Here is a 72,089-nt window from a genome sequence, read left to right as displayed (position 1 = left end):
TTATATTTTAGAATTAATTTTCAGATCCAGATTAAAATTGAATCGGTACAGAGTTCGAATTTCGTATTAGGTCTGCAGCTTGGCTGGCATTTAAATTGTATAGAGTCCTATTGCCACCACATTTTGTTGGAAATTTAATATACAAAAGTTAAAATTTACTACAACATGGTCATACTATTTTGTTATCAAGTTCACTACATCAACGTCGGCAGTTACTATCGAGTTGATTATTGGAGACAAGGTGCATTTATTATTTGGAGTTCTTTGCGTTGCAACTTTAAAATGTTTTTTTTATAAATTATTTCTGCCGCCCCACGCTATTTATTTGAAAACTATGCACAAAAGCAAAAAAGCAGAAGAAAAAGTCAGTCAATTTACCTTTTCTTATACGCTACTATCATAAAATTTAACTGTCTTATTTTTGAATCATCATTATTTATTTAGTATTAGGTAGACTGGACTGACCTACGTACTAAGATTATTTTTTGCTGTTCTTTTTATTTACTGGAAAAAGAGAAAGCCAATTTTGTTATGTTTTTCTTAATACAACATTTTCGTAATTTTAGAGGGCTGCTGTTTTTTTTTATAACCTTAATCATTAAAGTTTCTTATACATATTCCAGTGAATAACTTTCAGAAGAACAAAAATAAGAAAAAAAAATATTTTGCTTAAATTCAATCCCCTGCCTTAAAAAAAAAAAAGCAGCGTATTAATTTTAAAAAACAAGCCAAAAAAATTGAATAAATGTATAGAATATCTTGAGGACCCCAAATAAAATAAAATTTCCTACATTCCATACAGCTATAGCGGGATAAAAAATGGTATAACGATACCGTAAAACTATATGGAGAGCGAATAACATAAACATAACAGCACGATTTTCTATTGGTGAATGCTAAATTGCAATAAGAAATTTCATATTTTTTGTCTTGCATATAAATTTATGATTTTTTGAAAAGGTATTATAAAGTTGCATTTTAGATTTGAATTTAACCTGATTATAAGCATGATTGTACCGTCATGTACCTATAGCCATACAAGTCTAAAAATGAAATGCAGCCAAAAAAATCGGAAATTATTTTATGTCAAATTTTTTGTCAAATAACAATTGTTAATGGTCAAATATAACAAGAAATTTCAATACCATACATTCCTCAAGAACTTACTTGATTCATGACCTAACACCATATTTTTTGGTTAAAATTCCCGGCACTGTCTCTTGAACGAGGCAAAAATTAATTTTCTTTGCTAAAATAAATTTCACCATCGGATATTCGTTAGATATGCCAGAATGTGGCCTGTCGGTATAACTGCCTAATGTGGAAAAGGAACAATTTTGCTGTGATTCATGAAAGATTTCAGGTAGTTTCATCTGGGTATTACTTTAAATAAATAGACAGAAATATGAATTTGAATATTAAATTTAGTTCTATTTTTTGTTAATTTTCGACAGAAGCAAAAAATTGTAAAAATGGAATATGCGAGAAAATTTTCTTGTGGCAGGCGAGATACTGACCACTATACTACCGAGAAATATTGACTTCCGTTGTAAACAATCATATTTCATAGATAGGAACTGTTTTATAGCGGGAATCTGTTGAGTTAATAAAATAAAAATTTTCAAATCAAAAAGATTCCTGTAGTCATTGGAGCAACTCTTGTACACAAAATATTTTTTCTTAAAAAAATTTTTATTTTCTTATTGTTGTTATTTTTCTGTCCCGTTCTTCTTATCTTTCTTATTGTATGTCAAAATCTAATTGAGGAATAGAAACTTTTATTTTTTTCTTCATTTTTATATGCCATTAAACCTGTACACCAAAATATTATTCCTATTGTTGTCTTGTTGTGCTTGTTAGTACTTTTTTGATGTTAACTACTTAATCAAAATATATGGGTGACTTAAATTACCTTATGGAAAAATGGAAAATATAAGGAAAAAATAATATTTTCTTTTTTTATAGTATTCTAACAATAATGGCAAGAAAAGCAAAATTATATGAGAAGAACCAAAGAAGCAAAAAAAAAAAAAACAACAATAATGTTAAAGAAATTGAGGTAAGAGGAAAACTTTTCTTGTTAAAAAATATAAAAAAAAATTTAAATGAGAAGTTCTCTTTAAAAATTTTTATACTGTTAATTTCTCTATTTTCTCTTGGACTGGCAGTATTTCTGTATTTTCTAGTGCAGGAAAGAAAAAAAAATATGTAGAGTGTTTTTTTGTTACCTTCACTTATTCCGAGCTGAGAATTTATTTCATTTTTTATTTTACAATCTCTTCTCATCTATAGCCCGAAAAATTCCTGGTACATACCATAAATTATTAATCTGGGTCTGGGTGAAAAGATAATTTTTTTTTTTTTTTTTTGTGCAAATTTAAGAAACACAATTTTAGTTTTTAAAGAGATCATTGCGATGGATAGAGGAAAAAAAAAGTAACAAGAAAATTATTTTAAGAAAACAAATTTATTTTAAGATGAAAAGTTTTAAAATAGCACATGAATTTCAAATGTGGAGCATGAATCGTTTTTTTTTCGGTTTTTTTCGGGTTTTGTTTTTATTATTTGAGTATGAACATTTATAATTATATTTGGGAATATTAAATTAGATTTTCCGATTTATAATACTTTAAAGGTTAAGTTGTCTGAGGGATAGAATATTCTTTTTAATGAAAATTAAATCGGTTTCATATTTCGTCTAATTTGTGACGCCAGTTCAATTAATATGGATGCAAATGTTGGCACTATTTGAAATAAAGAGGCAGAGAACAGTTAAATTTTATATTGAATTACAAGAATTCATTTATTTCAAAAATCTGCATTGCAGAGTTCTCTGTATAGCCGTATTTGCACCATACAATTATAAATCAAAGCTTTATGATGCTGATGACAAAATTCAGCTCTTTTAAGATTAAAATGGTGTTCAAGCTCTTTCATGTTGTTTAAGTTCCTCGTCTTTCATCTGTTTGGTAATTTTATTATTATTTCTACAGTATTTCAAATTTTTTTTGTGTTTTTCCAACAATACCGTAATCTACAAATTAAATGAAATACCCTATAGTAATCAACACTTTGGTTTTTCATAAATTAGGACATTTTCCTTATTAACTAATATTTGCTAGTAGTTTTGTTATTTAACGATTTCTTCCACTATTTCGAACTTGCTATAAGCTTGCACACCCAATTCATATATTCTATATACCTTTAAATTCAAATTTTATGATTTTCTAATTTAATTTTTTTTTTTTGTTTCTTCCTTATCAGGTATTAAAATTTTATAGATTCTTCTTTTTTCGAAATTATCTTTTCTTTCTATTATACAACATTCTCTTGTATTGTGTTAAGTGGTTTTTATGATAATAATTAGATTTTTATAAGGTATACCAGCGGAACAAAAAAAAAAAAGAATTATATTTTTCAATTTTAAATAAATTTCTTTAATAATGATTATCAGAATTTATTTAATAATCACACGGAATAAAGCAAATCTTATACATATAAGGAATATTCAAGGATATTATTAAAGCTATTATAATCAAAATTTAAGATTAAAAAAATAAAAATAATGAAAATTATTAATAAAATTATGAGATAATCTTGTATATAGATGGAGGAAATCGCATTATCACCTTTATTTTTTTGAAAGGCTTTAAATTTGAATTTTTAGAGAAAAATTTAAAAGTTGCTTTCGTTAAAATAAAAAAGCATGTATAAATAATAGAAAGTTTTCAGAGAGATTAAATTCAAAGTTTATCGGAGAGCTCGAATATAGTGAGAGTATTAAAATTGTGATCTAAAATAATTGAGAAAATGAGTTTAAAATTTTGCGTCTCTAGGTAAAAAATTGATTTTCTCATTTAACATCATTAGTTTTATAGTACATAAGTTGAGTGAGAGAATACTGTCGTCACAGTAAATTTTTCAAAATATTTCAAATACGAAATTTTTCATTCAATTAATTATTAAAATTTTCGCGCCAGTAATTTAATTTTTTTAATATTTGGGGTTAAACAAATTAAAAATTCATTCAAAATTCATTCGAATAAAAAAATAATAATAAAATTCATTATTTTACGATCTACAAAATTTTCATTTTTCTTTTGTTTGAATGAATTCAAACTGTTATAGCGCTAAATTTTAAAAGAGTGTTTCTGAATTTATTAAAAATTCAAGTTTAATTTCTATAAATTTTTTTTTTCAGCATTATAGTTTGGTACCTTAACCTCATTTTTAAGGTAGACATAATTTTTAAAATTTAATCATAATATCTACAGATTATAATTTTATTTTCTTGATTTTTGTTTTTTTTTTTATTTTTTGCTGGAAATTATTACCTTTATTCAACGAAAAATCCCTTTAGGTATACATTAACTAATAAATTTATAATTCGTTAATTTAAAATGAAATTATTTTTTTTTTTTTTTATATAAAAGAAAATTAAAAGTGGGCAAAAAAGGAAAATTGCATAGAAAGCATTCTCAATTTAAATATATATTACAGAGTGTTTGAAAAATTAATGACAAAATATTGTTAAATATTGAAATTTAAACTAGCTTGTTTGTATAGTTCTTTGAAATTCGAGTGGAATAATTATTAATACTGAAAGAGATTAAGCATAGGATATAAGAAATTGCTAGTGTCTTGATGTAAGAAATCGAATTTTGTAGCTGGCAGATGTTATATTTGTCAAGAAATGTAGTAAAATGACGTACAAGTAAATCTAGCTAGGAGATTTGAAGTGTGGAGCCATGCTTAAAGCGACAGCTGTTATTTAATAATTATGCTTTCGTAGACAACAGAATTTAAACAACTGTTTCATATAAGATGCTTAAACTGATCAGTAGGGTTGGATAACCTTTTCAAATAAATAATCCGAAAGAGCTTTAGGAATTATTCCTAATTTTGGAGCATAACATATTTATAGATCAAATTTTGTTTTGGGATGCGATGAACAACTTTTCTAGCACCAAATTGTTTAATTTACTTTATCAATTAGTTTATAATAAAGAAGTCCAATAATTTTGATTATCGTTTTTCAAATTGGAAAAAAAAGGAAACAACATCACCCTGTCAATTTATATAGTACCTACTTTTCAGGGATAAATATTTTTTACTTTATAATTGCAACGATAAGAAAATGAAACCTTTCAGATATGGCATATAAAATGAAATTATAATGGGAATAAAAAATGAAAAAACAAAAATAATAATAATAAAATAAAGTAGGTAATAGGTTAAATGGAGGACACAAAACTATTGTTAAGAAATTTTTCTTATACTATTATTAAAATATTCAACAATATTCAACAAAGAAATCTTCTTACACTAATGCTATTCTATATTTTTATTCTGATTCTATATTTAAATTAATTCATAGTATATGAATAAAAATTTTTAAGTAGGTTTCACATCTACATGGAATTGCATTCAGTGTACTAAGAAGTATTTCAGATATGGAATATTTTAACATGGAATGAAAGGCTTAAGTATAAAGTAAAATATTTTAAGGTTTTTATAGAGAGTGTAGTGGACCAAATTATTGAAACCAAATCAGATTTAATTAAAATTGAAAAGTTAGGTCTTATCGTTGAAATGGTAATTTGAATAGAGTCTGAAATCAAAGTTTTGCTGGGAAAATTAATAGTTATTAATAATGTTTCCATATCGTAGATTTCATTTAATACCACTAACCTTGAACCCAATGTTAAATGTTAAATTCTTTTTCAACTCAGGTGGATTTTGACAGGCGAATTTCGATATTTCTTTAGCTATACGTGTTAGCTATACGTTTAGCTATATTGTCAAAAATTTATCACAACAACTTCGTACGACATTGAGTTTCAACATTATTATTATAACAACTTATTTACGGCATTCACCACTTTAAACAGATGCCTCTCTTCAATAATGTGAATTGTTCTTAATGTCAAATAGAGGAATTTTTATTGTCGGAAATAAAAATTTCGTTTTTAGTCTGAACAATTCTAAAATGCCTTCATTTTAAATTTTTATATAAGACCGAATATAACAGTAACATAATGCAATAAACAAAAAGAAAAAAAACAATAAAATGAAAGAAAGTAAAAATTCAAAAGTGAAATTCTCACAGGACATTTTTTAATTTATTTGCAAATTTTTATGGTTGCAGTATCTGATGCACACTCTATTTAAGAATAAACAAAAAAAAAAAAACAAGAAAAGAGAGAAGAGAAGACAAAATAATAAAATGATGATAGAGAGACGAATACAACACTAACCAAATACCATGATAGCATTAATGTTGAAGGGCAAAAGTAAAATCTATTGTTAATGCTATTTAAGAAGAGGAAGAAAAAAAAAACATTGAAGATTCGCAGCGCCGTGAATTTCTATTTCTTTTTTTTTTTATTATAAACCTTTCTATTATGCGATCTTGATATCATCTATTTAATTCTTCTGCCTTTTGTTATGGTCTGTTTTGTTTTGTTTTTTGTATAATATACATTTGAGATTTAATATTAAATAAGCGCCATTTTTAAAAATTGAATTAATTGAAAATTTTTATTATAATAAAAGTTATTATTGTTATTTAATTGAGAGATTAAAAAATTTTTTACTATTTCAATATATTGCAAAATAATTTTGATTTTTGAGCGCTAATAAACTAGACGTTAAATAATAATGATAATGCTTCGAGTCATCGTAAACTTATTCCATAAAAATAGTGCTAAAATTAAAATTGAATGAAATAGTAATATAACTATAGCTATTTTCGACCCGATTCTGAGTTCATAACTGTGAGGAAGCATTCAATATTATTTTTTCTAAAACGATGATTATTCATAATTATTATACTTTGAAAAATAAATTCCCTATACTATAGGTAGTATATTTAATTGCAAAAATTGCATAATTTTAGGGGAACATTAATTTCTACAGTAATGTTACACACATTTTGATCTTCAAGCCATGATAATTAAACGAGTTATTATCAAACTTAAAATTTAGTTTTTTTAATTAAATACTCAAAATTAAGAATAATAATAATCGAATAGTCCCTTTTAATATCCTGACAATTAATAGGACACATCTGAATATAAAAATTAAAATCTTATTTCTTGAGAAAATTTAACAATGCACAATTTTTTTTAAAGAAACCATTTTTCTCTATAAAATTATTTTTATTTTATTTTTCGTTCTCTTGTATTCTTTGTTTCGTTTTTATTGTTAGAATTTAAAAAATTTTTTTAGCATTTTTGGTTTTTTTACTCGAGACTCTTATAAATTTACCCTTATCTATGGAAATAAAATTGATAATAGTTGGAAGAAAACTGCAAATACCTTATATGCCTTATAATAGAATTATATTATTTCAAGGATATTATTATTATAGCATTTTATCCTTTTAACTGTAAAATATTTAAGTAAAAATCTGATCATGACTTAAAAATTATACCGCATAACCGGTGTGTACAGGAAGCAGAGCTCTTTTAAGCCAATTTTTCAAAAAAAGTTAAGAAAAGAAAAAAGCAATGAACAATTGAAAAAAAATTACTAAAATGGCATATTGTTATCCTTTTCTGGATTTTTATTTTTTTTTTATGATTAAAAAAAAAAAGACTGTAATTTTAATTTCAAATATTTTTTTTTTTTTGATTTTTTAATTTTTATTTTATTTTCAACTATATATGAAATGAATTGTGATGTCCTTGTCCTTGCGTTTAAAATATTATTATGGAAAATGTTTTATTATTTTCTTTTGGAAAAATTAAAATGAGGGGAATAAGAAAATAAAATAAAAATTTAAAAATTTCCCGGAACGGAAATGGAACTATACAAATGGAGTAAAAAAAAAAATTTTTTTTTTTTTAAATTGTTCATTTGGTTTTCTCTCTTTTTTATTACTGTTGATGCGCTTCTAGGTTGAATCCTTGCACATAATTTTTTTTAATTACTGTCTATTTTTATTTTTAATTTTTAATTGTTTTCATTTTTAAATAATTAAAATTAGTTTAAAAGTTTTACATGTAAAGGTAGAAAATATATTTTTTCCTTTTTTTGTGGTTACGTTAAATAAAAAATTTTCCTATTTAATTTTATGGAGAAGTTTTCAAAATTAAATTAGAAGTGAAATTTTAATATTCTATTCTATATTTTTGGATTTTAATGGTTTTTTTATGGAACGTTTCTGCTTCAAATGATGCTTCAGCCATAATATGCAAGTTTATTTTGGAATTCTTGTAGTTTGGTGGCGCGTTGAGTTCCTTCTAGCACGAAGACCATAATGGGATAAAATTTTATGAGATAATATGATAGCTCTCTTATTGAGAAACGTTTTGAAATAAAAGTATAAAACGAATTTTGCTATAGACCGAAGTGAAGTGAGAATACGTCGATATTCTACTGTTGATTACAATCTGGATACACTTATTTTAGAGGAGTATAAAAATAATTTGATCATATCTTAAAACTACTTAAGGTGCAATGTTATCGTATAAACATCCTAATTCGTATCGTATATATATGGTAACATGATCAATATTAAACCTGTTGAGATATCATGAGCTTGTACGATAGCTGCAATACTACTTCAAAAGTTAATTGGCACTATGTCAGAAAATTACGGAAGCTATAATACAGAAATTTTCACGTAAAGAAATATATTTTTAGAGATGTTATATTTGATGAAACTATATTTCGAAACTACTCTTCATTCGTAGGAGTATCACAGAGTTAACTGGGTCAACCTACATATTCTGTTCTCGATAGACACATTTAAAATCCTGTTGTTTTTTAATAACTACTTTGGCAAATATCTTATATAGCAAAATATATTCTTTAATTTTAGAGTTAAAACACTCCTATCAGGTTTGATATTTGAGATCTACAAAGTTGTTTGTAGGTGCTGAAAAATATAAACTTAACTACATCGTAATGAATCCTCTTTTTTTTTTTTGTTAATTGACTTTACCAATACAAATTGAAATATTTAGTTGCTAAAAATATTGTCTACATTGTATTTTCTTGTCTTCATGCAACAAAAAATTTTGTTTTGAATAGGTTTTCGAATTTAATGATAAAAAAGATAAAAAAAAAAAATTTGAAATTTTTTTAATACCCAAAAAATTCATTTATTATTCGGATAAATCAACAATGTTACCAGATAAATTCAATATATTTTTACACAATTTAAATTAATTCGAATATTAAAGGGAGAAAAAAAAAAAAAAATTTAATCCTTATAAAAATTTTATAGAATAACATAATAATTTTTTTTTTCTTCCTCCTTTTGTTCCTGAATCCTGTATTTAATGTACATTTAAAAATAAAAAAAAAAAAGTTACTTTCTTTCAATAAATATCCTTTTTTTTTGCCTACTTATTTTTTTTTTTTTGATTTTCCTTATATACTGTGCTTGATAATCTGATTTTAGAAGTAAAAAGAGAAAAAAAAACAAACAGAAACAAAAAGAAGAAAAGTTAAATATTTGTTATGTCAAAAAATAGAAGAGACCAAAGCAGAAAAATGAAAAAAAAAATTAAGAAAAATACAAGCAGTTCCAATGTTTCCTTCCAAGTTAAGATGGATGTAACCAATTAGGATCCTAGATATTTCAATAGTCCTTAAAAGATTGTTTTTATTCAGCAGTTTTTTTTTTTATAAGTATTAAACTTTATTATATCCTTTTTTTTTTCTTTTTTAAAGGTTCGTTTTTGTATTTTATGTTCATTAAAATCTCAACATTATTTTCATATACATATTTTTTTTCTGTTTCCATTTTTTTTTCTTCTGGTTTTTGTTTTTACTTTTTTACTACAAAATAAAACACAAAATAAAAGGACATCATATGCATATGTGTGTCCTGCTGGTATAAAATTCTTATAATACAATTTTCTTTTTCTCGCATTTGTCTCACAAAAAAAAAAAAAAGAATGAAAATAAATGAAGAAAAAAAGGAAAAACAAAAAATTTTGTGATCAATGACTGACCCTAAAATTCTTTGGGTTGGAATTTTTGTTCCTGTTTAATTTGTTATTTTTTAGAAATTTTCAATAACAGTACAATTTGGAATTATTGAACACAGTTAAAAAATGGTAAGGCTTTGTTAAGAAAATTCCAAGAAATTCCAAGTATTTTCACATAAGACAGGAACAAATATTAAAAGCCGATCAAAACTTTTAATTGAAAATTTTCAAAAATATTAATCGTACGAGTACGAGTACCTAAGCCCTATGTAATTTATTATTTAATTCAAATGATTTTTAGGTGTTCTAAAAATAAGATCATACATGCATTTTCATTAGAATTTTAAGGCATTCTTATAATTTAAAATCAATAATTTTATTTCTAATTCTTAAAATTTGCTCAAGGGTTGAAGAAATTTTTAAATTTTTCTTAAATTTTTATTAAGAGCATTAATGGCCTATCCAACATTTTTGCAAAAATGAGTTATTATATTCAATAGTGCTGTGATGATCTAAAGAATTGTTCTATATTTTCAAAATACTTAGTTTACTCTTCTTTTCACTCTATTTTGACATAATAGTCTGTTAAAAATTTTCTTAAAAATTAAATATTTAACATTTCATTCACTCAAAATATTAATTTTGCAAGTAAGCCACTAATGACGTTGAGCGCCTCAATTGTTCGTGTATTCAACACTTTTAATTTTTGTACACAGGCTGCCTCAGTTCACACAATATCAGAAAATTTAAGTGTAGGAAAAATAAATTAAACTCGACTGTATTTTGCATATTTTTTGCATTATTTCTTTTTTCTATTTTATTATATTGTTATTATTCCTCCTTGTGATTTATGGGCTGAATTTAACCAATTTAGTTGATATAAATCAGTTTAAATAACAACAAAAGATATTGACAAAAAAAAAAAAACAGAAAAAAAAGACAAGTAAAGGACCTCCTCTGTCTTTTGTATCACATTGAATGTAAGTTAAAATTTGTTTAGTTATTTATTTTTTTTTTCATATTGAGCTCGTATACCTACATTATATACCTATAGCATACCATTTTATTTATTCCTCCCTTTTGTTTTCTCTTAATCTCGCTCCCTCTTCTCATGTGTCTCTTAAATATTTAAAATAAGAGTATAAGATTATTGAAATATTTTGTTTTTGTGTCTTTAAAGTCAAGAGTATTATAAAAATAAAAACACAATATTTTTGATTCTCTTTGTTTGTTTTTTTTTTTTGTTTTTTATTAATAATGTGGTTTAGGCTGGTTTTGGGTTAAATTTTAACAAAATTTGAAATGAAAATAAGTGACTTTTGTTGATTTTTAAATTCAGAAAAATTTCATTTCTCTAAAATGTTGTATTGTACAGCCTCTTATTGTATGACCTTTTTTTTCGAATATTTATAATAGGTATAATAACCTTATTTGTATTGCAATAACAATTTCTCATTTTCAACTCAATTTTACTCCAATAAATTGCAATATATTACAAATTAAAGAGAAAATAATATTGTATTCTAGTTATTTTCAGTATTGCATATATGTTCGATCAGAAATAAGATTTTTATTTTTAATTAAAATTTTCAATTTTATTTTATGTGCATGTACTTAAAATATATAAGAGAATAATGAGGTTTTCCTGCAATTTAAAAAATGAATATATCTAAAATCTATTATAATAATGCCAACAAAATTAAAATTAAAAATAGAAGAGAAAATTCAATTTTTTGTTATTTGTTCTATGTAAAAAGTAAGTATTTTAGTAGTTTATTGAACCTGTTATCACATAGACATAAAATATTTTGAAACAATAAAAATTTTTGGTATACCTATAGCTATAAATTTAATTCAATACTAGAAACATAATATTGAAAAATATATTGGGTACAATATTGAGGAACTATTAAAATAATATGGACACTTGTCTGTATTTATTGTAAATAATATTTTTGATTCGATGTAAATGAAATTGGTAAATTGTAAAAATTTAACCCACATTATTATTAAAATAATCATTTAAGAGAGAATAACAGATTTAGAACAATAAAATCTATAAATAATTCTCTCATTACAGTTACAGATTAGATCAAGTAAAAATTTTTTTTGTTCTACGAAATATGTGCTTCATTTTCAGCACATTTCCAATTAAATTTGAAAGAAAATTTTGTTTAAAACGCCGTCTAATTGTCCGTCCGTTTACAAGACTGCTTCATTTTATAAAAAAAAAAAAACAAAATTTTATATGTGTTTGAAAAGATGCTTGTGAGCTATCGATTTCTCTAAATATTTAAAAAATTACAGGAATACAGATAATTTGTAATAGAATTTAAATACACTTTTTCTTAAATGTATAGACCACAAAGTCCTAGAAATGTCATTTGTTTTCATGGCACATATCGAAATCGCAAACATTTTTAAAATTTTTAAATGATAAAATTGGCTCCTTATTCATCTTCATTCTTTCGATTTCTACCATGCTAACGTTTCTCTCAATTTTTTGTCTTTCCCCAAAATATATGCAATATTTTGTCTTAATTCTTCTACTTCGATTTCTACCATTATGCTAAAGTTTCTTTTAATTTTTCTTCCTTCCCCAAAAAGTATGCAATATTTTGTTATTGTGAATAAAAATGTAACAATTTTGGTATATCAATGGGAATTATTCTAGGAGAAATCAAAGATTATTTTAGAAAAGCATTTTCAATTTATTCAAAGCTGAAATAAATGTGCTTCTTTACAAAACAATTTATTTGATCTTTTGAACTTAAAGCGTTTAAACAAAAACTTATAAAAAATAGCAGCAGATCGTTATGTAGGAAAGATCACTATTGGAATGTGAGTATTAACAATGTCCTAAAACCTGAAATATTATCAAGATGGTATGATTTATAGGTACCTTTATAGATTCTTTCTTATAAAATGGCGTATTACTGAATATATTTAAAATTATTGTTTTCCATTCAATATAATCAATTAAATTTCTGTTTATTTTCGTATTTCGAAATTCTAAGCTAAGCTTATTATATTTGATTTCTATGAAATATATGAACTTCTCTTCAAAAGAATTTTGAACGCATTTTATGAAATCACATTGAAATTTTTTATATAAGGTAAAGAATTTATTTTTTTTTTTTTTGAAATTCCTAGTATACCTGATAATAATATTTTTCTATACGAACTTTTTATCTTCTATTTCAAGGAAATAAAAGAAGAAAATCTGTTTTTAATAGTCCTTAAATGAAATTTTGTTTTTCTTAGTTTTGCTCTTTTTCAAAAATATTTTCTTTTCTTATTTTTCATGGCTTTGATGATGACATTTTTACGTTTAATGGCACATACGTTTAAAATTTTATGATTTTTATGAACTCTGTTTTATATTTTGTATTTATAATGTTGGTATGATGTAGTTTAATAGCAACGATATAGTAGTTAAACCATAACCATAAGTAACTAGGTTTCTTTTTCTTTAAATTTTAAGAATTTATTAATAAAAAGAAAATTTTGTTTTTAGTATAAGGTTATAATAAGTAGCAAATTTCTTTAGCAGGTAGATTGTACTAGTTATTATTGAGAAATAATTTTTCTTGTAATTATTTTCTAGAATTTACAGAAAAACTATTTTAGTTTTTGCAAAATACAAGAAATATTCGAGGAAAAATATATTATTAAAAATTGATTTCTTTGGGAAAATAATCGAAATGAATCACGTTGTTACAAAATGATTCCATGCCAAAGTTGGCTACATTAAAATTGAGCTACATTAAAATTATTTTTTCTAATACAGCCTATTCTTGAAGTAATGGAACGGCCATACCACATACATGTTTTGATTAAAATGTAGAATTTTTGAAATTACGGCCTGTAGCGCTAAAAGCTTGACTCTATAAAAGAGTCGGATAACTTTTTAATATTGCGATTTCATTTTGGGAATATTTCACATGGAATATGAATTAACTTGTGGTGGAATTATTTTGAATAACACTGTACTTGAAAAATTTCAAAGGAAAATTATTTTGTGTTTAATCAAAAGAAATTTTCCATTTCTTTATGAGATATCTAAAATTATGCATTTTTTTCCAAGATATTTTCAAATGCATTTTAAGCAAGAAAATGTTAAAGCTGATAAAATAGAATTTGTAATATTTTTAAAGAAGTAGAAACAAAGTATTTTCTATTTTTTTTTTCTTGAAAAATAAAAATAGCACAAAAAAAATGTATAGAAATAGGAAAATGTAATGAACTAGAAATTCATAAATGATCGACTCAATGTTATGTCTTTTTTGCATTTAACTTTGCCATTAAAAATTTATTTTTCATAATATTTATTAAAATTAAATTTGAAAAATAAAAATGGTAGTAAAATTTTAAGAATATTCTAATCGGTATATTGTAAAATTCGAGGAAATTTTTCATCAGAAATAGTTTGATCAATGTTAATTGTATGAGGAACATGCAATATTTCAACACAATGTCCTGTATTGTGATTGGTAATTTCTTTATAAGTACTGTAATTGCTACTAATGTTGGTAATACCAAAAGATTTTCTAAAATTTCCCTATTAAATTTTAATTGAAAATGAAATTTTTTAACTGAACGAAGTTCAGTAAAATTCAGGTTCGTCAATAATATTTTACAATAATTTTTTTTCCTTTTTCTCAAAAAACCACTAGTTTATTATTTTCATGTTATTATTTTGCACAAAATAATGCTATAAAGTATATAAGTTTGCGCATGTATGTAATTATATAATTATAATGTATGTATATGAAAATTATTAATAAATTATTTATTAAAATTCAATATATACAAAATAGACTTTTGTATCTAGGAAACAAATACGGCGTGCATATTGTACAGAAGAAAAAAATAAAATAAAGCCGCTTTAAAGATTTGAAATGAAATTTCCCTTTTTTATCTCTTTCACTTATTCTTATAAGAATTTTTTTTTCCTCCTCTTGGTTTTTCCATAAATATTTAGAATTTTGTTTGCAAATAGAATATTAGTAATGAAGAAGAAAAAAAATATTCTATTAAATTTCTTGTGGAGTTGTTATGGTTAAGTTGTTTGTTACCCATATAAATACGATATTAAAATGGTAAATTTTCTTTTATTAAAAAAATTTAATGAAATATAGAAAATGAGTAAATATGTCTTATGTATTCATTTATTTTTATTAAAATTTAAAAAAAAAAAATAATTCGCATGAAAATTAAACAAAGGTTTTCGATTGTTTAAGAGAGAACGTGCTACGAAGATTCTCATGCAAATAATGTTTTCTCAATATAAAAATCATCCATTTACTGTGAATACGAAAAATTGATTTCTCTCAATTTTAAGTACTTGCAAATCAAATGAAATTAAAAATAAAGCAACAGTGTTATCAGTTATTATCATAATACTATTGCACCTCTCTTGCTCTCTCATTAAATACTATCATTATTTTTATTATTAATTCTATATAAAATATTTTTTGTTCTCTTTTATTTGTTATTTTCTTAATCATCATCACACAATAATAATGATAATAATAACACACTATAAATAGTAAAATATTATTTGGGGGAGAATTTAACATAACCAAACACTATTGTTTAACTTTATTTAATATTATTATGAATAGGTATATATGTACTTTAAAAATGAAGCAAACCACATACATGCAACATAAAACTTGAATATTTTATTATAGTATGCATTGTTAGTAAAAAAAAATAATAATAATATGAAAATAAAGGATATTATTGCAATGTGAGCGAATACAAGACAAGAAACAAAAACATTATTTATATAAGGATGAAAGGAGAATATAAACAGTAAATATCCTTGTTGATAGTAAATAAAGTAAATCTATTTTATCAGTATAATTTCAAAAGATTTACTTAAAATCTTCTTCATCTTCTTGTTTTTCTTTTCGCTCTTGTTTCAAGCAAAATAAATTTATTTTGATGATTATGTATGCTTTGCGCTTTCATATTATGATTTGAATGTTCCTATATTGTTTTTTTTTTGTTCCTCAACATTTTTATATGGTTATACCATTATCAGACCAAAAATAACATAAAAAGAGATTGTTATTTTTTATATATTATAAAATGGGGTTGATTAATATTCATATATAAGTGTAGTTGGCTTAAAATTACATATGTTTGGAATTAAAGTATCCAAGGCTTAAGTAATATTTTCATTTTAATATAAGAGATTTGATAATGGATTTTGTATATTAAATGTATTCAAAGCATTTGTAATTTAATTAAGATTTTTAAAGTTAAAATCTTAAGAAACTCTAATTATATTATTAATTTCCTCATAATTTTGGTATTAGATCTAAAATTATAAGTTAGCATTTTATAACTTTCTATTATTAGATTTTTTTACTGTTGACCTAAAATTTATATATTTTTTTTTTACATCTTCTAAGATAATTTTGCTAATTTTAATGATTTGCCTTAAATTTAATTAGTTGATTTTGCTTGTAGCTGAAATTTTCTTTTACATGTACAAAAAAAAAAATTTATCCGTCATTGTTTTACCTATTAATTTGTGTCTAATTTATCAAAATTAATGCAAAAAATCTTATAAAGAAACTTTCATTAAAAATATTATAACTCTAAATTTCTTTCTCTTTAATTTGAATTTAAAGAAAGAAATTGAGTTAATAAAGCCCAATAAATTTATAATAAATATCAAGTTAGGATTAATTCAAGAGTGTTAACAGAAGCACAATAATTTACAACAAATATTTTGATAAAAATAAAAAATCCAGCAACCACTTTTAACGAAAATTTAAGATTTCATGCTAGGTTCAATTGATTTAAAGCGAGGTTCATAATTAATTTTTGTATAAGAAAATTTTTGTATTTAATTTGGAGAATTTCTCTTCTGGATTATTTATATGAGAGCTATAGTAGAATAAAATGAAATTTTTGCAGGAAATACGAATTTTGTATATTATAAAAATTATACTTAATTCAATTGCAAAAGTAAACATACTACATACACTCATGAACATATTTAACTAATTCCAAATTTATATGACAGTGAGTTGAGCTCACGTTATCCGGCCAGTAATAAAATGAGGGTAATTTTAATTTCAATCAATTTTACGCAAAATATTCATATTTTGAATAATATGAAAATGCCTTGATTTGCTAAAAACAAGCAAGGCAAAATATTTTTTAATTGGAGTAATTAATTTTAAAAGCAAAAAAGCAAAAAAATTAATTTTGCGAATATCAAAATAAAAATGGATTTAGTTTCTTAATTACAATTGATGAGCATATGACCATTATGACCAATATAGATATGAGAATTAGAACGACAACAATTTCTTTTCAGGAATTTTTACGCTTTTTTTATATGAGAACGGTGAAAGTCGTTATAATTATAGAAACTTGATTTTGAAATCAAATTAATCATTTTTTTCCAGTTTTTATTTTATAAACAGTTTGACAAAATGTTCTCATTTTCATATAGAAAATTCTTAATAAATTATTATTGATAAAACTTTGGTCATATTTGGTGTTTTGCATGTTACTATATTTTTTTTTTTCTACCAGGTGAAAAAATCTCGAAAGACGAAGAAGGACGGCTCTATCTGCCTTTTTCCTCCGACAATGGGAAAGCGTGACTCCTACCCTAAAAAATCACCTAAATTCTGAACGGATAAAACTGATCCTACAGACCAACTATTACCTTCGCGCAAACTTGGTTTTTCCGTGCAGGAATTAAATACCTTCCATAAAGAAATTGGTATTTCGTGTTAAATCGTATTGTCTTGTTCGTTTAAGTCTTTCTGTCATAACGCCATTGTCTAGCAGCCGAGCTGCTTCCATATTTGCATGCTGTTCTAGACGAGCCCTATGCCTTGTAGCACAACTCCTAATTTCATCCAAAGCCAAAGGAATTCTTAAGTCCCTGTGGATATCACTGTTACATATATACCATGGCGCATTTACCATGCTCCGTAGAACTTTATTCTGGAAGGTTTGAATTTTGTTAATGTGAGTCTTCTTGGCAGAACCCCCCAGTTGAATGCCATATCGCCATATTGGTTTAATGATTTGGTTATAAATTAATATCTTATTATCAATTGCCAAATTGTACTTACGACCTAGGAGCCAATAATTTTCTCTATATTTACTTATTTATTTTATATTATATGTTACTATATTGGAATCATGAAATATTTGATTGCAAGAATTAACCTTTTCAGTATTTTTCATACCTTGTGGTGCTTTACTCTAATGGTAAATTTATTGGTTCGTCGATTTTGAGCTAAGCTATTTAAAATCGAATTATTTTTTTTCTCAGTATTTCATTGGCGAGTTCCAAAAAACCTGAGCGAGAGAAAGAAAAGAGACTCTAATTAAAAACAAATAGCATGTCAAAAATTCAAATTTTCATATAAAATACTTCAGCTCGTCGCTAAGCTGGCAAACCAGTCAACCCAGCTATAGTAGATTGAGCCATTTTTAATGAAAAGATTTGAACTACTACGAAACAGGCAAAAGCCTGTTTTTTTTATAAGAGAAACATATTATTCAACTTCAAAAAATTTTATTATTAATTTAATGCAGCCCTTACAGTTGGCAGCAGCCAGCAATGTGAGCGCAAATTAAATGACTCCAGCTAATTTGTAATGTAGAATATTTTCAATTGTTATTGTCAATCAATATAATTTATTATTAGTAATGATAATTAATGACCATGAAATTTTAATAAAAACTCCGAAAAATCATGATTTCACATAAAAAATATTGAAAAGAAAAAATTTTCAAATAAAGCTATTTTTAGTGAGTAATTTTACAAGATCTTTATGACACAATAATGTAAAAATTATTTCTGAAAAAAAAAAAAACAAAAAACATGATAGCCAATTATTTATGTCATGTCTCGTTATTATGTTGGCCTTTTCAAAAGCTATACAAAGAAAGAAACAACAAATTGATTGAAAACAGAAAACCACATATTTTTTTTTCTTTTCTTTTTTATTAAAGAATAATAATTGCCTATAAAATATCAAACTTGATAATAGCTTTATATAAAAAAAAAAAATCAGTCAGCAAAAAATGATAATTTTTTTTCTCAAAACAGGTTATTTTTAGCAGCTTCCAAAAAAAAAATATATGGCGGTAACTCAGAAAAACGGTTTTTAAGGTTCATTGTTTAAATTTCTTTTCCAATCCGAACGTCTAAGAATAATCACTATACTATCACCCTATGATTAAAAGAGTTTATAACCTACACTTAATTTATATTTTTATATTATGGTAGGCCAATGACTCTTAATATTTTTATATAGAAAGAAAGCTTATTATAAACAGTTAAAATTCGAAAGATATGTAGAATAATTTATGTAAAACAAAAAAAAAAAACAATACGATATTAGAAAATGATTAGGAATTTATTAAAAGTTTAAATTAATTTTAGTAAAAATGTGGATGAAAAAAAAAAAACAAAATTATAGAAACATAACGTTATTTAATTTCCGTGTATCTCTTCCAATATTGTTATGATTTTTCATTTAATGGGTTATTCCACGAGCAGTTTCCAAGTATCTAAAAATTTACGAGATATAGTGAATGATTATTAATGTGGCTATTTGTGTTTAACACAAGTGTGTGTGTTATGGAACTCAAATAATTTAAAGATGATATGGTGGAGAGAGACAATTGCGAATAATATAAAATTATTAAAATTAAATTTAACTTACAAATATATGGAAAAAATTAAATGATGAGTACGTAGCGTCATCTTAATTTATTATTTTGAATTAAAATTGCAATGACATTACGATAACTTGTCATTGGCCCTACTATATTCGTCTTAATTATATATTGGATGGCTAGCTATCGTTCCCAGCTTTTTTCTTCATCTCCAAAACTAACAAGAATTATTTAACGAAGGTCTTTCGTACTTGTTAATAGATATTAATTTCGTACTTAGTTATCATAGTAGTAAAATATTAGGCAATTCTTTTTTGTAAGAGATTACTCCAGAATTACCCGTAGTCAGAAATTTTTACATTAATTTTTTGGTCAAAGACCGTTCTCGTCTTTTTTTTTTGTTGAAATTTTTGTAACATTTATTTCGTACCAAAAATATTTGCGCTATTTTTTTTTTGCAAGAAATGAAAAGCAAAAAAAAATCATAATCGAAATTCGAAAACTTTTGTGATTAAGAATTTGTTAAGAATTTATTTTTGGAGAAATTTTAAATTACATGGCGAAAGGAAAAGCAAAAAAAAAAAGTAAAAAGATAGCATCTATCAAAAATTTATAAAAGGTAAAAATTCTTTTCAAACCAATTCAGTCAATGACCGTTCTTAAAGATGTTGAAAAGTCTGTTTATTTTGGTAATATTTGGCGTAGGATGTGTTCTAACAGCAGATGGTAATTAAATATTTTATTTTTGTTCTTCAAAAAGGATTATAATTACATATGAACAATGCAGTTATAATAGTTAATCTTTCATTAATTAAATTTTAGATATTAGTGAAGATCAAGAAAGTAATGGAAATTATCCATTAATCAGAATAGTAAGAGGACCAGAGGCAATTGATCTTGCTAAAAATGCACAATTACGTAGTGACGATGATGTAGATACACCAATTGATTCTGATGCTGAAGAAGATTCAGAAATACGTCCAAGTTCACGGCAATATCAAAATAATGATATAATTGTTAAGCAAATATACGATAATTTTCCAGATCTTGTTACATTAGAACTAGAAAATTTATTAAATAATCCAAACGGTGATTTAAATGAAGAAGACTCATTTAAAGATTTCGATGATGATTTTGGCTTAAACCAGTTTGAAGAAGACTTAGATACTCCAAGGTAAGAATTTGTATTTTTATTTTTTTTTTTTGAAATATTTTTCTAAGTCTCTAAATCAGTGCGATGAATTTTATTATTATTATTTTACGAAAATTTATAATTAATTTTTTTTTATATACACTTAAAATATAGGCTCGACATAAACGATGATCCTCAATTCGATACTTTCCGTGATGATCAAGACGATTTGAATTTAAACAATTTTGATTTAAATGACAACAATAATCTAGATGATTTTTCTGTTAATAATAATTTTAATTTTGAAAACTTTGGACGTAATGCCCCTTCTGAAAGTTCTCAAGAAAATGACGAAAATCTGGAAGAAAAAATTGATGATGAAGATGAAATTGATGATGACGATGATGAAGTTGACGACAAACAAGAAGTTGAAGAATCCCGCCAAGCGAATGGGCAGAATAATAATAGAAGACGTAACAATAAACGAAACCAACAACAAACACAACAACAACGTAATAGAAGGCGTAATGAAAATAGACGACGCCGTCTTCGTCAACAAGAAGAACAGGACAAAAGAGAGCTTGATAGATTGGAAAAAGAAATTCAGCGTGATGATGAATTACTGGACGGAAACATAATTATAAGAAAAGAGTCAGGTCCAAATAGTTTTACAACAGTTTTAGATAGCCCAGATGATGATTCAGAAGAGATGGAAGATAAAGAAAATAAAAGAGATAGATTGCCTAATCGTAACCGCAACAGAGGTCAACCAAGTCGTAGAAGAAATCAAAATAGTAATAGAATACAAATTCAAAGACAAAACCAACAACGTCGTCAAGTACAACAACGTCGTCGTAATCAGCAACGTCGGAAACAAAATCAACAACAACAACGTGACCGAAACCAACAAAATCGTCGCAGAAGATTTAGATACAGGGCAAGAAGTGGTGATGATAATGATGAATTTGACTATGACGAAAATTTAGAAGAAGAAATGTTATTAGACGACAATAAAGAACACTCAAGGAGAAGGCGTGACGTTCAAATGCCAGAGTTATCCGATAAAAACTTAAATAAAGAAACAATTAAAATTGAAGGTGAAGAAAAGCCAAAAGAAAAAAGCGAAGGTCTCAGTCCTGAAGTACCTGAAAAGAATGTAAGTGAAGAAAGTTTAAAAAAAGATATCGAAGAACATCAAAAATTAAGTGATGAAGTTTTGAAAAAAGACACTGTAGAACAACCAGAAGTAATTGAAAAGAATTTAGAAGAACCAGCAATAAAAAGTGAAAGCGAAGAAATTCCGAGAGAAAAACGTCAAATAGAAGCAAAATCTGCGAAACTCAATAAGAACATATGCCACGATGGTAAGGTATTAACTTATACTGTTGGACCATGTAAGGAAGGGTTTACACAAGTTCGAATTTATGATTTAACTCGTGCTTTGGGCAATAAACAAAATGTACAAGATTCAGATGAAGATTCTGATTCAGAAAGTAAAGGAAAAACTGTTCAATTAGTTAGAGTACCAGGTAATAGACAACGTTTCCGTCCAAATAATAATAATAATGCAGTTTTTGGTGGTAATTTTCATGACAAAGATTTAGATCCAGCTGATGAACCAGAGGAACAAGTTTTGAATGCATCCGGACATATTGAAGGTACATCACGTCAAGGCACTAAATATGTTATCAGTCTTGAAAGGCCAGTACAAAGAAAAAATTTAAGAAATAATAATAACAAAAATAATCGCATGAAAACAAAGCGTGCACGTTTAAATCGCAGAAGACGCAAAAATAAGCGTACTGAAGTTGTAAGGAATCAACAATTGAAGTCTAAGACTACAAATAATCGTAAACGTAATAATCAACAATTGAAAAATCAAAATAGAAGAAAAAATCAACAGAATGCCCAAGTAAATCAAAATCAAAGAGCACATGGTAATCAAAATAGAAGAACACAAGTAAATCAAAATCAAAGAGCACAAGTAAATGGCGGAAGAAGAAGAAATAATAGACGTCAACCGCAGGTTGTTCGAGTACATACCGCTAATAAAAATATTCGTATGGAACGTGATGAATTTTTAAAACAGAAACAACGACAGAATCAACAACAAAATCAAGAACAACAGATGAACAAAAATAATAACAGAGTGAGGAAAAATAATGTAAACAATTGAAATGATCCTGTGAGCTTCTAACTAACGTGTAAATTTTGATATCTAAATAAATTTGAAAAAAAAAAATCTTAAACTTTACTAAATTAAATTATTAAAAATTATTGGTTTAGTTTTTCTTTCAATTCTTTTATTAATGAGCTCTTTATATTCAAAATTTAGCTTTTTTGTCGTTTGTCAGAGACGGACATAGAAATATGAGTTCTTTTGAATCGAAATTATCGTTTCGATCAATTAAATCAGGCTGATTTGCTCTACCGTACATAAGGTTTGCAGCGATCTTCAATAATACAAAAAATATTGAACTATTCTAACATAAGAACCTAATTATTATTTCTTTTCAAGATTTCCTCATCAAAACCATATTCATACAAAGAAAATATTTTCTTGAAAATCCTCTCATCAATCATTCTATAAAATTACTTTTACTTACATACACATGTGACCTGTTTAGTTGCAAAAAAAAAAAAAACATAAAAAAAAAAATCATATTTACTACCGGATATGTTCAGTTTTTGTTCCTGTTTTTTTTATTGTATAAACAACAGTAAAAAATATTTTTATTTCGAAAGAGAGAAAGAGAAGAATAAAGAAAACAGGAAATTTTAACAAAAATTGAACGATTTTTAATCATAATTGTAATCTAGGATCACTTATATTTTTTATACCATTAGCCTAGAATTCAGGAACTTATAAAAATATTATTAAAGTGTTTTGCTGTTACAAAACTATATGTACTCATATATGTATAAATAGGGAAGGGTATTTTTTTATACAGCCACATTTTGTGCTATGCATAGTTTGTATACCAAATATCATACATTTTAATCATGGATGCACCTACAGTGAATGGTATAAAAAATTATAGTCAAAACTTTTATATTATCGTAAAAAGCTTTATTGCGCTATCATTCCGAACAGGTTTTCTTCTCGACATTCTTTGATATCTTTAACAAAAAAAGTAAATATGTCTCTTATTCTATTGGCGCACTTCCTTATTTTGACGAATATGATAGAATAATATGTTGATGGAAACGTCATCTTCTAAGAATTTCTGATTTAAGCACACACTCTAATAATAAAACAGTTTGTAAAATTGAATTTTCAAAAAACAATCATCTACTAATTTTACTAAGAATACACAAGAATAGCTGGCCAATTTTTGATAATCAGGCTGACAAATCTACGTAACAGTAAATTATTGACACGAACACAATCTCGTATTTTACCAACCGTAATAAAATTACAATTTAAATTTCGACCATAACTGTACACTTTCATTTATTTTATTGCCTGTAGAAACACAAACTTTACATATAATGGAAGAGAAACAGGTTAACATAAAAGAATAATCTATTATTTTAAGACCTAAAGTCGAAAAGGACTTTATGTTGAATATGAATTTTTTCTAGATTCTTTTAATGTAGTATTCAGTTGGTTTTTTTTTTTCAACACATACGAGTATACATACACTTTTGAGTTCGAACTAATATGGTCAAGTTATACACATACAACTCTTATACATTTATATTATATTTTAATAACAAAAATAAATTTTATAATAATGTAAAAATAAGAAGACAATCACAACAGTAAAACAAAAACACAAAAAATATTAAAAATTTGTAAGTTAAAACCACAGGTTATAATATTTTCATGTCAAAGAGAGAAACTTACTCATACATATACTCGTATATAGAAGAGAAAAACCTGTAGAGTGCAGAGCAAAAAAAAAAAATTTATTAATGTTGCACTGCAGTAAAACAGTACGGGGTTAAACTACACTATATGTAAAAATTATTCAAGTACAATAATCGTATATAATGTTTGTTTGTATATGTTTTATAACTATACTAATTAATATATTGTATATTTTTCCTATAATACATTTACCTATATATGTATAAAAGTTATAGCAATAAAAATGTTAGTAAATAGTATTAAATTTTATGAATTATATTGAAAATTCTTCCTAAGGGTCTTATTTTAAAAAGGAAAAACTTAAACTTTATGCACTAATAAATTTTCATGTCTCAGAAGTAGTTAAGATCCTGGTATATTATATACTATATGTAGGTAATAGAGTAAACTATTATTTTTTTTTTTTTTTTGCCATTTTAATTTTATAATATTAGTTTATTATTATAGAAGAGATCCTGTATTTTAGTAAAGCTTTAATAGTTCTAATTATTTAATATTATAGTGTACTTTATAATACAAAGTATATTTACTTGAAGGTGTTCTATGCCGGCAGTATTATTATTTACTGTAAATATAATGTATGCAATGTAATGCAATATTATTATTATTATTAAATGGAAAAGCTTAAGTAGTTTTCAAAGATGTATTTCAATGTTTTTTTTTTAATTCTCACTTTTATTAGAAAATAGAACAAGGATATTATAGTTTGGATAATGAAAACTATTGTGATACTCGATGAAATGAATATTGCTTAGGTAAATGCTATGCAAGTAAATATTATGAAAACTGTTATACCAATAACACTATAAGCTTAAAAGAAGTGACGAATTGTTGAGAATTTAAAATAAAATAAAAAGAATGTCTTTTGATTCTAGCTTAGCGATTGTTAACCTCTAGGTCGTAAAAAAATTTTATTTATTTTTTATATTTTAGAAAGAATAAGAAGTAATATTGGAGTAGCTATTATAAAAATTTATGAAATTTAGTGGCTTATAGAATAGGCCTTTTAATTATATTAGAGAATTCAATATTAATTAAATTTTATTAAAAGTAAGCTTTCATACAAAAAATTCAGTTCGCAAATTTTAGGCCCCCCAATGCCATGTGATTTTTCTATATTCCGAGGAGAAAATGACAGAAAAAATTTATTGCATTTTTCAGTCTATTCTAATCAAAACCATATTGCGTATTGTTTCCTAGAAATTTATTGAATAAACAGCTTGTGTTGGTCTGTAAGTTTGTCCTCCTAGTCTTGTAATGCGCATCATAGGTCATAAGGGCATTTTAAATTCGGAAAGTTGTACGAAATATATTAGCGAAAAATAAAAGTATTTGATTCCGAATAAAAGGAAGTTTTCTTTTCACACCAATAATAAACAATTATATTTCGGAAAAATTATCAACCATTGAGAAAAAAAAAATTTTTTTTTGAATCGGAAAGTTGTATTTTACGGAAAAATTTACCGCCCCAAAACTATAGAGTTTGTGTAACAAATGAAGAAATATTCTGTTCCATGAGCAAAAAATATGATTTAAGAGAAACTTGTATTTAGTCTAAGATTCTTGTACAGCATTTAATTGTGGGATTTAATAAAAATAATCTTTTAGAGTGCAATGCAGAATTAGTGTTCTATTGAAATTAAATAATCTATTCCATATTTTGAAAGTATTTCAAAAACTCTTTGAATTTCTTCCATTCTATTCAATGTAATTCAATTTTTCTCATAATTATAGAAAAAAATTTATTTTCTATATAGACTTTACATATTTAGTGGTTTTTTGATCTTTTGTATATACAAAAATATTTCAAAATTATCGTAATACTAAATTTATTCTGATTTATACTCTAAGGTCTACCAGAGAACATTATAAATTTTATTTCTTTTTGAAAGGATTAAAATTGAGTCCATCAAGTGGCTGTAATAATAAAGTTATTAGAAGAATTAGAAAATTTTCAAAACTTGTTTATTCTATTGGTTTGTGAAAATCAATTTTTAAAAGTTCTTTAGTATTGTAATTCAAGATTATAATGAATTTTATTATTTTATGGTAAAATAATTAAAAAAGATTTTATTTTTATTCTTGGTATTTTTTTCCTATTTTTGTTTTTCAAAGAAAATTTTTTTGTATTTTACATAAAGTAGGAATTCCATTTTTTCTTCATTAAATTTAATTAAAATCTTTGTTTTAAATATTTAAAATATAGGAAGATATTTGTTATGTAGAGAAGATACCCAGCATTTTTAGTATAATGGTAGTGTATAAAATTTGTTTGGATTTGAGAATACTGACAATTGAACCATTATATTGGCATTTAAAGAAGTGGGTATGCTATGAATGAAAACATTTTTATTATTGAAAATGAATGACGATCATTGATGTAAAATTCCTTGTAGAAGAGCAGTAATGAGTCAGCAGTCTCCTTCGATCCATCGAACCAAAATCCCGCTAAAAAGCATCGTAGTCTCCAGATCAAATTAGGATTTTCGCAGAGAACGTTCTGCACGTCTTCTGCCATTCTGTCTTTCCCATCTTTTTCAATAAATAGGTGCTCCTCTCAAAATTCAAACCGTAATACTTAGATCCCCACTACTTAGTGCGAGAAAAACTTTAACTTATAAAATATGAATAAAATACTGAACAAGTATACTGCTTAAAGTGTCAACGCACTTTTCTGACTCGGACATTCTTCGGAATCACTCAAATGCGGTCATCGAACCGGGGCATCCTGGCCCAGGAGGGATGACTGGCAACGATCCCGTCTAGTTTTCACGATGGGCTGTTTTCTCTTTCAAGCCCTTCAAATCTCCAGGTGATGACGGGATATATCCTGCATTTTTGCAGAGGGGTTTCCAACATATCGATAGAGCACTGTTGGAAATTTTTCGTGCCAGCTATGCGTGGGGTTACATCCCTCAGGCATGGAGGGTGGCTAAAGTGACGTATATTCCGAAGGTGGGTAAGCGACCAAGCAACCACCCAAGGTCTTTCCGTCCAATCAGCCTTACTTCTTTTCTATTGAAAGCAATGGAAAAAGTGATTGATAGATTTATACGGGACGATGCACTGGGAAGCAATCCCTTGCATGAATCTCAGTACGCCTATCAGTCGGGAAGGTCTACTGTACTCGTTCTGCAGAGTCTGGTGGGGGTCCTTGAAAACTCACTGGAAGTGCGGGAGATGGCAGTTGGCTGCTTCCTTGATATAGAGGGAGCTTTTCACAACACCCCATATCATGTCATCTGTGAGTCGTTGCACAAACGAGGGATTGATGCGACGACTAGCAGATGAGTTAATCGGATGCTACAGGATAGGATTATTAAGTCCACCATAGTTGACGATATACTCTTCATTTCCGCTGCAAAACAGTGTCCGCAGGGCGGGGTTCTTTCGCCCCTCCTGTGGTCCATTGTAGTGAATGATCTAATCGCTGCTCTCAGGGGCTCCGGGGCGCGTGATCCCCACTATTTAGTGCGAGAAAAACTTTAACTTATAAAATATGAATAAAATACTGAACAAGTATACTGCTTGAGAGCACTATTTCTGATCTTCTACAGCAAAATTTACGTGTTGTGGAAAGGTGGTGCAAAGGCGTTAAGTTAAATATAAATCCGAGCAAGAGCACTTTAGTCGCCTTCACCAGACGCAGAAGCAGGGACAGATTAACGAGCCCAATTCTGTTTGGTGAACGTATTAGTTACTCGAAGGAGGTGAAGTATCTGGGGGTAACCCTGGATGATCGTCTCTCTTGGAATACCCATATAGATAGAGTTATCGGGAGAGCTACGGCGGCCTTGTGGACGTGTAGGAGCTTCATCGGGGGGACCTGGGGAATTAGTCCCAGAATAGCACTGTGGTTATATACGGCCCTTGCTAGGCCCATCGTCACCTATGCGTCGACTGTATGGTGCCGTAAGGCTCAGCAGGCGGGTGTGCGGGCCAAGCTGGAAAAGCTACAGAGGATGGCCTGCCTGGGAGTGCCCGGGCGATGCGGACGGCTCCCACCGCTGCATTGGAGGTGATGATCGGATTGCCGCCACTGCACCTCCATATATTGAAGGAAGCTCGGCTAGTGACTTACCGACTTCTCTCTGGCGAGGACGGGGCAGGGCTAAAGTTGGCCCACAGAACTCACAGAGACTTCATTGAGAGCGATCCGATTCTAAGAATAACCATGTCGGATACCTGTCTGCCGCGGTACAACCTCGACCACAGGTACAGGGTTCTGTTTCCCGATCGATGGACGTGGGATCGAGGTGGTCCGGTACTTAGGTCGGGTTCGAGCGTGTGGTATCCGGACGGGTCCAAAACGGAGTCGGGTGTGGGTTCGGGCGTATACGGTGTCCGCCCGTACACGCGTGTTCTCAGACAGCAGGGCTGCACTGCTGGCGCTTCGTTCAGCTCAGGTTACATCCAAGCTGGTCTGGAGCTGCCTTGCTGCACTTATGAAATCCCATGCGGGCGACGAAGTTGCCGATGAGCTGGCGCGGAGGGGATCTGGGGCTGACTTTGTGCAGCCGCTGCCTTTCTGCGGTCTGCCTTCTTCCGCCGTGGAGGCCAGGCTTGCCTGCCTGTTCGCGGCGGAATGCGGCCGTCACTGGCGGGACACGAAAGTGTGCCGTCATGCGAAAGTGTTTCTTTCGGGACACTGCCCAGTGAAGTACCACCTGCATAGGCTGGTGAAGTCGGGTTCCCTTCTGTGCAGATTTTGTGGGGGTGGCGATGAGACCGTCAGTGTCCGGCACTGGCTGTTCGGCGCCGCAATTGTCTTGGACATGGGTCTCTAAGTGTTCGGGAACTGTTGCCCAACTCCCTTAGGGATATCTCCGGCTTTGTGATTGGGACGGGGATATTATAGACGGGAGAGTGGGGGGGCTACAATAAGTCAAAAATGGCTGCGGTGGCTTGGGGGGTTACTCCTGTCCCACTCGGTTCCCTTAGAATCTACAATCTACAATATGTATTTTACCTTTAAATTACAATTTTACCTTTAAATTACCTCTGTTCTAAATTGTCATATTCATAATTCTTTACTGTAGAGACCTGAACTACTCCTTCATGGCGATCTTCGCCCCTTACTCCCGTTATAATTGTTTAACATAAATTTTATCATGAAAGGGTCCCAGTACCCTTAATGAAAAATTCTTTTCAGAATCAATTTGTAGACTCATTGGAACCGATTAACATTCTATGAATTGCATTTCAATTTTCGAATTTGTTAGAAAAATATTTAGTAATTCTAACAATATTGATCTAAATTCTATCATTGAAATATACTATTAATCTCTTTTAATTCCTTTTATAAATAATATTTTAGAAATTTTCTCTTATCCTTTTCGATAAAAGCACAGATTTACCAGAAAGGGTATTACTAACATTATAATATTTTATAAAAATAGAAGATAAAGGTTAATTGAATTGTTTTCTCATCATGCACTTTATAAGTGTATTGTTAAAGTAAGACGAGAAGAAAAATAAAATTTGGTATTGAAAGTTAACATTTTGGAAGAAAAAGGATTTTATTTGAATGAATATTTTTAAGAAAAAAAAAGGATAAAAGTATTTTACTTATGGAAAGTGATAACATTTTTCTTTTGATAATTTACTTGCTCCTGAACAAACAAATTTATTTTATTATGTATATTTCTATATGTGTGCACATGTATGTGTCTTAGAATTGGAAACAAGAAAACTTTTGATTAATTATATAAAATTGTTAAATAATTTCCGGTTTTTTTTACGTAATAGAGAGAGAATTGATTTAAGATTTAATAGTAATAATTTTATTGACTAATATTTGGATATTTTCAAAATGGTGCCATCATTTACTGGGATTTTCCTAACAATATGTTTTTTTTAAGAAATTCGAACCTTATTTTAAAATTACGATCCATTGTCATTGAAAAATACTAAAGATGAGTTCGGCTTTAAGTTTTGTTTAGGGTGTGAAGGAAAGAAATGACTGAAGCGTTAGAACACATTTACTAAAAAGTAAGCAGTCTTTATTCGTTGCATTTTGTTGATCAACTGGTGAGACACAGTTAAGTAAAAAGCCAGTTGTTCCTTAAAATAGATAATTAACAGATTTCGATAAAAATTCGGAGTGAGCTATACGGACTTATTGTGCCGCTTCCTCACTAACTGTAAGGCGTTTCTTGTAGCATTTTCCTTAACCTTAACGAATCCCAAACTAGTAATAAAATTTTAAAGATCTATACAATATAATTAAGTTTAATCCAAATTTCGCGATTAATTTATAATTTTCATAGAATTTAAAAATAGCATTACTATGCAAAATGTAGAACTCAAGAGTATGATATATTTTCCACTTGTTATTCATAAAATTATTTTACAAGTTTTATTCTAAACTTTATTTCGGAATAAGCCTACTGTTTAAAAATAAATTTCAGGTTATCTAGGGCAAAATTAATAATTATTGTATAATTCAGAATCTTCTTCATTTAACCTACGCACTGTAATTATTAAAATTTTAAAATAATAACTATTACCCTTCATTTATATTAATTCTTAAAATATTCTTACAAATATTATTAGTCCCCTACAAGCTACTTATAAAGCAAGCATATTAAAATGTAATTTTTTTAAAAATAAACTCAAAATTTCGTAAGAGTGGACTTATGTAAAGGAGGCAAATAAATTTTGTTAGTTTCAGATTTTGTTGAGCTTCAAGAATATCTAAAACTAAAATGACAATTATTAAAATTATAATAAGATGGCCTCATTATCAAAGCAGGTTACTGACACTTTACATCCTATACGTGCATATAACACTTAACGCATTTATTATAGTTAAATTAAAATAAAAAAAATAACTTGAGTCTAAGTTTAAATTTCATTTTATATAAAAAAAAATAATAAAGTATACAGGTAAGTAAACTCAATATCAATAACCAACCACATCACCTTTTGTTTTTTTTTTTTTTTGTAAGTAGCAAAATATAACTTCCCTATTTTTCATAATAATAATGTAAGTTATTCTAGGTAGTTACCTACACATACACAATTTTTGTCTTATTTCAAAAAAATAAGCAGTGGAAAAAGAATAATTTTTTTTATTTTCATTTTTAATTTATTCTTAGGTAAAGAGCCCTTGTGCATTTATTATCTTTATACCCCCAGTATTTTCTCTATATAATTATGTATATGTGTATCCAAGAATACAATACTGATAGGTATGTAGAAGCTAAGAAGAATTTCAAAAAATAATGAGGGAAATAAAAAACTTTGAAATCGTTATTTAACTTGAAAAGCATAATATAAGGTGTACATGATAGTGTATAGAGTGTACCCGTTTTAGGATTTCTATGAAAATTCATTTTAAATTTCATATGCAACACATGTGTACAGATTTTGTGGAATATTACTTTATTTGTTATGGTAATTTTTGGCAAATTTCAAAAAAAATTGTTAAGAAAAAATTCATTCTATCCGTATATGCGATCTACTGTCGAATTTCGAATTTAAAAGCTGTAAACGTATAGAGAAAGTTTCACCAATTACTTCTCCTGTTTATCACTTCAATTTCTTTTTTTTCTCATGGAAAAATAAAGTAAATTTCTTCATTGACTTTACTATCTGTTTAGTTTCGCTGCTATATATTGGAACCGTTTTTGCTAACTGCATTGCATACAATAAGGAAGGTTATGTGATGATACCAAATTTCTGATGTCGAGTTTTCGGTGAGAACACCCTTCTCCGTAGTAGGGAAGCGTAAATAAACTATTTTTAGAGAGGTGTCGGTGTGTTTGCAAGTATGTGTGTATGTGTTTGTAGCTCAAGTTCAGCTAACCCGATTTTGATGAAATTTAATAATATGTCAGCATATTTTGGCTATGCCTCTGATTGATCTTCTGGGATATATAAACCTCGTGAACTAAACTTTTGTGCACATGCCAAAAAGAATTATCAACCAATTTCCTTGAAATTAGATATTTAAAACCGGAATATTAAAATAATAAACCTATACAAATTTTGGAACGATCAGGGTTTAGAAATCGTACTAAGAGATAAAAGGTTTTATGTGCTAGTGTAGCTTCTGATTGATCGCATTTTCATCATCAATCATAATTTTTTATTAAGATTTACTTATGCAGTTGTTCCTAAGGTTTTTTACTCGAAATATCTTATATACGGCACACAATATTTTCAAAAATATTAAAATAATAACTGTCGACGATACACTGAGTAAAATGAAAAATTATGACATATTTCGTAAATTTTTATAATTTTATGTTATCATAATTTTTTTTTTGTATAATATTATTCTGTATAATTTCAGAACTACAATGACTCTTACTGTATACATTTTTGCTCAGAATCTTATATTATATGTACGTATACTAACTAAGAAAACTATACAATTTTAGTTTCCAAGTATAATCAAGGTGTACTTTTATAGTAATATTTTTTTTTTTCAGTTTTATTGTGCTTATTGAAGATTATGCGAATTTTTATAACATTTTTAACACAGAATACGATTACTTATTTCTCTGTATACTTACCTATCTCTTTTCTTTATTAAAATTGTAAATTTATATATAGGTATATAATATTGTATTGCATATATACGGGGGTACTTATAAAGTATTTTCGTATAATATAAGGTATTTAATTTTTATTTATAATCGTATATACAAAGTATTCGAAACAGAATAATAAGAATGTATGTATAGAATATATGCATAGGCGGTTTTTTTTGTGAGAGTTTTCCAGGAATGAGTTTATTTTTCACAAATTATAGGATATTAAAGTTGCTGCCATTTTTTTTTCTCTGAAATTTAAACGAAATTTATATAGAATAAGAACTAAAAGTAATCGTTTTAAAATATGAAATAATTACTTAATTTAAAATAGCATTATAGCGAAAAACAAAACTCATTTTCTATTTTTTGATTATAGAAATTATGAAGCTGCATTGAAATATCAAAATCAACTTTAGACCCAATGTCAAAAAGCATAATTCTTTATGTAAATTTAAGAAAACTTTATCTATAAATCATATTTTAAGTAAAAAAGTGCATTTATTTTAATATTCACACATAGCGAAACTTATTGACAAAATTAACAGACCTAATCCTCTGCGAGATTGAAGCTCTGCATTTAAAACAGTTTTATAACTCAGTTACCCATACCCTTAAAGAATTTTACGATATGGAAAATCAATATGAGGAAATTGACAATCTAAAGCAATTTTAAAAGACCTTTTTCTGATAAAATTCAATAAAAATCGTTACGCCACGTGATCACTCTTCTATCTACATCTATTGAGACACGCCATCTTTATCTAGTGAGAAAAATACTCGCAAAGATACTGCAAAAGGGTCTCCATTTTATTCATTTCTCTGCAACTGCTCCGCGATGAATAAGACTTCAATCCTTGGCCTCTTACAACAAGAAGAGTTAGTATCCCGTATATACCGTCGATATTCCACGAAGACATCGCAAGGATCTCCACCGCTTTTCAAAAGAGCTATCATAGCCAGATTTTTTTTTGCTGTTTCGCATGTGGACAAGTATACATTTGAATAATGTTTCATGTATTTGTTCAATTACTTCAAAACAAAATCAAATATTTATTCAAAAGAAATGGTCTAGAAACCTAAAGGTCTTTCCATTCCGGATGTTACTGCAATCGGATTTTAAATAAGCATTTCGTACAGGTATTTAAAGTTTGATTCAGCCAACTCTGTTTTTACTAATTTTTAAGAGACAAACATCAAGTGCAAAGCATAAAATTTACAGTCTACTTTAATACTGTCAAAAACACCTACAACTTCTTGAAATTGTAACAATTCAACAAATACACCTAAAATAATTAAATAACAGTAATAATTATAAGTATGTGTATAATAATAATAATGTGTTGCAAGGAAGTTTATTAAATTTCAAAAATTGTTATGGAATGCAATAGTGTTATTTATCTATACTTATACGCATGCCAGTAGTTTTAGATTAAATGAATGTGTTGTTGAATAAATTGTTTTTCTTTATTTTACTCTCTTATCATACTTATCTTATATAATGTTGTTTTTAAAAGTGAAACAAGTATATTGCATCTTGAAAGTGTTTAAATTATGACAGAAAAGGTAGAAAAATTGAAAACGGAAGATGAAATTTTTTCTTTACTTTTATCGATTAAAATAGAAAAATTTTGTATGGCCAGATTATAAATTTAAACCTAAGTTAAGAGAAATATGAAAAAAATCCCGGTCTAGGTACTTAAACTGCTGTAGGCGTCCTAGGAAGTAAATTGGATAATCATGAGAATTGAACCTATATCTTATAAATTGTGGTGTGTCTTGAATATTATAGCCAGAGCTATTCTGAATTTTCGACTAAGTTTGGTTATTAACGAATTTTTCTAAATTTGGTTATTTGACACTTTAACTGACTAATTGATTAACTTGTCTACATAATGGTAGGTGTCCGCACTAATTAGCAGAAAAAGGTATATGTACAAAATTTCGTTAGCCAAAAATTTGTCAACAAACTTTTAAATATTGCAAAAAAAGTTTGAACTGAAAAATTTTTTTAAGAATAATTATCAATATTGTTTATGGATCTGACTGAGGAAAAAACAAAATCGGAGCAAAAATGCAAAAGGACGAGCGGGGACACGAATTTTCAAATCGGAGCCAAACGACAGCCCTGATTATAGCACATATACTATAAATAGGGATGTGCTTTGCATATTATTGCTATAGAAGTCGAACACGCTACAGTTGTTGACCTTTTCGGCAAATCGGGAGTAAAAAGAATGTTTGACACTTTCAAATTTTGAAAAGTAATGTTGCAAAGAAAATTTGTCATTAATGTTACTTAAGTGAATTTAAAAGGGCGGGGGGGGGGGGGAGGAGCGGATTAGGCCTCTTATTAATCGAATGATAATGTAGCTCGTTGTTTCAGTTCTCTTCAAGCAAAATATATTCAACTTTATGGTATATTCAAAGAGAGAGGCAAATTTGAATAAAATTGATAGCGCAGGAACTAAGAGAGCCAGTATTCCCGGTATAGCAAATATCAAAGTAACTTTTTAATTTACACTCTCTTGTTACCAACATGTTTCATTTTTGAAAAACGAGTATAACATGGCAACTTTTATATTATAACTAAGCGTTTTTCTTAATTTAAATATAAACTATACTTTAAATAAATATAATGTTATATTTTATAATTAAAAACATAAATATGTACATAAATAAATTTTCTACACTTGTTTCAATGGCAGTGTTTCTACAAACAATGGCAGTGTCTAAAGTGTTATTTTCATGTTTCACTAAAAGATGTCGCCATTAAATTTCTCTATTGTAGTATAGTTGCATATTTTGCTCCTTGCGATACGTAGGTGTATACTTAATTAGATGTACGTATAATAAAATGAAAATTTTATGCTTAAATTTAATAAAATTTTTTAAAATAAGTGTTTTTTGAATTTTAGCATCGTATTTGAATATTTTATTTAAATATCAACATGGAAAATGTGCTTTATACTTGTAGAAAATTTAGTTTTTAACATTTTTATATTTAATTATGTTGATATCTCCTAAAGGGTTATTAAGTAGTAATTGTTAAACTGAAATTATATAATAATTTTTCTATACAAAATTTTAAAATAATTATGAATCCCAAGTGAGAGAAAAGCAAAAATGAAGCTTGTAAAAGTATGCACACAAATTTAGTGTTAGGTTAACCGTCACTTATTGTGAGACGGTAGCTCGCGAAATGATTGAAATGCTTTGGAAGGGGCCTTGTGATTCCAGTGAAAATTTTGCTGCACGAGCTAGTTACAATTTCGAAATTTTTCAGTGGTCTAAGTATAGTCGTAAAATAGATGCTGTGGATAATCAGAAAAGATCCTATATGGCTTGAAATCCGTTATTCGTTGAGAGAATCGAGACTCAAGTTAATCTTGATTTCGGTAAAGCCAAAAATGATGAAAAGAGATCAATTACCGTTTCTTCCTGTTCCACGTCATATCTGAATCTAGTAAAATAATTTCCAGCGTGCATCATATTTTTGGAATGTGTGAATGAAACGAACAACATACCGCAATTAAAAAACCTATTACAGCACCGATATCATTCCGAAATATTATATCTTTTGTGAACTGCGAATAAACAGCCTTTGACACAATCCTAGAAACTCAACTCGCTAAAAAACAATGGAATTTTGTTGAATAATTTTTTACAATGAAAAAATTTTAAAAACTGTAAAATAGTTTAAATGGTGTCTTAACAATTAGTAATTTTCATGGAGAGTTTAAAACACTTTAGAATTCACAAAATAATTGAGAAGATTTTTAATATTATAATACCATTAATATTATATTTAATTAATTTTAAATAGCAAACCAAAAAAATTGGAAAGAGAAACATGAAAACCTTAAAGAATAATAATTATTCTGATTAAAAAACACTGATTTATTTTTTTTCTTTCTTAAATATTTAATTATTCATTAAGAGGACTTTCATTATTTTGCGTCATCAATCAAAAAAAAAATTATTTTTTTTCCAATATTTTAACATTCTTTTATAAGAATTTGATTCTCTTTTTTTTTCAATTTTGATGAATAATTTATCTTAATACGCATTTACTATACGCATGTTACTGACACGTGATTTTAAAAGGAAAAACTCATTCATTTTATTTAAAATTAAAATTTTAAAGAAATTTTTGCCAGGAGTGGCAAGAAAATTTTTAATATTTTTTATTAATTTTTATACAGGAGCAATACCTATTATTTGGTCATCATTAACGGATTACCTAAATACGAAAAAAAAATGAATCATTAAATAAATGGGGTCCTCGATTATGAGGATTTTATAATTAAAATTTTAAAATTAAAACCACACTATTAACACATTGTACAAATGGTCGAATTTAATTGAGATATTAGCCATGATTAATTTTTCTATAATATAATTTATTAATCAGCTAATTATTTCTATTGTTAAATTTAGAAAAATTGGAAAGAAAATTAGAAATTATGTAAGATTCGAAGACCAAAAATTCATTAAAATTTCTTCTAAGCCTTTAACGCCTGTTTGTGTTAGATATTATACACGCAAAGCTATTTAAAAATTGATTAACACTGTTATATAACTGTTATATTTGTAAATAACAACCAAGAAAGAGGAAGCTGCTGTAAATGGAAGTTAATTCCCTTAAAAAATTAAAACTTCTTCATAAATATTAAAGCAATTAAATTATATTAATATACAAATTTTTAATAATTAATTATTTAGAAATATTAATGATTTAACAATATGACACAATTTTAAAATTAAATAAAGTTGGGTCAAACCAATGGTTTGTATTATAGCACTTTTCCCTTCAACAAGGGAAAATTCTGCTTTTAAATACAGTCTATGTATACCTATCATACTATTAAAATTATTTTCATTCATATACAAAACTATTGCTAGGATTGCATATATTTAGGATGACGCATATATGCAGTCTTTGAAATAAAGCAAAAATTAATATAAAAAGGGGTTAACATAATGCTCGATTTTAAAGATGAATTGTGTGAGATAAGAAAAATAATTATATTTTTTAATTTCATGGAATTTACCGTTAGCTTTTTGTGTTTATAGAAATTTGAAAAAGCTTGCGGTTTCGAAAATATAAGGTGTCAAAAATTCAAATTTTACAAATTTCAAGAGGCGATAACTTGTGAGGGGGTGGAGATGGAAAAAAATTTTCTTCCAATGAAATGAACTATTTATTAATGTCTAAAAGTCCCTAAAATTTAAAGCTTCTACAAGCTGGGGTCTAGAAGAAAAACGACATAAAAAATTTGGAAAAAAAAGACCTTAGATAACGGTAAATTTGAACGGCCATTTTGTTTTTCTAAAGTTTAACCATAGTATACCGCGCTAGGGGAAGCAAGCCGCTGCCTTTATGCGTTTGCAAAATTTAAAAAATGCTTATGGTTTCATTGCAACAAATAGTTAAAAAAGGCCATTTTTAGGGTTTTGGGGGGGTATAACTTCTAGAGGGGGGGAGATAGGTGAAAATTTTGTTCTACGGAAATAAGTTTCTAGTAAAGATCTATGTACGTACAAAATTTCAGCTTTCTATCTTCAAGGGTGTAAAAGTTTTGTAAACAGACACACGGACAGACGGACGGACGGACGGACGGACGGACGGACGGACAGAGTGAAACTAATAAGCACTTTTTTTCAAAAAATTTTTGGAAAAGTGCTAAAAAAATAAAAGGATAAAAACCTGGATATACAAAACAAGGAAATATTTTTAACCAAGATCCAGATGGACAGATAAAACCACTAAACCAAAATGAAGAAAAGAGCAATCATCCCGAAATTAAGTGGTATAGGGGAAAGAAGAGTTTTTTACCAAAATTTTTTGCTCTTTCCCATTAAAAATTAATGATGTTAAGAAATTTTGTTACTAATTGATTATTAAATTTAATATAACAGATTATATAAAATTATTTATATGTAGTAAAACATTTCGGGAATCCTGCTTAGTTTTTTCATTTTCACATTTCCGAAAACAATAAGTCAAAATGCAGAATCGCACACTTGCTTCTATTACTACTATATTTTAATATTTAAAGCTTTTCTGTAACAAAATAATACCGAAAACTTGTTCATATACTTGTAGAACAGTTCTATATCAATAATTTTTAAGCCTTCGATAGTAATTTACACTCGGCCATATCATCCCGTGTGATAGAGGATTATTTTTTGTTTTAAATTCTAATTTTAGCAATAATTTTCAATTTATTGATTTAAACCTTGGGCAACAATATTAACAACAACTCAATTTAAAATATCATTTAAATAAATAAGATTAATAAATTTGGTTATAAAATTGTAATTCATATTTTTATTACTTCCCTATAATATAATATTCCGTTGTCTCTTACGTAAGCCTCTATTAATATTTTTGTATTAAAATCAAAACAATTCAATATTTTTTTATAAAGATATTAGCTATTCCCTTGATATGAAAGCCAATAAACATTTTAATAATAAAACAACATTGACAACATTGTCATAACATTTTTTATTAATATATACTAACTATACCCCCTGGTATATAGATATATCGATTTGCTATCTATAACATTTCAAATAAAAATATTAGCGGAAAATGCATAATCTAAAATGCATCGATTAATTATAATCGCATAATTTTCAACATATCAACATTTTTTTTTTAAATATTTTATGTATGTACCTATAATATGAGAATCTAATGAATCTATTTTTAATATGCAGAGTATAATAGAATAATGGGTGATTTTTTTAAATGTTAGTTTATTAAATTTAAAGAAAAAGACAGAAAAATTACAAACTTACCTGTAATTTTTAATTTGGAATTAAATACCCAATTGTTGGTACTTAAAATATAAGAATTTTTTATACAGATAGCCACAGTAACGTTTCTTCTCTTCTTTTTGCAGGTTTTGTTGGTATGACTCAGTTCTGTAAAAATCATAACAGATAATTTCAATATTATATACTGCAATTTATTTAAAATATGAAATTATTGATATACGGCAAGACTTAGACTGTCATCTGTTTTTAAAGGATGCCCATTATAATTTAATTTCACCCACAAACTGCACCAAACAGTAGTCAGTATATTTTATAATAAATCGGGCCACAATACAATTTGTGCTATGATAGGCATATGTAGGTTATGGGAGCAAATCCTATAATATTCACTAACAAATCTATTTAATGAGAAATCACAACTTTTTCTAGTAGTACTTTTCTTGCCATAGTTGTATTGTGCTCTTCAAAGTCAGGATCATGCTGGATATAGATACATAATATTGTTACTGAGTCCCAACAAGTATTTTAACGTATTGACAAGTTGTTTTTCTCATTAACACTTTCGGCTGTAGCAGCAAAAATTTTTTTCTGTATGTGTTCCAGCAATACACTTTCGCTGGGTGGTTTCATAAAAAATCAAAGAGCAAAAACATCACCCGTTTTTATAAATTGTGAAAATATTAACATACCCACATACACGCATATAATAATTATGTTAAAAATTGATTAACAAAATATTCAATTTTCATTATATTGTTGGTTTAATTAAATTTAAATAATTAATAAACCAAAAATTTCTCATACCCCTCAGTCAACCAATATAATATAAAATTATTAAATTTTGAATTTTACACTTTAATTAACTTCATGCACACATACCTACATATATAGTAAACGGTAGCTATTTGCGGATAATAGTTATATGCAGTCATTTTGGCCTGTATCATGTTCTATGTATCTATGTATGAATATTAATATATTTGTATATGCACATAGAGTGAATAACAACTCATTACGCGTACATATTTATTGGGTTTTATGTAACAATGAACGCTTGTACGCGTATAAGTGCGTGTACGTATAAGATTTTATAAGATAATAATTAATTATAATAAGAAATTCTCTTACCATCATCAAATAATGTGGTTGATGACATGACAGAGTTCATACACACATACATAATAATACATATGCCTTTATACTGTATTTTAATATAATATTATGTATCCAGAGGGGAGAAGTTTTGGATTAAGGATAGAGAAGAGCAACACACACAATGTACATATAATATGCAAGTATAAACTGAGTCCTTATATAATATTATTTATAATAATTAAAAGTCATTGAAATTTCTTATAAGAAAATTATTTTCAATTTTTTTTTTTGCTCTCTTCACTTTATTATAATACTGATAGTGGTCATTATTAATGCTGATGTCGGTAAATGTGGTAAAGATTAAAATGGATTTTAATCTATTTATACTTATTATCATTATTACCAATATTAAACAATAAACTACCGTCAAAAAATGACATGATAATCAATTATTCTCATAATGCAATGCAATTGTGTCTGTGGTCAATATCCAAAACGTGTTAAGTTGAATATGTATAGGCTCTGGAAATGTCCATATCTCGTATCATCAAAATCTCTACTTAAAAAGAGAGTGAATTCGTTGAAATATTTCGTATTTATTTGAATTTATTTAAGCAAATTCGAAAAATTGAGAAAAAATACGACTAAAACAGATTTTTTTGACTTGAGTTGAAAGCCGAAATTGTCATTGTTAAAAAATTTTAACAAATTGAATAGTAGGGACACTGATTAAGGTCACTTCACTGATTATATTTTCGTTATACATATTTTAAAATTTAAACTGAACGTATACAATTTAATAGAAGACATTTTGAAAACTTCATTAATAATTTATGATATTATTTTTATGTATATAATTATAGATAATTCTTAAGATACAAAATATGACAAGTTTTAATAAAATATTCTAATTGTTGAACTATTAAAACATAATAAAAAATTCATTATTAATATTTTATTAAGGTCTTGAATATTTTAATAATTATAAATTTTTGAATACTGCGTACATTTTATGCAATAAATTTTATCATATTAAAGTTTATTAAAGAAATTTTTGTTTGAATTTTGGAGAAACTGGCTAGTATACATTGTGTAGGTCATATTAAATTTTTAGAGAGTAGTTAATAAGATTTCAGAGTAAATCACAAATTTATGAAAGTGAATGTTATTATTATTCTAATTTTAATATGAGAGCTGACATTTTTAAATTTAATAATATTAGGGCCTATTAGGAAATTTGTAGTTTAAGTTGGAATCAATTCTATATCGTATTGGAAGCTATATAACGAAGTTTTGTAATTCTCTTCATGGCAAATCAATGGAATATTTAATTATTTTTTGAATAAATCAATTGTGGATCAAATATAAATTATTGTTTTTAATTAGAACAGCTTTCTTAAGTGTAATAATACTAAAAATTCATCCAAAATATTAAAGTATTCGCTGAGCATTCAAAAAGTTGATAATATTTTAAATTATAACTTGTTTTCAAAAATGAGACACCTACATGTGTTATACGAAATTATGTAAATTCGATTACAGATTATAGGGAAGCAATGAACTTGTTTTATATACCATTAATAAATTTCATAAATAATTTTAATCATAGCTAGTATAAAACTTTAAAACAAATCAGAAAAGATGATTTTTTTATTTTTGTTATAGAAAAAAATGATACTTTTTTTTTTTGGTGATAAAACCGTTTTGAATAAAATTAAAAAAAAATTTACATATTGAATTTTGTTTACCAATATTTTTTATTACTAAAAAATTTATTTAAATTTCATTTCTGTGGTAACAAGCAAAACTTGTCTAATTTAAAAAATTTTGGATATATTCATGAATAATGTAAAATTCATGACCTTTTAATTATATTTTTACTTTTCTGTTATTTTAATGTCATAAACTGTATTGATTAAAGAAGAAATAGTGGATTATGTCTGGTAATGGTTGATAATTTTGTTATATCTGGTTGATTAAAGGAGAAATGGTCGAAATAATTGATTATTATTATTGTGATATCGCTTTGATATAGTAGAATGCCACATAAACCGGCACTTCGTTGTATGTCCAAAGTTACTCAGTAATTTTAAAAAATATCGTAATATCCTATTGAACTACGCAATAAAGCCTTTTCATTTTATAATTTTGAAGTGGAAATCTCACCACATTTTCAATCACATATTAATATTCATAACTTAGATGGATAAATTCAAGGTTATAATTGATTCGAATTGAAACAAAACACAAAATATCATGTATAATATTAAAAAAGAACAGATAATTCAGATTAATATATCAGATTGTTAGTATATGACATTTTAATATAACACACTTTTCAAGTGGTTCAAATTAAAAACTTCATATAGATTCAAGTTATTTCACGTAATTGTTAAAACAGCAATTTTTTCCTTTAATCATAGTCATTGTTTTCTAGGAAATTATTAATAAAATTTTGTTTTTCAAAAATGTTTGCTATTGACTAGTAATATAATAGTATGTTAAAGTTATTAAGGGTACGACATTCCTATGAAAAGTTATGGCGACTCAAATCTATTTTAATATAAAAATTATTCCAACAAAATTCATAAGTGTCCATTTATAAGTAATTTATTAAAATATTGATCTCTAATGTATAACAATTTTTTGGTAATTTAGTATTTTCCAAATTTGAATGTTCAACTTGTTACATAACACCTGATATTCAGGATTAATTCAAAGGATTTGTTATTTGAAATGCCTACATCATAATATTTTTTAAATAATTTTCGAAAATTTCATTTTAGTATCTTTAATTTTACAATTTTGTACGGGTTCATAGAAAGCATCCAATTTTTACTATTTAAATAGAGAAATTTTCATGTAAAACAATTTTTTTCCAAATAACACTTTTTTTGGTGTATCAGGATCAGGAATTGCATTTACAAATGCAGAAATCAGAAAATTTAATATGCATTGAGTCATATTCTTATATATCCTATAGTTTTAGTTAAAAAACAACGTGCAATCAACATTAAATTTTAGGAATTACAATGAAAAAAGACAGCACACACATGGATTTTAATATTATACAATACTATAATACAATATTATATATAGTATGATTGTGTGTTGGAAAAAAAATGGTGGTAATCATGTAATATTTGTTCTAATTCAATGTTAAAAGGAAAACTTTGATTTTCCAATTTTCTCTTAATTTTATTTTGTGGATTTGCTCTTTTACTTTTCAATAGAAAACACACAAACTTTGATGTGGTTTTTTAATTGGAATCGAATATACAAATATGATGATTGGATTTAATCAACTATAATTATTATTAATAAGTATGTATGTATGTATGTGTATGGTGTAGTTTATAATATTATCTTCTATGTCTTAATAATAAATGAAAATTTTGTACATGTTGTTTGTAATAATTTTCATAAAGATTTTCATTACACTTTCACTTTAATCTAAATTTTAAAGTTCATATGAAATTTTTCCTGTATAGTATAAGGAAAAATATTTTTAATAAAAAAATTAATTTCATGTTCAGATTTCATGCTTTGGTTTCTTCATTAATAAAAATTAATACAAGAGAATTAAAAGTTTTATAATGAGACAGAAAGCACCTATTTATTAAATTTTTAATCATAATTATAGACTTCTGTTTTTGCTAAATTTGTAGCAAATCTGTCCTGTATTATACTACCATTTATTTCTTGTACATTTTAGTAATAACATGGGATTCAAGAGCATGGGAATCATAAATCAAGAGCTAAATATAAAGTCATATATTCAAGTACTTCACAGATTATAACACATTTTTCAGTCCCATAACTGTCTGGAAAAAATTGTAAATTCGCTTCTTCCTGACAGTATTTACACAAGTGGCATTCTTTGCACTCAACATGTTCTTAAAATACTAGTATGATTGAATTTGTAGTAGTAATTTGAAAAACTACTTGGGCAGTTGATCATCGTGCGTAAAATCAGTCGCTTTTTTTAGTTGATGTGGATAAAGTTAACGAAAAACTTGAATTCTTCTAGTATAATGAGATTGTGTAACGTATACAAGAACTGGATAGATAACAGAAGGGCTCACTTTACTTGATTATTGTCTTTTATTGCTACATGAATCGTAATTTAAACTAGGAGAATTTTTTTTGTTGTTTTCCAATTCAACCAGCAACCAGCTTTCATCAATATTTTTTAAACGTGTTGATCAAAGTTTTACGGTCATTAATATGGTTTTTGCCAGAATTCGAACTTTCTGAATAATGGATTTTTTTGGAAAATTTTAATGGATTAACAAACCGCAAGCGGTGGTTTTCGTGTGCCTATAAGTAATTTTATTTAATTTATAACAGCCTTAGTGGTGTATTTTGAAAAAAATTCTTTATAAAATTTTTTGGATTCACAAGAATATGCAGCAACACTATATTCTCTATGCAAGATGAAATTTTTTTCTTTGAAAAAATACAATTTATAAATTTCTTTCACATATTCCATTTTAGAAAACAATATTAGATTTTAATAAATAATTATTATGCTTTCTTATTTCCAATTATTATTTTCCATTACATTTGCACAGCCTTTGTATGTAGATATAATAATGATCAAATATGTTACGATATTTTGCATATTGACTAATAATTATGAAAATTTCTATGTAAAGTGTGTTGGTCAAATTTTTTAATACACATTATAATAGTTATTCCATCAGCTATTGTACGTACATTATAAAATAGCTTGAATGTTTTATCATTAAGTGAGACCACAAACCTAAAAGTGTGTAATCAAGTGTATAAAAGAATAAATATTCAGAGAAAATTTTCTAGAAATTAGAAAATTGAAAATATTTTCAAATAAAGTTGGGTCAAACCAATGGTTTGTATTGTAGCACTTTTCCCTTCAACAAGTGAAAATTCTGCTTTTAAATACAGTCTATGTATACCTATCACACTATAAAAATTATTTTCATTCATATACAAAACTATTACTAGGATTGCATATATTTAGGATGACGCATATATGCAGTCTTTGAAATAAAGCAAAAATTAACATAAAAAGGGGTTAACATAATGCTCGATTTTAAGGGTTAATTGTGTGAGTTAAGAAAAATAATTATATTTTTTAGTGTCATGGAATTTACCGTTAGCTTTTTGCGTTTATAAAAATTTGGAAAAGCTTGCGGTTTCGGAAATATAGGGTGTCAAAAATTCAAATTTTACGATTTTCAAGAGGTGATAACTTGAGAGGGGGTGGAGATGGAAAAAAAATTTCTTCTAACGAAATGAACTATTTGTTAATGTCTAAAAGCCCCTAAAATTTCAAAGTTCTAGAATATAGGATCTAGAAGAAAAACGACATTAAAAATTTGGAAAAAAAGGACTTTAGATAACGGTAAATTTGAACGGCCATTTTGTTTTTCTAAAGTTTAACTATAGTATACCGCGCTAGGGGAAGCAAGCCGCTGCCTTTCTGCGTTTGCAAAATTTCAAAAATACTTATGGTTTCATTGCAACAAATATTTAAAAAAGGCCATTTTTAGGGTTTTGGGGGGGTATAACTTCTAGAGGGGGGGAGATAGGTAAAAATTTTGTTCTACGAAAATAAGTTTCTAGTAAAGATCTATGTATATATAAAATTTCAGCTTTCTATCTTCAAGGGTGTAGAAGTTTTGTAAACAGACACACGGACAGACGGACGGACGGACGGACGGACGGACGGACGGACGGACGGACGGACGGACGGACAGAGTGAAACTAATAAGCACTTTTTTCAAAAATTTTTTTGGAAAAGTGCTAAAAAACTACGTTTGTATATGTGTAGAAATATTTAAAGAGAATACTGCCCAAGATATGAAGTTAAAAATATTTTTAACCATTATTTGAACATGGTAAATAAACACCAAATTCATTATTGAAAATTTTCCTCAATAATATCTTCTCATTATCGTTCATTTTCATAGAATCATTATTATATAAAGATGTTCTCATTTTCCATTCTGAGCAATGTAATGCAAAATAATGTAGGTAAACACAATTTCAAAGTTAATAAAAGAAAATTTTAATGTTAAATTTATGCAAAGAGAAAAAAAAATTGCAATTTAAAATTCTTATACTCGTATACATTAAAGATTTTAACTTACGCACTTAAAAATTATAGAAAATTCACTAGAAAATATTATAGAAATGTAAGTTTTAATATTGATTTTATAACATAATGTTATCCTTGTTAAACATGACTACTATATTGTGTAGCAGGCTGTGATACAAACATTTTTTTAATTAAAAATATAAATGCGTGTGTGCCTCTAGTACAAGTAATGTGTATAAAATTATTGCATTTATAACTATAATAAAAATCATGTTATAGTTGTAGGTAGAAATGCCTTAGTAGAAAGCTTTATAGTCTTATAAGTAGTAGATAATTTTATAACTTTATCATAACTGTTATACATTTATAGATATTCGGTATAGTTATAAAATTAATTTAAGATGAAAATATTGAATTTATCTTCTTGCACGTCATTATTCTTCGTTTGCAATTTGTATACGCCTTTAAATACGCAATAAAATTTTTACTGCTTAAATTTGCATGATTTTCATAAAATGTCTTTGATTCTTTAAATGGTTGATAATTAGGCCGATCAAATGATGCTTTTAATATTAAAAATTTTAATTTATTTAATATAGAAAATTTAGCCTTTGTTCTCGTTTTTAATAGTTGTGTCAAGATTGAGTGCCAAGTCGATTTTTCGAGTCGAGCCGATACGGCGACTCAGCTTATAAATAAATCTAACCGTATCATAAAATAGCTGTACATAAAATATTGAATTTTTTTGATTAGGGCAGTAGTTGTTATGGCATTATAAAAATTGAATTGATAAACTTGAAAATCATGTTCTAAAAATCGGTACGCAAATTATCGACCGTCACCTAAAATCGGTGAATAAGGATTATTAAGCTCAATATGCGTCAGCTAAAACCAAAACAAGGATACTAATTCTAGTTACTCCATTCAAAGTAATTTCAAGTAATGTCACAATTTCTGTTAATTATTTTTTAACATTTTGTTCTGTTAACATTTTGTTTTGATTGAAATTGAAAATTCTCTAAACACGTAAACGTGAGCTACTCCTTCTTGTTTATATAACACCAATTTTTTCTGTTTCTTTTTTGTATATTTATGGTTTCCTTAAATGTCATATTAATCAATTTACGTAAATTACTCACTTCTATTGTACAAATATTTATTTTTTAGATATTTTTTTTAATTTCATTAAAATTCAAAATTTTTATTTATTTGGACGACCAAACCTCACACATCACGCAAATATTTTGAATACATGGCATTTTATGTTTTGTGTCACCATTTTTTTTTTTATACCTGTATATATGTTCAAGTTAAATTGCACAGTTCAAGCGTATATAATAAAAGCGTATGTAATCAAAATATAAATAAAAAATTTTTACTAATTGAGTTTTGAAAATATTCTAAAAAAAAATATTTTTTGCTCAAATTTATTTTATTTTTTAAATAAATAAAAGTGCCACACATGATAAATAAAAATTTGGAGCACATAATGATGTTTGATGGATTTTGATTAAATGTTAACAAAGAGTTTAAAAATGAAAAACAAAATTTCCCGCCTATGCGTGAATAATATTTTGGACACGTTTCTAAGCTTCTCTGTATGATTTCAAAATTAAATCGAAGTAGAAAAACGAATATCCAGCTTTCGGAATTAGTTTCCAGCCCACGCGAATCCCGCTAAAATTCGCAGTGAGAGTGTGTGATCTTCGGAAATAACTGACTTTGTATACCAGGGAGAGAAGAAAATTATCTCTATGGTATGAGTAAGTAGTTTGCTTGGGCTGGTAAAATATTGGTGCCAATAGAAACCCAGTTGCCGACAGGGTTAATTGAATTTTATTCGGAAGTTACTAATTTTGACCTTGTTCCACACATATAAATGTAAATGATACAAAAGTTTCTATTTCAAAACCGATTCAGTATAACACTTTGCCATTTTATATAACATTTTATAAATATTTAAATATACTATTAAAATAAACAATAAAATTTAATTTTGCCAATATTTTAATGTGATAATTTTTTGTGATGACTCAATCATGCAATTTTCTCTTTACAGTACATAATGTAATAAAATTACTTTGCGTTTTTTTGTGTTTTATAACAGTTTATATTGGGTAGTTTATATTGGTGAGAAAAACCTTTCAATTAATTTATTATATAAAAGCATATATGTTTCGTGTACGACAACATTTACACAATCACACATCAAAAACATTGCATGAATTCCCTTCCGAGAATTAAAGACTTGTATAGAAGAAATTAAACAAAAAATTATATATTTTTACCTTTTACATGTATGTACGTATGTAATATAATAAATACTATAATGTAGCATTACAATATTATTATATTTTGCACGATTTCAGCGTTGTATACCTAAAATTCTGAACTATTTGTTAATCGCATTTCATTAGCGATACTAAAGCGGGCATACATTCTAATGGTTGTTTCTTTAAATGCAACAGCATAATATTGTATGCATCAAACAGTATGATTGTATCTAATAAAGTAAAAAAGTATTTTATAATTTTCTAGTTGAGACACTTATATTATCATTAAAGAAAAATTACGGTGCTGACAAGCATGCAGTTTTTAGTTTTTCAACTGTTTGATTGCTTATTTATATTCCATATGTTTAGATACTCGTATATTTAAGCGTACACACATGCCACTGTATGGTCACAAACAATTAAGCAATCAAACAGATTGTAATTTTTTTTATCAAACTGATTGTAATTTAGTAATTTCAGTTACTTTTATGCACAATTAATTTCCAATCAAACTGTTATTGGAAAACTAAACATTGCATGTCTGTCAGAGCCCCCCCCCCCCCCCTCTAGGCTCTAGTGGATCTGCTATTCTGCTTTAATATCGTTCTGTATTTTTACGGTTTTCAAAACCTGATTTATTTTATTTTAAAAATACATCCAAAAATAATTAAACAAAAAAAGTGAAAAAATTAAAAATTTTCCTTTTTTTTTTGTAGATGAATGAAATGTGAAAGAGAAATTTTATCCTTATGATAAAAACAAAGGGAAAATAGGGGACAAAATAAAATCTAATTGCATTTTAAAACTTAATTATTTTCATCAAATTTACACAATATTTGAATCATTCTTTTCTCACCCAACAGATTTACATTTTAACATTTGAAGGAACGGAGCCTATTAGCAATAATGAAAAAGAGGAGAATAAGAAGAAGAGCAAAAATTACTTTGATCCTTATATTATTCACGTTAGGGAAAAAATTTTTGTGTCCTTTTCATGTCTAATTTGAAATTTTTTTTTAAATTAAAATATAAAATAAAAACGAAGTTCGGCTTCAACAGAGAATGACAGTGTAATTAGGATTTTTATTTTTATATTTTTTATGTGTATGTCTTCACGTTAAACAAAACTTTTCAATTAGCTTTCGTAATCTTTACATTCAATTTTCTAAATTTCAGAGCATTTTAAAGGGATTTTATTTAATTTTTTTGATTTTTGTTGGCTAATAATAAGTAAATGGCGAGTTCGTCAATTTTTGGGGGGGGGGCCTTATGTAATTCTATAGTAAAAGAATGGTTTTTAAGTAAAAAATTAATTGTTAATTTAAAATCAGAGTTATATAGCAATTCTATTCTCATTTATAAATTGAGAAAAATATTTCTTGCTGCCTTTGTTTTTGTTATAGAAATTTTCTTATGAAAATGGAGGCAGTAATGGCTGAATAATTCTCTTAAAATTAATTCTTTCAACTGGCACCATAATTGAAATTATGGAGTGTAATAGACACAATACACTCGTATCATAATAGTAGCCGGAGGAAAAAGACAAGATTAATTTATATTTAATTTTTTTTATTCCTTGATTGATTTTAATTTTATTATTCTTATATTTAAAATACAAGCATAATTAGAATTAAAGAAATATTTTCGTCTTTATTAAGGAATATTGAATTTTAATTGAATAAAATGAAGATGATTTAGTCACACTAAGTCATACTGTAAGTATAAGATTTTAAGAAAATTAAAAATTCATTTAATTTTGCAATTTAAAATTAAAAATTACAATATTATTTTTAGTTTTAAAATGAAAAATTTGTCATTAATGTTGTTAGCATTTTTCTTTTAATTTTTCTTATATTTTGCATTAATAAAATTGCAGAATATGAAACAATTGTTTAATTTGATTTTGAAAGAAATTTCATTTAAATACTTAAGGAAATTTCCGATTTTTCATAATTAAAATGTAATTTATTTTATCCTTGCTTGAAGGAACGATTTTCTTACTTTGCTTGATTGAAAATTATGACAAAATAATTTTTAAATTGCATATTCAAATAGACATTTTCACACTTAGTTTCAAGAAATTCAAATTTTTTAACGTTTATCAGCAGTTAACGTCTATAAGAAGAGAAAAATTTGTTCCTAACATGAAAATATTATAAATACTAATATGTTCCATAATACTGGAAAATGTCAGTCCAAAAAGTTTCATTTGAGCTGACATATTGTGTTGATTGTTTCAATTAAACTACAATTAACAATTTACATTTTTGTATAAAAATACTTAATTTTCCCAATTTTTGACACAAACCAACCCTCTTGTAATATTTTAAATTACCATTTTCAAACGTCTCAATCTATCTTAACTGAATCTTCTATCTTAACTGAATTACACCGTACACCTTGACAATCTCTAGAAAAACGATTATTTTTGAAATACTTGGCATTATCCTTCATAATTGCATAGAACTTACCAGAACCCGTTTTCCGAATCGGTACAATTACAGCCGCGTCCGTCCTTGCCACTATTTGTGAAAATTTAGTAAAGTTAGCTTTATTCGTTTTTGAGTTACCATGAGATCGCACGGACGGACGAACATGTCTTAGTCAATGCAGAATTTTACAATAAGCAAGAATCTAAAGATATGTCCACACCGCTTACGACTCCTTAAAGAGATTACAAATTCCGTATCAAAGTTAATACACCCTTTACAAAGGTGCAGGGTATAAAAAAAAACATTAAAAACAAATTTTCAAACTTTTTAACTCAAAAATTTTTTTAATTTAGGTTACATTTCGGTTTAATGTAAAATTTATGTGCCTTAAAAATGCATTTAAAATACAAATTGGGTTCAATGCAATGTAATAAAATCCAAAAAATACACAAACGCACACTCTTAGTAAACCAAAAATTAATATTTACGAAAACAAGAACAAAATTAATGCCAGTTTCACCTGGTTACACTCATAGAAAAAAATTCACAAAATATATTTAAAAATTTGGTACGCCTAAAATAATAAAAAAAAAACAGTTATGGAAGGCTTAAAGGATAATCTTAAGACAAGGGAAATATTTATTAAAATTCTAAAGGCATTTTACTAAAAAAAAAAAAACTAGAGAAAGAAAATCGTCGGCTGTATGCTTATCGGCTCCATACGCCACTTTTGCATTTTTTGACTTATGAGTGCATCTATAGGTTTTAAGTGATGCTCTTTCTGTCTGTCTAATCCGTTTTTCTCTATCTCGATCTGCTGCTGAGATACAGAGTGTCAGGTTTGCTCCATAGACTGCATTTTTACGAATTTCTAATGCTTATGTGCCCCATGAACCATTTTTTGGTTGTTGCGGCACAATTTGTATGGAAAAATGAGAACATTTTTACGTTTTTCTTGTGTGCTCTATTTACATAGTACTGCGTGATAGAGCATTAAAATTCAAAATTATAAAAAATTTTATTTTGCTGCATAGACATTGGAAAAAAACATCACAATACAACAAACATACAAAAAATAGCAACACACATACTGTTGAAGAAACAAAAGAAATGGAAAGGCATACACATGAAAAAAACTTAGCAACAAAGGATAAAGACGTAGATCGAAGCAACATAGATCCAAATCATTGCATCATATGCTATGATTTGCAAAATGTTTTTGCCTTACCAAAAGGATATGCGTCTGCATTTTTTTACAAAAGAAAGTTAAATGTTTTTAATTTAACTGGCACTGCGATGATTCCAAATAAAGAAAAGTAAAAATAAAATTAATGCAACATGTATAAAGTATTTTATAAATTCATCTTTAAATATCAAAGAAATTTTACATAAATATTCTGAACCAGGGCATTCCGAAATTCAGGAGGTTGACTGTGTTCATTCAGTTATTGAAAAGTACTTGAAAAATTTGGAGATACATAGCCCTCTGCACTTAATAAAATTATTAAAAAACATGGAAATGCCTAAAGTCAAGCTCGATGTAATTCAAATGTTAGATACCGACTTTAAAAACTACTCAGCAATGGCATCCCAATTAAATTACTCGGCTATACAATTTACAAAAGCAAAATATATATTCTACGAAAGCAATCAACCATTTAATTTAAAATATAAAACTTCTTTCTCAGACCTAGAATTCAAGGTGATTTCCATTTATAAAAAAAGGACAAAAAATTGAAAAATTTATATTACTAAATTAAATTAAAACAAAAAAAACAAATGTATTAACGTTCTGTTATAGTATAGTATTTAGAAATGTATAAAGCTAAGAGGCTGTTATTTTTTTTTTTAAGTAATTAATTTTTATTTTAAAATGATTTACTGTTAGATTATAGGAATTTCAATATTTTATATTATAGCATTTAAAAATGAAACAAAGTACAATAATTAATTCCTAAAACTTAAGCTACGAAAAGGCTGTTAATTTTTTGTAAGAAGTTATTAATTTTTTATTTTGAAAACAATTCCTGTATAGATTATAAGAAGAATTTAAATATTTTTATATTATAGTATTTAAAATATAAACAAAGTATAATAAATCATTTTGTAAATGCAGAGGCTAATAGTTTTGTTTGAGTTGTTATACTTTTTTTCATCATGGTAGTATACTCTTATTATTTTTGTTATGAAATTTTCGGAATTTAATAATTTCAATAAAAATTTTTAAAAACATTACTTAAATAACTTGTTTTACTTGATATATTTCAGTACTAAATGCTTAATTTTTTTTTTTTAATATTTAATAATAAATTTGTTGTTGTTTTGCATGTTAATTTAATTTCTTTTTTGCTCCACTTCATACATTCCCTTAGTTAATTTGATAATTTTTTGAAAATTTTTGTTTGCTTCATAGTAATATAGTTTTTCCCTTAAAAATATAACGCAAAGCTCCATAACAAAATAAAATTTCAAATTTGCACAAGATCATGGAATATGCAGCAAAGGCCAAAACGACTGGTCTTACAAAAGTTGCAATATTTCAAGAACCGTAAGAGTCCGCAAACTGAAATTTTAAATTAAAACTAAAAATAAAAGTACTATTTCGTATATAAAATATAAAAAAATCCCAGCGCGCAGTTTTTCTTTAATTCTTTGTCAAACTTTCTTTTTCAATTTTCTCGGTTTACAGTGCTTGGCGTATGCGGCCGACAAGCATACAGCCGACGAAATGTTAAGCTTTCCTATTTCTTTTGATTTTAGTGCTTTTAGTTCTGGGTTTTTGTTCTTGTACTAAAAAATTTTCCATTATTATACAATGATAATTAGTTGAAAAAGAAAATTCAAACTATATAGTGTGTCCTAAATTTTCCATATTTTCTTATTTTTTTTTTTTTGTAATTTACTCTAACTTGAAGGTTAAATTTAATTACTTTTTAAAAACTTTTTTCTTGTTACTAAGTACTTGATTTTCGTATATAAATACCAGTATATAGGTAATATTTAATTAAAATTGAAAAGAATTAATGTATATAATGTATGTATATAACAAAATATACATAATGTATACAATGTAATATTTTATGTAAATAATATTAGGTTTATGTTTTAGGTTTTATTATTATCCAAAAATCTTAAAAGAATGAAACCTAATTACTTTTAAAAAACGAGAAAAAAGAACAAGGATCTCTTGAGGATAACAACAAAAAACAAAAAAAACTAATTTTTAAATTATTTTAATTCCAAAAAAAAAATCTCTTGACAATATAAAAAATATAAAAAAAATTAGGTCTTCATCTTCTTTGTTGTTAAGTGTCAACTTTAAAGTGTTCTGATATTTTTATTTATTAAAAAAATAAAACTACTTTGTGTTCTAAGATTATCAAGCTATTTAAAATTTACGGAAATTTTGTGTAGGTTCCACTAACACCTATACTATAGTGTTTTTATGATTTCCTGTAGAATGGTTATGAGCAGGTCACTGTATAACTTTTAAATTTCGATATTAAAAAATTTTCGAATAATAATTTGATATACAAAAGCTTAAAATATTCACAATAGTTACACATTGAATAAAATTAATTCAAATTATTGTGAATTTTATTTGTTCCAAATTATGTGTTGGAACAATTAGGTACATTATCTTTTACAATACAGTATAATATAATATGTATGTACATATGTATGTATATAACAATTAAAGTATGTATATCTGCCTATAAGTGCTTTGTTCTCTATTAAACTAGCAATCCAATTATCATGGAAGTTTAGTTGCTAACAAAACTTCCTAGACGATGTTAGTAATACATGTTGATCATACATGTTTATCATACAAGCTAGTCATACATGTTTATCATACTTGTTAGTATTACATATTGATTGTGCAAGTTAGTCATGCTGATTACTTGTATTGATTAATCATCTCAAGAGTACTCATTCATGATGATGGCCAACAACCGTGACAAAATATGAATGAGAAATCACCATAACTGCAATGTGCACGACAAACTAGTTTGAACAACTTGGTTGGTATTTGTCAATTTAGTTCTAAGCCATGGAGCAACCAGTGTTTACAACAAGTTTTATTCCATTTTTTCATGAAATTTCAAAAAAAAAAAACAAAAAAAATGGTAAAAGCCAGAATATAAAAATTTTCAATTGTAGTACCTTGCAGTTATTAATAAATTGCGTTTGGTTTAGGGAAAAAACCACTACTTAGCTGAAGTTGAAAATTTTTGGTTTTAAAATAGGTGTAGGCCTGGATAACATTTTGGAAGAAACTAATGTCCCGAAATTATTTTGCATTCTATAAAGAAGAAGAAAAAAACCAGTAAATACCAAGCAATTCTAAAAAAAGAGGTAAATGTTACATTCCGGAAGTTGCTATTCAATTCAATGGGAAATATTTTAAATTTTATAAAATTTGTGAAGTGAACGTATTTTAAAGTTAAGATTAAAATAACATTTTGTATAATATCTCTCGAGTTCTATCGAAATGTTGTTAACCTCGAATTGGATTTGCTCTACTCTTATAATGGGATCGTTCTTTATAATTAAAATGTAATTTCTATAATAATGGAAACAAAACTAAAGTTATTGTTGATAGGTCTTTTAAGAAAATTATTTCTAAAAAGTAACTTTACTATGCCCCCACTTTGTGTATTAAAATATAAAAATAAAAAAAGTATCTTAGTTTCATTCATTTACAAGTTATTCTTATAATATGCATCTAGTATTTCCAACGGTGATAATAATGAGTTTTATGTTGACAATTTAAAGTACCATTTCATACCTCAGATATGATGTTTCGCTACTTAAACACATATTCTCATTAAAATTATAAGAGAAAAAAAAATAATGCAAACTATGTATGTAAAATTTTACAATCGTCAAGTGTTTTCGTCCTTAAAGGTGTACTGTGTAATAATAATTTAAAATTAGGTCTATGATTGAAATAACCACAGCTAGTTGTATACACCGATAATAACAACAATAATAGTAATTATTATGTAAAATAATGTTATTTTTATTTGAACCCATAAAATAGAGAAAAGAAATTTTATCTTTTCAGTTTAATTTTAATTGTGTATTAGAAATCACATTAACCTAAAAAATTAAACAGACAGAATATCCTTAAATTTGTTATAAAATTTAATATAAAAATTTTATAACAAAAGTTTTTGTAACTATAGCTATACAAAGTGTGATCTTTGTGCAATGTAGAGAATATTTATGTTCCAAGCTATAAACATGTGGAAATTGAGTTTTTAAACATTGAAAAGACTGAAATTTTCAAGAAATTTAAGAGTTCATATCGCATAAGGCACTATAGTAGTATAATATAACATGACTATCATAGATTTCTAATTGTCACTAAGCTTTCAGAGCATTAGAGATCCACTTAGAAGCAGTGTACAAAATACAGAAAAAAAATTCTCAAATATTAAAATTTAATGGTTATATTTTATAAAACTGATATTATAACTACTAATTCAATTAATATGTCTTTGATATACAGAAAGTACATACGATATATCTTGCAATATATCATAGCATAAAACTCCCTGTTTTTAGTAATTGAACTTTCTAAATGTGCAATATTTATCATTAATTCCAAATCTAGTAGATAACTGCTATTTAAAATTAGTGTGCCAATTATTTTTAACACACACTGTACTATTTCATGTATAATATTATACTGATGATATAACAAATTTTATCACTATATAAGTTTCTCTAATATTGTTATATTATATATACATAATATTATATTCAAATTTACATCAGGCTCTCATTTTTTTTTGGAAATTAATTATGATAAATGTTTTTTCCTGATTTTTGACTGTTAGGTTGTAGGTGATCCTATGTGGTTGGCTGCTATAAATTGTTGGAAATTCCAGGTATCAAAACTACATTCACTACGCTCTCTTGAACTCGAGAAGTGGATTTTTGCTTTACAGGGAGGAAGAAAATATGGACAAAATAGCCACATTTGACTAGAAAATTAAATTTCAACAATATTGTCAACAACTACGAGGAATATCTTTGTGTTAAACGGAACAAATCTGAGCCAATTTCATATATTAATAGTATTCAAAATATATCTTAAGTGCCATGTTAGAGTAGGTTAATTTTTATTATAATAAAAGAAGCAATTTTAATTGAAAAGATTTTTATCTAACACTAATTTTGAAAATTTCATAGATTTATTGGCAAAAAGTTTAACAAGTTTTTAACACAAACAACTTCTTGTATGAACAAAATATATGTACATTTTGTCTTGTTTTTTGGGGTTAATTAGTTTTTTTTTAACAATATTCTCAATACTGAATTTTAATTAAATTGTCATCGTCATAGTGTAATTTTTCTATAAATAATACGAATTTTTTCTGAATAGCGGGTCTTCTCAGAATCCGATATTAATTATAGGATTTAACTACAGAATTTCACAAAATATAATAACAGGAATCATCATCAATAATATCAACAATAACTAGTGTAAATAAAAATGTTTGTAAATTTCCCAGAATTCTCTTATATATCAACTTTTATTTAGAAATCGAAAATTTTATGGAAAATCCATTATTAAACAGAAATTTTAAAGCTAAATCACAGCAGCTGTGGTTCGAATACTAATATTTTTCAGAATAATCCTCTCATATTGCCCAGAATTCAGAATTAAATGCACACAATGTTGTTTGTTATTCTTAAATTTTTTATTACCGGAAATAATATTATATTTGTGTACAATTCGAAAAAAACAAAAAAAATTTTTCTGTTAATGACCAACTAATTTTCATGTAATTAAAAATTTTTCTAAATTTTAAAAGTTTTCACCGAGTAGCTAGTTCATAAAAAAATATGAAAAATATTAAATTTTAATTTTTTTCACTTTCTTTTTTTTCCCATTTTGTTTTTGTTCCGCCCTGGTTCGTGCAAATTTAACCACATTAAAATTGTTTCTCTCCATTACATTTTAATACATATGTACATACTTATATTTTACATTATTTATTTAAGTTTATATGCACAAAATACCAAATAATTCAATGCAATAGGTAAAGGTTTCTCAAACCATTTGTCCCGTTTGTTGTGGTAATATTCTCAGCAAGTGCATACCAAATTATGGTATATATGATGTAGGTACTCGTATGTAATATATATGTATACTATAAAATGATCACATCCAATTACATGTTATATATAATATTATTAGACATACACACATATTTTATAAAAAAATATTCAAAAATTTTTTTGATAAAGTTTTAATTTCTGCAGAAATTAATATTTGTTTAATAATAATATGAAATTCATAACATATATGTATGTACATATAAAAATATTTTTATATAAATATATTAAATTGAATTCATAAAATACAATATAAACACCTGAAATCAAAATTCTATACTATTTATAGGTATATTCTTATAAATAGGAAAATGTGGCGGTTTGTCATCGCATTGTCATCATTTTTGTTTTTCTCCATTTTGTATTATACGTAGATATGTACGAGTAGTTATGATATAATCATTATGAAAATTTTTGTTTAATCATCATTGATAATCATCGACAATATTACCGTATAGACACTGACCAAATCAAATAATTTTCATTGCAAAATTGCAATTTTCTTATATTTTATAAAGCTCTATATACTAGTACACCGGTATACGAATGTAATATGGTAATGACGACTACAGGATCTCTCGGACTCAATGGTACAACTTGTACGGGTGTCAGCTTTTTAATGATTTGATCTCTATGGTTTTTGGTTTTCCAACAAGCTATTTCTAAATTTAAAATATTTGGTCGTAAAATGAAGTTTGGTATATCACATTTCACATTTCTTAAAGAAAACTAACAGGGTGCATGTTATTGTGAGTAAAGTATAATTAGGGTAAATTTTGAAAATAAAACCAAAGCGCTGAGTGGTATACGATTAAAGGTACAGTTTTTTGTAAAATGTCACAGATAATTTAATAAAAAAAAAAAACACCGACAGCCATAAAATAAGAATTAAGGCTATTTCACTGGCGGCGCCTTAATTCGCGATGGCAATTTCGCTTCAGTTGAGCAATCGCATTTAAATATAGGTTTATTTTATATGAATTTTTACATTTTCTCGCCGCTGTTCTAAATAGACTATATGAATTCTGACTGTTTTCAACTTAAATGAAAATTCGTTTAAAAATTTTTAACTCGTACGTAATTTTTTTGGTATTATTAAAATTGAAAATACTAAAAATTATTTAATATTGTCGCTACAAGGGCGATTTTATGTATTTTAAAATGAATTCATCAACTGAATGATAATGCAAAAATGACGTAAGAACTGGCCTCGTTTTAATATAATTTGAGAAAAAGAGATCCAATTCATCATTCTGATTCAGCAGAATCTTGGAGTCTCGGACAACTTGTATATATGCAAATATAAACAATATTACTTTTGTAAAATACGTGAATTTCTGTACAAATTTATTTATATAAAATGTATATAAGTTTCCACTTATCTCATCTTTATATATTGTAAAATATATGAAGCAATATAGCATATAATCAATCATTGTGGTATAGCTACCTACTGCAGCTATATGATTGAATTTATTTTTATTTTTACAATTACACATTATATGAGTATTATAGCAATAATATAAGTGATAGTGTTCGACACGTCTATTTAATTTCAGAAAAAAAAAATGATAATATTAAATTGGTAAACATTTTCATTATTATTTACTGAATGGTATGTGATCTGGAAAATAAATCAAATATAACCTGTAAAATTTATTTGTATGTTATAGCGTTTATTAAAAATGCTGCCTGTATGCAAAAAAATAGGCACTTATTTTTATGTTTAAATAATAAAATTTGTTCTACATTCAGGCACATCCTCCAACTCAATACCATAAATACAAGTGAATTTGTAAGAGTTTGAATTTAATATTGAAAAATTTCTTCATTGTCTTTATCAAAAAAAGATTCGTAGTTCAAAATCCTTTCATATTTCAATTATTTTCTCTTATTTTGTATAATAATTGCATATAAAATATAAGAGATACAAAAGGATAATAATATGAAAATTAAAAATTAAAGAGGAAAATATTATTTTTATTGAAAAAAAAAATAATAAAATTTTAATTTTAAATGTCTTAAGGCAAAATTTTAATGAAAAAATTTTTTGAATTAATTTAATCTAAACAAAAATTTTTGTAATTTTATTAAAATTGAAAAATTCCTTATTATATAAAAATACAATGTTTATAGTTTTTCATTTTATATTGTCGATGATTTATTTCCCCGGAAAAAATATATTTGAAGATCGTGTTTTAACCACTTATACATTAAATTTGAAAAAAAAAATGAGACCTTAACATACCTGGAATTATAATGAATGGTTCGAATGTTGTTTCTTGAATGAGGCAGAGTTAAAAGTTTCGAAAAGAAATGATAATAAATTTTGTTACCAACTTTAGAACAAGTTCTTAATTATTATTTGCGGTACTTTTTTTCACTTTAATTTCAAATTAAGTCAAGCATTGCCTGAATTAAGTCAATCATTGCTGGATCGCAGATTTTATTCGAAAATGCAAATTATTATGATACTAGCCTCGATTTTGGGCTAAAATTGCTTAGGTAGGCTGAATAGGTAATATTTTTAAAAAAATTACTATAATTATTTGAAATTTAATGAAATTTTTGCTAATATTTGAGGGCTCTGTATGCTTACCTGTAATCCCTCCAAAATCTCTCTGTAATCATTTTCAAAAGTCTGTTATAATATTAAGTCTGTTATACTTTTTAACGAAAACACAACATTTAAGGCACTACAAAATAGCAGATTACAGCATAGATTCTTATTCATAGGTTATGAGGCCACGTTCTGCCTCTATAATATTTATGCATACTCAGCCATTTTATGCGCCTACAATTATATTATACTCATAGTTGCATGTAAATATTTTGAATTCTATTATTCGTATTATAAGGAATCGCAGTGTAGTAAATATGATTATGTATTGTAACAAAGCGATGCTATTCACACATACCTACATACATATAATGTAAATTTGAAATATACTAAAGATTTATTCGTATTATCAACAAATTAATTCCATTAAAATATTTTTGGAATAATCTTTTAATATGATCGTATTTTCATCAGCATCATCATCATCATCATCTGATAAATCCAACTACCCAACCAAAAAAAAAAGAAAAAAAATTTCATTTTTCACTATAAAATCAAAAAGAATTGAAGCGAATCTAAAAATTCTTTTAATTTCATTTTTTAGTGTTTTATTTTTCAATACACGGTCGCACTTACATATATTGTGTATGTGAATAGCTATGTATAAAGTGACAAGGAGATGTAACCAATTTGAATTCATTTTGAATGGCTTGCTAATCCAATTTTTGGGAAAACAAAAAATATTTCAAAAGATGAAAAAGGTAGGTAAGTATAAAGATTTTTTCTTTTTTTTTTTTTTGTGAATGAAAATTAAATTCAGATGAATTCAACCAAAGTGCAATGAAGCGCTTATTGTTGTTTTAAAATGAATGGTTATTCAAGATAAAAAACAACAACAACAAAAAAACTAAATAAATTATTTTTGCTTTTTTTCGAAAAAGGATTTTGACGCGTTTTAAAAGTTGATGAAAATTTAAAAGACAGAATAAGCCTCTTAAATCTTAAATGGCAATATCGTTTATTTATAAAGGCTTTATGTAATTGTATACATGTGTATGTTTTGAAGAATATTATTATAATAATACGTGTGCGTATACTCGCGAGTACCCACCTAGGCTCTTACATAAGTGGGCTACATATAAAATTTCAAATTTTTGAGAATTTTCAGTGCCTAAAAGGCGTATAACTTTAGAAATACAAAATTTCATTTTGCAAAAAAAAAATTTAATACCTTGGATATTTTCTAATAATATTTTCAAAAAAAGTGTCAGATATCTTTTGAGTAATATGGTCTCTATATACGAACAATTATGTCAATTTTTGTAATATTGTCTTAGTTTCTGTATATTATATTGGTAACATATTTATGGTTTCTGAATTACAAAAAAAAATTTGGAAAACAAAAAAAGGATTTTGTTAAAATGTAATTTGAATTTAAAATGAAAAATAAAATTTAGGTGGAAAGCAAAATACTCTCAAATTTTTTTCTCTTAGGTTTTCCACGGTAATTTTCTTTTGCCTGCAACAATATTCATGTATTAGATATGGATATTATGGAATAAAATATTTTTTGATATTTGATTTTGTTTTCAAAGGAAAGAAAACATTTTAATTTAATTTTAAGTATACAGGAGCTAAAATAATGTACTCTTGTTTGAATAATATTGTAGGCCGGGATTTCCAAGTATATACATTAGAATATTGGGAATATAATATATAGATAATATAATATGATTATGTAGGAAGATATGTAAGAATATTATGTGCTAAGATATGTATGGAACATAATTCTGTCAGGTTTCTGTTAAATCCGTTGAATTCATCGGAAATAATCAATTACAAATTGTTGTATTACATATGTAATGATTTGTTTTTTTTTTTTCTTTTATTATACAAATACCAAATTTCAAATTTAAGGAAGAGTCCCTTAGTTTAATATTGGAAAATTTATTAATTGAGAGTTGATTGAAACTAGTGAACCAAGCGGAAGTTGTTGTTCCAATTTTTTACATATTATTTACATAACAGATTTGTGAGACTCCTAATCCTATTAAGTTTTAAATGAAACTCATTGAAGTTTTTTTCATATCATTGCTGTTCATTGCATTTGCCGTAAACAATATTGGGTTATTTACATTTTATTTAAAAAAAAATATTAAGTTTTTTTTTACATTTTAAATAAAAAATGTTTATATTTTTACGTTTTAATAAAAACATCGAGTTTTTTAAGTATCAATTCAAATATGTGAATTTTTTACATTGTATGTAAAGAAAAATATTGGTTTGTTTACGTTTTGTATAAAAATATTGTTTTTTCATTTTAAATGAAAAATATTGAGTTTTTTACGTTTTATACGAAGATATTGAGTTTTTTACGTTTTTTCCAAAAAAATATTGAGTTTTTTACGTTTTTTACGAGAATATTGAATTTTTTACGTTTTTTACGGGAATACTGAGTTTTTTACGTTTTATTAAAAGACACCGAGTCTTTTAGGTATCATATCAAATATGTGAATTTTTTACATTGTATGTAAAGAAAAATATTGGTTTGTTTACGTTTTGTATAAAAATATTGTGTTTTCATTTTAAATGAAAAATATCGAGTTTTATACGAAGATATTGAGGTTTTTACTTTTTTTTTCGAAAATTTTGAGTTTTTTACGTTTTTTAGAAGAATCTTGAGTTTTTTACGTTTAGTATGAAAATGTTGAATTTTATACATTTTACGTAATCAATAGTCTGTTATTTATGTGTTATACAAAAATATTAACAATTAAATTAATGAAAAATATTTGGAATTTTAAAGCTCCGATTGGAAATATGTGTAACAATTGGATCGAAAATTATGTTACAATCTTCATAAAAAAAAAAAAATTTGAAATTAACTGTGAGTTTTATCATCTCTTTTAATAGATATTTTTGATAATTCAATTAAGAACCATAAATTACAACAGACATTTAATTCAACTCCTACATTACTTACATATTTAATTGCAATTTTATGACTAACTTCTGAACTAATTGAGTAATATATTAAAAACTGATATTTTAACAGTTTCTTCTTGGAACTGGAGATAGTATAATAAACAGTCTTATTGTATTGCACGGTTATTTATTTAGCAAATTTGAAGAAGATTAACTTAAAATTTCATTAGTCAATGATTTTGAATTCAATAACATCAAAATCCTTTCTTTATATGATAACTAGATAAATATAACAATAACGTAAATAATATTATTGATTTTAATTTTTAAGGAATTTAACGGAAGATTGTTTTTCATCACGGATATTGAATTTTTATTATAACGATAAATCTACTTAATCAAAATATTTGAAATAGAAATGTGTGACAGAAGTTTTCATTTACGCTTCATACTCGTACGAGTATATATTATGAATATCTCACACGAGCGTTAAGTTCACATGAGTGTAACGCTCTTTTTCGCATATTAAAGTGAAAATGATCCTTTTTTAATTTCATGTTTTTTCAATTGTACTTTCAAAATTCTACAATCATCAATTTTTTGGATATTAAGGCAAATAAATCTTGAAAATTATTTAAAATTTCATTTTATACATGTGTAAATTTTATATTTTATGTAGTGAAAATTATTGAAGTGAAAAGTTTTAGGATATAGAAATTATAATTTTGAAAAAATGTTGCTCCACTTATTATAATAAATATTTATTATACATAGAATGCTCTTGTAACCTTTTCATTCATAATTAATTGAAATTATTGTTAATTTTCACGGCAATTTTCAAGTCTTGATGTTTAAATTCCATTTTTTAATTATATGAAAATTTTGCATAACTACAGGGGTATTATTTTTTTTCTATTTTAATTTCTTCTCGATATTTCTACTTTGTTGTGTTATTGTTATAAATTTCGAGATCTTGATTAATAATATCGTCAGCTCAATGTGCTATTTGTGAAATTTTTGAAAATTACAGTAGAATTATTACAATTTTTATGTGTTAACAGAGTAAAATGTAAATAATACGAATTCTGCTATTATTTTAATCAATAATAAATTTATTTTTGAATTTATTTTTAAATTTATCCCAAGAGAAAACCCTGAAAATTACAAAAATTTAAACAATAAAATTGAAAATAAGTTTTAATTGTATTTTACGTTTTTTCTTAGGCCTTTACAATATTTTTTTTTATAATATTTAATTATAATTAAATAGGATCCTCATTAAGTCAATTATTGTGGTTATTTTACTTTAAATTCATCTTTATTTTTTTTTTTTAATTTTCTTATATTTTATTCCATTTTATATTTTAATTTAATTTGACTTTTATTTAATTTTTTTTTATATTTTTAAAAATTCCATGAAAATTTCATCGCTCTTGAATTCAACCATATTATTTACATAAACGCAGAGGATTTTACATATTGAAATCAATACACATATGTTAACCTTTACATACATTGCAACACCATATAACAAGAATGTAAAATTTAATTTCATATACCTACCTATTTAAATGTCTATATGTATATTGTATATTAAGCATTTTGTTGATGGATTTATTTTTTTAATGCCACTATTATAGCAGTGGTACACTATAAATCGAGAATGAATTATAATAGTATAAAGCTATCAAAACCGTTTCATTTTAATTACACACATAGCTATATACATATATACACCAGAAAGTTGTTTATTTTTCGCAATATTGCATTTCATTCAAAATTGGTTTGTAAAGTATTAAAACATTTGAACCCGATTGTAATAAAAAACAAAATTACCAAATAATCTATATATGTGTGTATAATGTATATGCATTCATATTATGAACATTATATAGATCTACATGCGGTTTATAACAAAAGGATTATTGTATTAAAAGCAAACAAGTCAAAAATGCATATAAAAGATTTTCCTACAGATTAATATTTAATTATCAGGATCGTATGACTGAAGTTTCGTTTTTTTTTGTTTTCATTTTTGCAAAAAGGACTTTCTATATTTTTAAAAGTTATACAAATTTACATTGTCGAATTGAGAATGGACAAAAAAAAATTTTAATATTTCAAATTATTGGAATATTTTTGATTTAAAAGTTTCATTTGACTTGACACAATTTTAATTTGGTTATAAACTGAAATATTGTAATTCTTTAAATTTCATTCTGAGTAGATTTGAGCTGAATTTAAAGTTGAGTAGACGTGTTATTAGATAACCTAAATTTTAATTTGTTAAATATATCTACTGTCTACAATATTTTGATTTTAAAGGTATTCATGACACAAAATTGTAACTAATTTCTAAATTTAATTTAAAGCCGCAATTTTTCGCTGTTTACGAATTTACTCAAAAACAATTTTTAATTACAAAAATCTGAGCCCACACGGAATGATAAACAACTGAAAAATAGTTTGCTTAAAATTATAATCTATAGATCACTCATTTACCTACAGCAATTATAATAAAACTCAAGGTAAACGAGTCATTAAGAAATGTATAACAGACGTATGTTAATATTATTAATTATGTTTAACTGATATCTTCTTACATTTAAGGGTTGACATGTTTATGTCCTAATAATTGCACTACTTCGAATAATTTTCATTCTTTTAAAATTCGATTGTGGTGAATAACACGAATTAAAAGAGAAAATTAAATTTGAATTATATTTGAACTAAGTTGAACATTATTGTAGGATTTTACATCTTATTAACATTTTGGTAGAAAATTTAAAAATGATGGTAACGTGAAGAACATGTAATTAAAATGTCTTTATTAGAATAATCAGACCGTCATGCAATATACTTGAAGGAAATTTTAACGTTTTTAATTCACAATCAATATACTATAAATACCTGCTTTTACGGATTCGTATGAAAATATCAAAATGTTACACTAATACAGAAAATAAATGATTGTTATGACCTTTTCGTATATCTTCCGGATATTTTGCAGTAAAACAAGAGAAAAAGGAAAAATATCATTTTAAAAAAGAAACAAAAAAAACGGAATTAATTTTGAAAACAATTGGGACCTTAAAGGCGAAATTTGTTTAAAAAAAATTGAACGATTACGTTAAGGCGTAAATTATCAATTTTGTGGTGGGATGTTGATTTAGTGCAAAAATCAAAGTTATAAGATATAAGATATTTCAATTGATGAATTATTGTAAATTATTCAAGACTTGGCAACGGACAAGGCATATTAATTGATTTAGATTTCTTTTTCATCTTATTCAATTATTATATTCTCCTTTAGAATCATTACCATGACGGAATCGTTTACTTGAAGGACGCTAAAATGAAGTTTCAAAATATAGTTTCAAAAAAATTACTCCTTCAACTATAATGGTTGCTCCAACGTTGTACAATTTTAATGGTTGCACCATGTATATTTTCTTCAAAAGTTTAGTAAATTAATTAAGATTATATTCTCGATTACAAGGATCAAAAATGATGATCGTACATTACAGCCATTCTTTATTGAGAGTTTTTTCCAACATATCCGCTAACAACTTATCAGCAGGTTCGCAAATATTTGCTGGCACGGTACTTGTGTTGTTAGAACAAGAATTTGTATTATCAATTATTATTCATCTGCGCGTGTACGTTATTGTCTGTTTTTGTAGACTAATTTTTTCTTTTCTATCACTCGTTCTAGTTCCGTATCATTGATACACATATTTGGACACTTCGCATTCATCCTAAACTAAATAAAGTAAAAAGATTCTCCTTCAATTGTGAATAATATCTATATCCTGAAGTACCTGTACATTACTCATATTTTACAATCTATAACAAAATAACGAATTAAATAAAGTAATTGATATACAAAAAAAATAACTCTTAAAAAAATGTAAAAACAAAAAACATAAATTTTACTATGTAAAATACTTGATACCACTTTTGCATAACAGTAGAACAAATTGTTCAAAAATAATATTCTCAAAAATATAAATTTTTATTATTTTTATATAGTTTCGCCTATACATATGCAATATTGGCTAATTATTATACAAACCCATATTATTTTCTTTTATAAAATGCTTTCTCTGCTTCTCTTTTACATTTCTATTTGATTTTTTATTCTCTCTTCCCTTTATTTTTTACTCTTATTTTTTTTTTTTGATACAGAATAGCATAACACTTTTTATCTTCTCTCATGCGAATTAAATTTAACAATTGTGGTTGAAATAACATTAAAAGTGTTCGATGCGTTAAATAGGTGAAAGATTGAAAAATATAGAAAATTGTTACAATTATTTTCAATTGTAATATTATGATGGAAAGAACATTTTTATAATATTATTTCAACACTATATACCTACAATAATAATTATTATAGAAAGCAAGTGTATGGTTCACTGAATAATTTTGGAATGTTACAAAAATTCCAAATAAATTTTCAAAGGATATGAAAAAAAAAAGAAAGAAAAATAAAGAAATTTCATGAAAATGGGGTAAAAAAAAAACAAAAGAATTTAAGTGTAATAACAATAAAAAAAAAGAGCAGTTTGCATAAAAGCAGTCGTCACCACAATTGTTTTAAAAAGTATATTGGTACCTACATACATACACAAATACCTATAAACTTATTTTTGACATCAATTTTATACATTTAAATTTTTTATATTTTATTTTTGCTCCTTATTTTCCATTCATGTATTTATAATATATTTCAGTATTAATTAAAATGTAAAATTCACCAGAAAAGTAAAAACAAAAAAGAAAACATCACATATTGTGTGTGTGTATGTTTTTTTTTTAACCGTTATAGTAGCCATTTATATTTATTTTTCAGTTGAATTTTTTTGAGATATTTATTATAAAAATTTATGATGATTTCAATTGAAATTATTTCAGAAAAAATAAAGAATGCCAGAAAATATAAAAGTTAAACTGGGCCAGATTGATTTAAAAAAACATTACAAAAAAAAAAATAAAAAAATTAAATAAAATTCATAAAATTTATTGTTAACTCGTAAATTTTTTTCATTGAAATTTATTGAACAAAATTTTTTAATAACTTCTCCATATTAAAGATTATTGCATATTTTTAGGGGAAACTGCTATATAGTAAAAATAAAAAAATATTGAATTTTTGACATTAATCGCTTTATTATAAATATTTCCTTTGTTGTATTGAAATAAAATTAATAGGGAAATTTGTTTTTGTAAAAAATTAAATTTAAAATTTAATTAAATCAAAAAAAAACGAGATTTTTTAAATGAACTTCATTTATAATTGATTTTAATTTCGAAGTTAATTAAAGTTTGTAAATTGTTATTGAACGCAGCGAAAGTTATACAAATTGATTGGACTCAGTTCTTGTAGTCAGAGAAATTTCTTCAAAAGTGGATGGAAACTTGCCTAATATAAAATAATATAATTTAATTTGAATTATTAAACTTTTAGAAGAAAAAGAAGCTCTTTATAATGTAAAATGATGAAATTGAAAACTCTGTATGAGTTACGAGACAAATCTCATCCTTGTTAAAAGCAGTATGGAAGATTTTTTTCTGAATTCTGCACCCTCAAGTTATAATTATCTTAACATTGTTAAATGAATTGATTCAAATACAAATTTAATTAAACTAAGTTGTTGATTATCTCAAGTAATCTCTGCCTCTAAAATAATATTATAATGAAACCCAATTTTTAATTGAACAAGCGCGTTATTATGCAAATTTCTTACTTTTAAATTTAATTGCTATAAGCCTCAATTTTCGTTGTTATAAACCCACTCCTTTTATAATTAAAATATAAATCAAATAAATTAAAAAATGTGGTTTGAAAATTTTGAAAGCTATCAAATGTTTTTTTGAAACCCCAAAACCACACAAGTTTCTTCTTCTTGCCTAAAATAATAACATTAAAGAAATTAAATAATTAAGAATTCTAAAAATGTCTTAGATTCTCAGTCATATTTCATTTGTGCGGTAATAATTATAATCCGAAATAAAAGAAAAATAACAAATAAAAATATATTATAGCATTCTAATACCTGAAGAAAAAATAAATGCCATCCTACAAAATAATAATGAAACAGACAATATATCAAAAAGCAAAAAAACAAAAAAACAGCCTGCGAAAACTAGAAATCCTTCATGTCCTTAATAGTTATTCGTTTTATTTATTTATTTATTTTAATTTTTTTTCGTACCTCACATTCAGGCATAAGAAATATATAAATTTTTTTGTCCTTATTTTTACGATTTTTTATTAAATTATCCATTATTGCTTGAATCGAATATAGGACACAAATTTTCCTGTAAGATTGAATGGAACTTCATTTAAAACTTCATTCTAAAAAATGCTCTTCTACAGAAATTTACACAAATTTTGTGAATTAATTTTTATGAGAATGCTTGAAGACAGGTTCGATTTGATTTCTTGGATATGTTTGATATGCAACAAATATAATTCTCCTAAAATTTCTTAAGGTATATAGGATTCATATTAGTAAGTTATCGTTTTCATAATAAAATTCGGATAATTTCCGAAAAATTTAAAGAAGAATCGTGTTACAAAAACACAAATTCCCGATAGTGGGAACAAGCAACTAATAAAGGAGTAAATATTAATTCAATTTTAAATTAAATTTTCAAGGATCTTAATACAATAGCGAGTTTCAAGTTTCTAATATAGTTTTCAATAAAATAAGATTTTCATGTTCCTATTATTGAAATTTCTAGTAAATATGGCCACATTAATTGACTTGTATTTCATTTGTAACATAAAATATAATTTTTTTTTTTTACTATATCATTTCAATTGTGTATTTAGAACGGTACGGTTTTCGTATACTTAATTATGGCTAGGGTATAATATGTTCTTATTTTTATTTTGGGTCTAAATAACTTTTGTGTATGATTATAAATTAAAATGATTGAATACGTTTTTATTCCCAACTGACATTACTATCTCATATACAATAATATTCACAATGATAAATCAAGGTGGAGGTAGAAAAGAAAAAGAAAGCAAAAAAATGAAATCAAAAACAGCGTCTCTAGGAATAGTTTTGAATATATCATAATAAATACAATCGTATAAAATAGGCATAAATTGTTATACACGTACAGTTAAAACACGCACATTCTGTGCTAACGCAACTAAAAAAAAAATTTTTTTTTCCAAATTATTATTTTAACGGTAATGTGATCACACAATAATTTTCTTAGAAAAAATTAAGTAGATATAAGAAGTATGTGAGAATAAAGTTTAACAAGTTATCAAAATTTCTAAAAGAAAAAATTAATGAATAGAGAAAGTAATATTGATTTTAAATTCAAAATTTTACCCATAAAAAAAGTTCCTTGAATTTCCTATAGCAGTTTATAAAATATTTTAAATAAAATTCATAAATATTCTGAATTCATAATCTTATGTCAAAGTTCGTATCCGACAATGGTGTCAGGCAAAAGCATGAGGATTGGGAAGTTAAAAAGGAAAAAAGAATCTCTCAGCCGAATCAATTCCATTGAATATTATGTATTAATTTCTTTTTTTCAAATTTAAGTATGCGAGATTCCAAAGTCTTCAGGTGTGCCAACGTTTTACGCATTTATAGGATGATATTCAG

At 26.1% G+C, this 72,089-nt stretch overlaps 1 protein-coding gene across 1 annotated transcript; it reads left to right on the top strand.

Moving 5' to 3' along the window:
- Positions 1-20,281: 20,281 nt before the first annotated feature.
- LOC129619395 (uncharacterized protein DDB_G0287625-like) lies at positions 20,282-53,153 on the top strand. The gene is made up of 5 exons (XM_055534657.1): positions 20,282-20,342; positions 20,439-20,790; positions 20,923-22,897; positions 52,596-52,672; positions 52,868-53,153. Exons 1-5 carry the CDS (start codon positions 20,282-20,284, stop codon positions 53,151-53,153), a joined length of 2,751 nt encoding a protein of 916 aa, XP_055390632.1.
- The last annotated feature ends 18,936 nt before the right edge of the window (positions 53,154-72,089 follow it).

Source organism: Condylostylus longicornis, unplaced genomic scaffold (assembly GCF_029603195.1).
Source record: "Condylostylus longicornis isolate FDR11 unplaced genomic scaffold, ASM2960319v2 ptg000013l, whole genome shotgun sequence".
Taxonomy (NCBI): Eukaryota; Metazoa; Arthropoda; class Insecta; order Diptera; family Dolichopodidae; genus Condylostylus; species Condylostylus longicornis.
This window is presented reverse-complemented; position numbering and strand designations above follow the sequence as displayed.

Excerpts from the sequence above, each read along its gene's own strand:
- LOC129619395 (XM_055534657.1), top strand. The coding sequence starts at position 20,282 with ATGTTGAAAAGTCTGTTTATTTTGGTAATATTTGGCGTAGGATGTGTT. Across the intron at positions 20,791-20,922 it reads GAAGACTTAGATACTCCAAG|GCTCGACATAAACGATGATC; the intron begins GTAAGAATTTGT and ends CTTAAAATATAG. Across the intron at positions 52,673-52,867 it reads GCTGAGATACAGAGTGTCAG|ACATTGGAAAAAAACATCAC; the intron begins GTTTGCTCCATA and ends TTTGCTGCATAG.